The sequence below is a fragment of the Xiphophorus hellerii genome, chromosome 12 (genome assembly GCF_003331165.1).
Source record: "Xiphophorus hellerii strain 12219 chromosome 12, Xiphophorus_hellerii-4.1, whole genome shotgun sequence".
Classification (NCBI taxonomy): Eukaryota; Metazoa; Chordata; class Actinopteri; order Cyprinodontiformes; family Poeciliidae; genus Xiphophorus; species Xiphophorus hellerii.
The window spans coordinates 3,597,662-3,664,880 of NC_045683.1; the positions used below are offsets into that span (position 1 = coordinate 3,597,662).

Here is a 67,219-nt window from a genome sequence, read left to right on the forward strand (position 1 = left end):
AAACTCAGAAATTTTGAGACTAATCTGAAATTTTCTATTATAATCTTTTCAAAAGTCTGTTTGACTTTGTGACTCTGTTTGTAAAACTCAGAAATTTCTTTGGTTTTTTTTAGAAAATTTCTTACATTCTCAAAATGCTAGTCTTTTTCACAAATTTTTAACTTTTTGAGATCAAGATTCCTTGCTTTTTCTTAAAAATTTCAGGAATTTCTTATTCAAAACTTTTAGAGATAAAACTCAAAGTCTATCAAAAACTTTTTGAGTTTTTATTCTTGCCAATTTTAAACTTTTGGAGCTTAAACGTTTCCTTATTTTTTCTGATATTTATCAAAGAAATCTTTCAATTTTTTGACTTTTGGAGCTCAGAAATTTCCTTGTAATTTAAAAATTATTATTTTCCAAATTTCTGAGTTTTGCCTTGCAAATTTTCAACTTTTGGAGCTCAGATTTTTTTCTTTTTTGTTCTTGAGAATTTCTGAGTTTTTTTGGTAAAAATTTACTCCCATTTTATCTACAATTGTACTAACACGCCATATAATAGATAAATTAATATGTAAATAAATAAACAAATACATAGAGTAAAAAAAAAAACAAAAAACTGAGCTATTCCTTTAGACTTTTGAGGGAAAAATGAAAGAAAACCACGCGTCTGAGAAAAGCTTTTATTTTTGAAAGCCTTCGCCGGAAGTGGTGTCCATGATTTCTCGGACTTCGCAGCAGTAAAAAAGGCAAAGCAGGGACTGCGGTGGTAAACAAACAGGTAGAGCAGCCGTACCTCGTCCCACGGAGCTGCGCTGTCGGCACCGGTTGACTTTCAGGAAACTTGACCTTCTTCTCGGACCGTCTCTGAGGTCGAACTGGCTCTAAAAATCCCGGACTTCGGCTGTTAAAACTCCAAAGCTCGTCCCCGGTCCTCTTCCTCTCTCCCCGCCCTCCCTGCCCTCGGAGTCGGCTTATGTGACACATTAACGTCCCGGGGGCGAGACGAGCGAAACATGACGGAGCTGAGGAAGCGAGGCGCCGGCGGAGGAGACCCCGACACCGCCGAGAACATCAGCGACAAGGTAAGGCGCACCTTTCGGGCATAAGGAGACCCCGGTATCACCGTGGATCCTCGCCCTGGAAACCAGTCTGGCTGGTTGTTGCTGGACAGCGGGGTTAGCCAGGCTGGTTAGCTGGTTAATCCAGCTTCAGCCGCAGCTCGGTCACGGATACAGTTCCGATTGGGAGCAGTTCGGGTGGAGGTGATACCTTCACGTATGAGTCTTTATGAGCCGGACTCTTCAATGTCAGGCTGCTGCTGACCAATATGAAATGTGTCATCCTAAAGTTTATGTCTGGATTAAACACTAAAGGATTCAAAGCACTTCTAAACATTGACTTTGTTGTCTCTAAGTGACTTTGTAACTAATTTTAGCAGACCCTGTTAAGTATTTTATACAGAAATACAGAAAATGCCAACCAGAAATAATTATTCCACCATCATTTTGGCGCCCCTTTTAGCATGGCGCCCACATCCCTCAATATAGTACATACCCACTTTTGTCCTTAGAGTCATCATCCATTTGGAAGACCTGTTTGAGGTCACAAACACCTGTCCAATACAGAAAATGCCAACTAGAAGTAATTATTCTGGCATCATTTTGGCACCCCTTCTAGCATGGCGCCCCTATACGTCACATATATATCAGTTTTTTTCTCTCGCCACTAGCAGTGTGCTTAGGGGCATCATCCATTTGGAAGACCTGTTTGAGTTCACAAATACAGAAAATATGCTAATTAGAAATAATTATTCTGCCATCATTTTGGCTCCCCTTCTAGCATGAGACCCCTATGCTTCACATATATCCAACTTTTTCAGCAACAAGAACAGGCTATGACTCACTGTTGATTTATTTTGCCAAGTGTATTAAATGGCCACGTCTGCATTTTAGGAAAAATCCTTGGATGTTTGTTGTTCTTTTCACTATTAAAATAAACTAAATTCAAAGCAGAATCCTGGATGAATACTTTGTGTTGCACCTTACATTTCCCGTTGTAAGATGTTAAATTGTCTGTGTCTTTGTTTTTAATAAGCTGGCATCAGTGAGAATGGCATCCTAACATTGTTCTTTTAAAATGTCTTTCTGTTGTCAACTGCCTGGCAAAACAAACTGAAGCCATTCTTGAATCATTCCGAGAGCCATAAATGGCCCCCGGGCCACACTTTAGACACCCCGGGTTTATAAGAGTCATTCTCAGTAGCTGTGTAGCCATTAGAAATGTTCACAAAACTTCGTCAATATTCCGCTAATGTCAGAAGAACACAAGTTTCCATCAGACTAGCGACAAAACTTTCTATCAAAAAACTATTTTTTTTAAAGTGCCGTGTTTCCATTTAACAAATATATTTTTGATATCCCAAATTGCACAATTATTAGTGACTGAAGGTAGATGTGAACTAAAACCTTTTGCACAGCAGCAAAATCACCTGCTTTAATAATGGGCCTCTCACGATAACAAATTTTGCTGGATGATAAATTGTCCCAGAAATGATTGCAATAAACAATATGGCCATTTTGAGACAAATTTCAACTTTTATAATAATAATAATGACATATTAATGCAAATACACATTCTCAAATATAAAAAACTTTAATTTCTGAGAAAAATGATAAATCATGCAAGTGAAAATTATTTAGCCTGTTTTGGTTTGTCATGCTACTAATAATTTATTTTTTTATTGCGACTGACCTACTCAATAGGTTTTGTGACTCCTCCTCCTTTAATTACAGTAGAACTCGTATTTCAACTTCTGCAGTCAGACTGCTTCGATGTGATGCATGCAGTGGTGTCAGGACTTGCTCTGATTAGGCTTTGTGGTGCAGCTCATGGTGTTTAAGTTATTACCTTTTCTTGTGAAAGAGCTGCTGAGTAGAGGAAAGAAATGGTGCGATTGGGAGAAAATGAACACGATGGTTTTAATGTGTCTGGAGCTGTTTCTAACTGCTATGAGTCAGCTGGACTCTGCTTGTTTTTGGGGCGTTAAACGATCGCTTTGCTTTAATTCACACCCTGTAGATAAATCCCAGACAGAGCTGGAGAAACGTCTGGGACATCTGCTGCAGACTTTACATGACAGCTGACCTTGGTGGGGTTTCTGCAGACCGGCTGGTTGGTCGCGATTTTCAACATTTGTTAATATCTCTGCAGTCTTCACAAGCTCTGCTTCAGAAACCTTTGTTTTTGTTTTTTTTTTTGACTGAAGTTGGGAGTGTTTATTTTTCCAAGATGGAAATATTAGACACCAAAAACCTAAAGTGATTTGTAAAATGTTTATTTATGTGCATAAATGTACATTTCTTTTGGAAACGATGCACATGGTTCACTGACTTTCTGTAGTCATTAACGAGTTTCTGGCAGGATCAGAGCTGGATGTCTGAGTTCAAACCTTTTTTGGCTCTCAGTCAATTTGTAAGACAAAGTCATTTATAGAAGTTAAAAACAGAAAAACAGACATTTAACCACTAGAGACGCACATAATCAAGTTAATCAAATAAAGGAACTGATGAAGCAAATAATTATTAAAATGACAGAAATCAACAGAGTTTGGTAGTAACTAGTTGCATTCACTCAGTTACATTAATTTGAGTAACTTTTTTGAAAAATTTACTTTTAGTCATTCTTACAAGTAGTAAAAATACTACTTTGCACTTCTTACTTTGACTTGAGTAATTTTATTATAAAGTATTTCTGTTCTTATTTGAGTAAAATTTCTGGATTTTCTACCCACTGAATGAAAAACAAACACGTTTTAACCAAAAATTCCCCAGACACACACCTGCAGTTTCTGTTAGAGTTTCAAAAGTTTTTTATTGAAAGAAACTGATTAAAAAAATATATTTCGCTGATTTTGTTATTTTCTTTCAATATTCGTGAAAAAGTACTACTTCCACTGGCAGATTATTTCACTTATAACATGGGAAAAATGTCTTGTTATAAGTGAAATAATCTGCCAATAGAATAAGTATATTTTATAATGAATATTAAGGGATTATTGACTTAAAACAAGCTGCTATGTCCTATGCTCCTTAACTTACTCTTAAGTTAGTTTAGTCTTTTTTTAAGTGTGATAAGATATTTGCACTAGAATCTGGACAAAAATACTTGGTAATATTTTGTTTTTGCAGTGTAAGCTAGTTACACTGCAAAATATTTCAATATTTGATTACTCACAATTAATCCGATTAATCGTTTCAGGCTTAATAAAACCTTAAAATGCACTGCATCACTGTCACATGACCTGAAATAGATGGCAACAAGATGTAAATAAATATTGTCTGTATGTTTATTATTGGCTTTCTGATTCTATAAGTGTATTTATTCTAAAACGCTGTTTATTTTTGACTTGATTTACAATGTTTTCATAAATAAAATTAAGCTTGAAAGACGATCCACCCAGGCTGTTGTGATTCTGCTGAACTCGGCTTGAAGTTGAGTCTAAATCAGGCAGACGATGCACAGGGTAAAGCCGTGAATTAAAGAGACAATTGGTGCTTGAACGGCAGCCCACCGTTTCTATTGATCCATCTGTATCAATGAGCATTAAATTCCCACCTGGCTTTGTTCTGCTGCTGAAAGTTTCTTATTGCTTCAGGCTGCAGTTTGTCAGAGGGGGGGGAAAAAAAAAAGCAGCGTTGTTGAAAACGGAGATGCTTCTCTGAGGAAGTCGCACTTTCATTCAGGTGTTTGCTTGATTGTTCTTCTTCCCTCCAGGATTAGGAAACTTGTGTAGGCTGTGATTTGATCCGATTGGTCCTTTAAAATCCCAACCGTTACAGGACAAACAGCATCATGAAGACCACAGCAGACAGATCAGAGAGGAGGTTTAAAACATATTGAGGTTCTAAAATATTATTTTAAAGGGGACCTATTGCGCAAAATTGATATATTTTCCCTAATTTTTGTTCTTCCATTTGTGTTTCTACTGCTTCTAAAACAGCTCAAGTGCTTAAAACAAACAAACAAAAAAAATACAAGAAAAGCAAAACACCCGACCGGTTTTTGGCAAAAAGTAAAAAAAAAAAGTTTGGTGTCTGCAAAATGAGGAGGTTCAAAAATCTCTGGAATGTAAATCAGCAGGCACCGTGCCATTACCTAGCAAACCCAACAGAGTTCCCCCCGTTACTTAGTAACCGGAGCAGAGCTCCAGCAAGTTTGGTCAGCTGGTTTTACTGCTATACAATGCTGTACAATGACTGCTGGAAAAGACAAGTGTTTTGTTGTTGACTTACCATCCAGAAACCATTTGCCGAATTCTTGTTGGTTTTGCAGGAGGCTCCACTGCTGCTTTTCAAAGATGCACGGTTTTATCTGTTTGCAGCCATTTTCACATGCGAGTGTTAACGTTGAGTCTGTGGGTGTGGCCAACAGCAGCTTATTTGGATTTAAAATGACAAGACTCCCTAAAACTGGGGTGCCCAAAGTCAGTCCTCGAGGGCCGGCATCCTGCATGTTCTAGTTCTCTCCCTGGTGGTACCAACAACCTTTTCAGCATGTCAGTGTTCTTCCTAGACCTTCTAACAAGTCATCATTTGATCCAGGTGCGTTAAACCAGGGAGAGAACTAAAACATGCAGGATGCCGGCCCTCGAGGACCGACTTTGGGCACCCCTGCCCTAAAACATCTCATTCTGAAAGGAACAGACTAAAATCTAATTTTCTAAGAATGATTTGTACAAGAAGTGTCGGACATTTCTTGTACAACAAGACCCATAGATCTATCCTAACTTGTTTAAGGAAGCATAAACGTCGCCTCATCTCAGAGCTGGGATCAGTCCATTTCCATATAGAGTGACTCATCTTAGGCTGGTTTGAGAAACAAAAATTCATGTAATCTCTAGATATGCAAAGCTGGCAGAAACGTGGCCAGAGATAGCTAATTACAGATGCATGCCACACCTTCCAGATTTCTGTTTGTATGTAATTATAGAAACGATGCATCATTTTCCTCCCAAACTTTGTGTACAATTTCAAGTTAATGAAATGACCTGAAACCATATTTAATATTCTCACTCTTAATTAAAACAATCTCGTCTTTTTTATTTATTTTTTAAAATATCCTGAAGCGATTTGTTTCCTATTGTCAAAGCTCTAAGCGAGGTTAAAGGTCAATATATCCTCTGCTAGAACAGAGACATTTGTTCTCTTGTCCCAGAGCTGCAGGGACAAAATGACATCATTCAGTTCCTGCAGCTCTGAGAGACATGAAGAGCTGCAGAAAGACAGACGGATGAAGCCTTCCTATGAGTTCTGTCAAAATAATCAATATGCCAATAAAATCAGTACTACAAAAAAAATATTATTTAGAGACACTATGCAGTAGATTTGTTTGATTCAGCGGTTTAGAACATATGCGCATTTTTCTAGTTATTCTAGAAATTATTCTTGCCTATTATGGGATTTTAATTACTCATACCCGCTTGTTTATGTTGCAAAACATCAAAGTATTTGAAATATTTTTAAAGGTTTTATTTGCTTAGCAACTAAAATAACGTCCTCTGTTTGATTTATAATTCAGTTTTGCATGAAAACGAGTCGTTTTTGGAAATCGACCACACTCTGCACCTGTCACAATAACAAATTTTGCTGGATGATAAATTATTCCGATAAATAAGATTTTTATTTTTAAGTAATAATGGCATAATAATGCAAGAACACATCAATCATCAACTCTAATGACCATTTAACACTGGAATATGTAATAAAATTCATTATTTTGAATATTACTGAATACCATGACTGGTTCTGGTTAGACTTTGGTTCATCATTGATTGTTTTTCTAAAAACCAAAGCAATCTTTAGTGTTTCTCTGTCAAATTTAGCAAAAATATAGAGTTTTAGAGCAGAACAATCCTCAAAAGATGAAAAGATATACTTCCTATTCCTTTTATTCTGAATTTAAACCCAGTTTCACCTCATCTGTCTCTATTTTCACACCAACTAGAGTAACCCACACTGCAACCCGACTGCTTTCCCATTTTGTGAGCTAATTACGTCTGTGGACTTAAAGCTCTGTAATTTAACCTTGATGACCCCGTTTAACCACACTTGGCAGCGTTCGAGTGAAAGAGCCCATGAAAGGTAAAAACAAGGATGAGGAGGAACAGCAGAGACTCTCTAGTTAAGAAAGGAAACGCAGGAAGTGCAGCTGGTTCCTTTAGGGGGAAAATCTCCGGCCCACCTCGTTAAGATCAATTAATTGTGTTGCCTCAAGAGCACAATTAACGTTCTTAATCACACATATAAACGCAAATGTGTGTTTAATTTAATGCAAAAACATTCAAAATTCAATCAATTTTGAATGTTTTTGCAGCGTTTAATATTTTATGAGCAAAAAATGTTTTACAAAATACTAAACGTTAAAAAACATCAGTGTATAATATTCAACTCTTATTCATATTTTGCATGGTTGGACATCTTGTTTGTGATAAATATCCTTGGAGGCTCCTGTAACTTGGTGCTGCAAACTGAAACTTAAAATAAAAAAAGTATATTTTTTATTCTTTACTGGTTCAAATCTGGTAATATTTTCATAAGATCTACTTCTCAGTCAAACGCTCCTGAGAATATTTGTAAATGGGATAATAGAAGAACATTATGATGAGCTGAAGGTACAGCGTCTGTGGAAAAACTTCTTAAAGAGACAGAGGCTCAATTTCAAGGTGTCAAATTTCTAAGTCATGTGAGGTCTGAGGTTAAAGAGTCAAAAATTGGAAAGAAAAATCTCAGAAATTTTTAGATTAATCTCAGAAACTTTTTGGAAGAAACAAGAAAATTTCTGAGCCCCAAAAGTCGAACATTTTCAAGGACAAATTCAGAAGTATTGAGATTAAACTAGAAAATTTTGTTTGTTTTTTTTCTGGCAGGAAGCCGATGGCGACGACAGGCTGGGCCTGTCAGGCGACACTGAGGGAGAATGTGACGTCGACTCCAAAACGGACACTCCAGATGTTCCCACCTCCACAGCAGACACGGACAACACTCCAGAATGCCTGAACAAAGCTCTGGAGGGGCTTCCACCCAAGTACGTACTCCTCAAACGCTGATATGCATCGAGTTCTGTAACACTAAAGGTTTTCTCATATGGCTGGACTATAAATCAATAACAATGTATATTTTGATTGAAAAGAGATCAATATCAATAGATAATCAGAGGTAGAGGAAAGACTTTAACTGCTCAACCTCTCACTGTTAGGTAAGTTAGGTTGGTGGAATCAACTAACTCACCCACTTTTTGGTTACCTAGCAACAACCTGCTGGGTAACAAGCAGTTTCAAGTTCTTATTATCTACTATTTTTATCAAAATAATGATAGTAACCTAGCAACCATCTACTGCTAAGCAAGATTTTGCCTCGTATCTGATTAAAGACAATGATGTGGAGTGAAAACTGTGGATAAAACAGAAAAGGTTATGCCACCATTTTGGTAGTATTTTAGATGTCTAAAACAAAAAACAAATCAATAATTATTGACATTGACTGATATGAAACGCGAATGTTTTCAGCCATATCGTCCAGCCCTATTTTCTTGTGTTTGATACTTCCTGTTGTCACCATTCTGTGACGTCACACACAAAGATGGCTGATAATTGGCATTTTTCTTAACCAAACCTCTGCCTCCTTCAGTGCGTGTTCTTTGTCTTTCCTGGAACGTTTTCAAACTGCTGCAGTTGGTTATTTCATATGAAAAGTGGTGGCAGCATTTATCAGAGGGAACTCTGATTAACCAGGCCTGACTGCAGCTAAAGTTAAATTTGCATGTATGTGTTATCTTTAGAGACAACACCAAGTCTCACAGCAAGCAGAAAGAGATCTCAGTTTGCAAGTTGGTCAATAGTCACAGTTGTTTTTATTTTCACAAAAAAAGGTCGTTTATTGAAAAAACCCAACATATTCAGAGTAACAAGCCCAAAGTGAAAATATATAAATGTATAAATATTTTACTTTTCAGATAAAAAAAACATTCTTGTCTGTAAATGTGTTTTAGCCAACATTCAGATTTACTAAAGGAATGCTATGTTATTGCATTGTAGGCAATAAAATATATATTTTCTTAATTGAAAGAGAATTTAATTACTTGTTTACTTATCTTTTAATGTACGTCTAATATTGTATAAAAAGGCTTAAGTGGTTAAGTAAAAATTCTGTAGATTCCAGCTTCATATTTTTAAAGGCCATTTTAAAAATCCGATCAGTCGCCAAAATAACTTATTAATCAAGTACTGAGTAACTGATCAAATTATCAATCATTTAATATATATATTTAAAAATGACATCATCAGACGAACCAAAATATAAATTTAAGTGGAAATTTTGGTATTTTAAGGACAGAAATGACAATAATTCATATAGATAACAAAAAACAGAATCGGGCAAATCAGTTTCTTTCAATTAAAAACGGATGAAACTTTAACAGAAACTGCAGCTCTGTGTCTGGTGAAGGTTTGGTTAAAACATGTTTGTTTTTCATTCAGTGGGTAGAAAATCCAGAAATTTTACTCAACTTACAGTAGAAATACTTCAAAATGAAATTACTCAAGTAAAAGTAAAAAATGCAGCATGGTAAAAATACTCCTAAAAGTACATTTAATTTCACAAAAGTTACTTAAGTACATGTAATTGAGTAAATGTAACTAGTTACTGCCCAGCTCTGGTAGAATCCAACTAATCTTTTCTTCTTCTTGGTCAGTTAGAATCACCAAAATTATTGATATTTGCTAAATGGCAGAAAACTCAACCAGAACATTTTTTAGAGACTTTTTGTGGTATTTTTACATATTATACACCTTAACACCATTTGTTTGGATTATTTCATTTTATTAGATATTTATTGTTCCTAATGGCCTGACAATTATGATCATTCTTCAGGAGAAGCAGAAACGTCAGTTTGTCCCAGACAAGGAGTTTGTTTTGATTCGCTGGTGCCTGACGGAGATAAACATACGAAGAAAGATAAGAGTCTGGCAAGATAAACGCATAAGGCAGCAGAGATATCGACGCTATCGAGTGGAAAAGTCCTCGACAATGGGCTGTTTTGTTGTACAGTGAAGGAGTGAAGGGTGTGACCGCTGGATGACTAGCAGGTCACGGTGCGTAAAGGTTCACCAAGCCAAAGGGCGCCACTTCAGAGAGAGAGAGAGAAGAGCACGAAGGTGGAGTTAGATCAGATTTCAGTGATCGGGACGTCAATGGATTGACATGAAAGATGAATGACGCAGCAGAGGGATGAATGGATTTGGAGGTGAAGACTGCAGGAGAGAGAGAGTTTATGAGAATAGTGAGCACTCAGCAGTGAGAGCGTTTCTCATGATGCAGCAGTTTCTCTTCTCCATTCACCCAGCAGACGGCCGCCTCAGTTTGGCTCCTGTGAGGTCACTTCCTGTGTTTTGATTTGCAGTGAAAGGTGTCGCCTCAGAGCTACAAACATGGCACAGTGTAGTGGAAATATGAAGCTTTTCCCCAGCAAGCACACATTGGAAATGCATTACATTACACAGGGATGTGGAAAAGACAGTTATATATATTATATAACGGTTGGTTTTAACGTCTTATATTTCTTTATCTCGGATGACATTAGTATTTTCTCCACTTCTATTCAAATATTCTTCTAATCGCGATTCTCTGTTGAAATGAGAATTTGATGGTTCTTCTGTTGATCATTGATTTATAACCTTGTGATAAATCTGATATAATTGCCATGAATTTTCTCTAAAGGCTTTTAATTCTTCACAGATGGAGGAACTACTGGATACGAGGACTTCTGTCCATTTGCATGATTTCGGGGTTTTTCCTTATGATCTATATGGGACCCATCATGCTTATCTTTGTGGTAAGTTGCAGTGAAACACACAGGAGGCATAAAACTTTAATTTAAAAAACCCTCTTGCGGTTGCTGTGTGTATAAGTTGAAAGTTTGGAGTTTGAAGTTAGTAAAAGCTGTTGGAAGAATTTAACATAAACTTTGCCTCTTGAAAAAATAAGAGTTTCAACTTCAATAAACTTTAATTTTCTGTTTTTCGACTCTCCTTTGTGCTTGTTCTCCAGGTCATGAGTGTGCAAATCAAGTGTTTCCAGGAAATAATCACCATCGGCTACAGAGTTTATCATTCCTATGAGCTGCCTTGGTTCAGGACTCTGAGTTGGTGAGGAAAATCAATTAATACGCTAAACAGCAGCTACATCTTATGAACACAAAGTTATGCTGCAGTTTTTCAGTGAGTCTCATGAAATTTCACTTTGTTCTAAATTATTCTTAGACTAATATTCTCTTAAAAAGGACAAGTTTTCTGCAGTTTATTTTTATATTTGACCAAGGTAGTCAACATATTGTTTTTGTCAGTTTCAGTTTCTTTATTATTTATTTTACATTGGCTGTTCTACACCTAATTGCACTGACTGAACAAATTAAAGCTGTTTTTATACGTTTGACCAGGCTGGTGAAGCTATTGGTGTATTTAAGTGTGCTGTACTGGTGCATAGTTATCAAAATAATTGTAATTCTGTACATTTATGTTTGTCTTTTTTAAAAAAATCAACACTTTAAGTCAATTCAGCACTGTTTCAGCTGATACTAAACCTCAGGTATTGGTATTGGAAGTGGAAAAAGTGGAACAGTGAATCCCTAGCAACTTTATTCTTGTAATTAAACAAAAACTCTCATAGTCTGTCCCTAATATTTTGTCATACAACTCACAGAAGGAAGGATTTAAATAAAAGCCACTTTTTACACTGCAAAAATAGAAAATCTTACCGAAGTATTTTCAGTCTAGTTTGCAGTGTACATATCCTAGTACATTTAAAATAAGACAAAACTAACTTATAAGTAATGTTTTAGCAAGATAGAGGAGATTATTTTAATTAAATAAGTCTTAAAATACAATTTCAAGAATTAGAAATAATTCTTAAATTATTTTAAGAATTAAACACTGCAAAAACACTAAATCCTACCAAGTACTTTTGTATACATATACTTGAAATGAAACATAACTTACAAGTAACTTCAGGAAGATAAAGGAGCTTTAGAGTCAATATTTCCTTAATATTGATAAATATTTCACTTATAACGAAACTTTTTCTGAAATAATCTGATTAAATAATCTTAATTAATTCTTAAGATTAATTGAGTAATCGGATAAAAAAAAAAATATTGGTAAATCTGGCATATCACCTGTGTTACTATCGGATATCAATATCAGTCCAATTTTTCATTTTTGAGCATCTCTAACAGTCACTTTTCTGTAGTTTAGAAAACTAACCTGTAACAATAATAACAGCTCACTTTCTAAGTTAACCTGAAGAAAAGTTATTAAAAGATCTGAAATTATATTCAATTTAATAATAAAGAGGCAGGCTCACAAATACACATAAAAAATGTCTATGCTCCAGCTTTTAGTTTATGTATTCATCTTCAATCAGTTTATTAGATGAACTCTGACCTCGACGAACAAACCCAAAGGGAGCCAGGGGGAGATACGACCGGTAGACCAGGGGACGAACTAAGAATGGGGGGGAGCAGTACGGGATATTTACGGCTTCGTCCGTCACACTCAGAAACTCATCTACCAGCCATGTACCGCCATGATGATTTCCGCCACCAGTTTGTTGAGACCGGGATGATATAAAAAGTATTGTGCGGTTCGTCCGTAAAGCTACACTTACACTGTAACCTTCAACTACTCAGCCGCCCGCCGGGTTCAGTCTATCCGCTCACCTGTATAAATACTCCTGCAGCCTCATCCCTCCGTTTACTCTGAACCAGCAGCTCCGAGGAGAAAGGCTGCCGTTCTCCAGGAATTGCGCCAGTCATTTAAGGATGTCTATTGGTCCCCCAAAAACGATGAAAACCCGGCCGTTATCATCAATCAATAAAATCCCCACGGGCCGAACTTGAAAATTGGACGTTATGCTGCTAACGCTTAGCTTTCGTCAACAACTCAGAGGCGGAAGTCAGAGCTCCGCGCAACGCAAATAATGTTCCGGTGCGCTAAATAATAAAACATAAATTAACGAAGCTTCGACGCAGGTAAATTTTTCTCGAGGAATTTTAATAATCGAGGTACTTGAATCATTCCAGGAATCGTTTCAGCCCTAAACAGAAGTGAGAAAAATCGGATCTGGTATGAAGAAAAAAATATTTTGAAGCCACATCATTAAAAATACTCTTAAAATCTCAAATTTGATGTGGGATTAATGCGTTTAACCTTTTCCTGGAGCTGTAATAGTGGAAAATAATTTTCAACTAAAATCTTTCCCCAGTCAGAAATAACTTCAACTACGAGATAAAAATCTCCAACGCAAACATGCTCTAAATTTGACTCTTCTGTCAAATTTAGAGCATGAAATTTTGTTTCCTTTTATAAATCACACAGACGTACTAAACAGGAAATAAATAATGATTCCCAGTCTATTGTTTACTATGTAAACTAATACAGTATCAATTACAGTTTGTGAGATTTGCATATTTTAGTGTGTGTGTGCAGCATCCCCACCCTGCTGCTGCTGTTGACACTTTGCATACACACCCACACAATGCAAAGATCACTGCCATGCTGGAAGTAAATGAACACTTTTTTTTTTACCAAGGCCCCTGGCCACCACACACACACGCACACACACCCACACACCCCTACACGCACACACACACACACACACACGCCCACACACACCCCCACACACACACACCCACACACACAGACTCTCTGTAGGTCAACGTGCAGCAGGTCAAGACAGAAACCCAGTGACCCAAACAATAGCTTAGCGCCAGAACTGTGCTTTCTGCCTCAGGTACTTCCTGATTTGTGTCAACTACTTCTTCTATGGTGAAACGCTCGCGGATTACTTTGGGGCTTTGGTGCGGAGGGAGGAGCCTCTGCAGTTCCTGGCTCGCTATCACCGCTTCATTTCTTTCACTTTGTACCTTGCAGGTGAGTCGCCTTCAGTATCTTGGAATAACAACACATGACTTTGACCCCTTAGAATCAGATTCCACCCTCAAACAGCGTTGGTTTTGTGAATAAAAAAAAAAAAAAAATCCCTTTGGGTAACTTGGAGCATAAACTCTGATTTACAATCATGTGAGCTCATTCATATCCTCCTTCTACTTTTTTTGTTTGGGACTGATTGACCTTTGACCTTTCATCAATATCTTGAAAGCAAAAGCAGCACAAATGAAAATTTTTGCTGCACAAATGTAGCAGAGTTTGACACCAATTTTGTCTGATTTGAAGGACACTTGTTTCAGTTGATAGTGGGTGCGCTGCAGGTTTAAATGAGGCATTGTGTAGTTATTGTATCTTTTATTACGTCAGTGAACATATGAAGTTGTTTAATCAAATGCATGGTTCACACTGCTCCCTACAGCACAGAGCAGACTATTGTTTAATCTACTGTACACTGCTGAGTAAAACTGACAGCATGTTGTTTACTCTTTCACAGGTTTCTGCATGTTTGTGCTGAGTTTAGTGAAGAAACATTACCGCCTGCAGTTTTACATGGTGTGTATCAACAAAGTAACCATCTCCTCTGCTTCACTGCGTTGAACCTGATGTCCATCCTCTTTGTTTGTTCTTCGCTTTTCATGACATCAAATTGAGAAGACTTTAATTTGGACTGATTTTACTTATGCACTAGTGAAGTTATTTTGGCCTGTAAGGCATTTAAAGCAGAATACACTACAACAATAATGCAACCTAAACACTGAATTTCTGCAATTAACAGTGGACTGGCATAAAACTAGCTGGATACTTGGCTCTTCTAATGCTATTCTTGGCAGAATTGGTCTTCATTTAATTGGTTTTCTGGCACCACCCGGCTTTTAAACAAAGTCTGCTAATTTTCCGCAGGGTTTAGGTCGGGGTTTTGAAAAGACCTTTCCTGAAGCTTAATTTTATGAGGAAATATTTATGTTGCAACTTGCAGGATCCTGCTTGCTGACGATGACTACCATTAGCTTTAGCTGTCAAGTTGTCAACATAACGCACTAAATCTTAAATTTACACTTCATACATAGAAGAAAAAGGGATGCAGTTGTCAACAATTAATTGTCAACATAACTAATTAGATGACAAAATTCCAGAGTATCACATTTCACAGGTCAAGAAAAAGTTTTAATTAAAAACAAAAGTTAGCGAGAGAGAATGAATTAGGTCATTTATGCTAGCTTGACTATGACGACCTTAACAAATAGACATGCTGTAGAATTTGGTGTGTTTCAGTTCAGCTAAAATAAAAATAATAATGATAAAAAGGCAACCCACACACAACTCCCTGACAGATTAACAGTGGAGCAGGTGGTTAAATTAGCTTATCAACCACCGTGTTATTGTCTGAACGCAATGTGCATTCAGACAATCACTGCACAAGGTCATAAAATAACAATATAAATGGTACTAAATGCCAAACCTCTGCTTTGTAATCACTAATGCCAAGATTAGTTGTTTTTCAATGCGAACACTGCTGGTTCTGACGTTAGAAAAGTCCTTCAGATCAGTGGAAAGTTTAAGACTATCTGGGAGTTTGACTGTGCATTGAAACCAGCTAATGAACTGTATCAATTCTGCCAAAAAACAGGGATCTAAAATCCAGAATTATGCTATACACTGCAAAAACACAATCTTAAATTATAGCATACACTGCAAAAACACAAAATATTAACAAGTATTTTTGGTCTAGTTTCTAGTGCAAATAAATATACTCGAAATAAGACAAAGCTGACTTATAACTATTGTCTCAGCAAGATATAGGACCTTGTTTTGAGTCAATAATTCCTTCATATCGGTGAAAAAGTTCTAGTTCTATTGGCAAATTATTTCACTTATAACATGGGAAAATGTCTTGTTAGTAAAATAATCTGCCTATACAACTGGTAGTTTTTCATCAATATTAAAGAATTATTAACTTTAAACAAGCTGAAAAGTTGCTTGTAATTTAGTTTGATCTTATCTCAAGTGTACAAGACCAAAAATACTTGGTAAGATTGTGTGTTTTTGCAGTGCATGTTTTAAGTAAATTCAAGCTTGTGTGCTCAGTTTCTCTTTTTTTTCTGAATGTTGCATAATCGTCCCATTCCGAAAATAGAGGGGCTGACATCACTCATTTAAAAACCCCAAATTAAGAACTCCTTCATGCTGATCATGTGCCTGGAGTCGATTATTTTCAAAATATGACTAATTCTTGCTCCTGTGTTGTACTGCGTTCATCATGCTGCGGTATTACAGTTTGATTTTGTTCTTTTTCGCATGCATCCTCCTAAATTTCCAGTGTGAACTCTGTTGTCCATCTGTTGCCTGCGTGTCTCGCTTCATTTTGATGTTCCTGATCGTCTCCCTCCGTCTGCGTCATTCACCTGTGTGGACTCCATTTATTTCCGACACGAGTTCACTTCTGAACGGGCACAACAACATTCCAGTGCAGTGAAACTGTGGTGTTTGTGTTTTGTGTTTGCCATTCCAGTTTGCTTGGACCCATGTGACCCTGTTGATTGTGGTAACTCAGTCCCACCTTGTCATTCAGAACCTGTTTGAAGGAATGATCTGGTAAGCAGGACACAGACAGTCATGATGTGCCTTCACTAGTGTTGTGGTGCTGTTTTTTGTGTGTCCTGTGGCAGCAATAACCAAATAGAAACTGATTTTAATTGATCAAATAATTTAAATAAAATAAATGTTAACTCATTATGATTCAGAACTGTCTTGTTTTTGGTTGTTGTGACTTCAACTACCGCTCACCATAGCTGAAATTCCTGCTTTCTAGGTACATTGTTCCTATTTCCATTGTGATCTGCAACGACATCATGGCGTATCTGTTTGGATTCTTCTTTGGGAGAACTCCTCTTATCAAGGTAAAGGAAGCTTTTTTTCTTTTAAATGCAAGTTGTAGCTGATTTCTGCGTGAAATCTCTTTTATACTCAATACAAAGTCTTATTGATTTTTGGCTAAATATCTTAGTACACTTGAAATAAGACAAAAGTAAGTTTTCAGCAAGAAATATGAGCTTGTCTTATGTCAACAATTCCATGAATTTTTCAGTCTTGTTTTAGATCTTCTGCTGTGTGTGAAATCTCTGTCCTGTTATTGACCTCGTTTGGGCCCAGTTGCCAACAGGTGGCCTCGTATTTCACTAATTTAGCGCGAGCCACAACAACATGACTTTTGTCTGTAGATTCGCCATGAAACCAGCGTAAGACTTCAGTAGGCTTACTAAGCTCGGCTTGTGACTGGCAGCTGCTGGTGGTAAATGGTTGGTTTTAACGTCTGACTCGTCAAAGCAAGTGGTGCTTAAGTCTAAGCTCAAGACTTTTTATTTCAGGCAGAGGTTTATCACCATGTAGCATAGTGGCATTTTTCTTATTTCTTTGTTTCTTGTTGGATTCAGTTGGTCTATTTTTCTTGTGATGTGACTTTTACTGTAAAGTGCTTTGGTCACCTTCGTTGATTGGTATTAAGACTTTAAGGTTAGGGTGTCTGAAGACTAAAAACCGATTACCTTCAGTTCTTGACTGATCATGAATCTAAGCTGCTTATCTTGTACTTCCTTAAACTTGGTGTTAATGGAAGTTCATGGCGATCAAAGACTTCAAGGTTTTCAAATCCTGTGTCAAATTATTATGGCTTCCATTTGATATATGTTTATGTTGATATGCTGCGTTTGGTGTCCTCCAGCTGGGCATCATGACCAAATGTCTACACTCTGGTTTTATCTGCCCAAAGAGCATTTTTCCTTAAGTTTTATGATTCACTCAGGGTGAATTCAGTTAGTATGCTTTAATCAAACTCTAGATCGTTTACCTGGAAAGATACAAAAAAATCCTGCAAGGGCTAAAATCTGACGCCACACCATTTTGTTCACATTTTTTTCATTTTAAGAAGGAAATTGTGTCTTCTTCAGAGGTTTTTAAATGCAGAAGCAACAATAAACATCAAGACAGCAACGGTAATGTTAGTAATATTAATAATAAGATAGTATTCAGTGCAAAGTAGCCTACATCTTCTTTGATGGTGGCAGTAAGGGACCTGGATTATGGATCAGGTGGCGCTGGCCCGAAAGGGTTAATCAAACCAAGTCTGCCGGACTATCAAGTGTGCAACTTTGAAAAACTAAGTCATGCTACTGTATTTTTTTTTTTTTTTAGAGAAAAGACACTCTCTGAAAAGGCAAGCTCTGCTTTTAGGTTAGGTTAGATCCTGTCTCCCCTTTAAATTTCTTTCAAACCAAATCTGGTTTCAGTGAAGACATGCTAGAAAGTCTTCATGAAAATCTTGGTTTTTTGTCCTCAACTTCTTTAAAGAGATTTTAAAAAGTTAAAGTGAAACAGAAGTCAGTTTTTGTGCGTTGGTGGGATTTTATCTGCTTGTTGACACTGAGTCAGATCAAAGTACCATGTGAAAAAACGATTGCTCTCGAATCACAAGCAGTTTATTAATGGTGGCACCGAGTGGATAAAAACGTTGTCAACTTTGTTGATCCTGGAAACAACTTTTTACTTCCTCTTCTCTCTTCGTTCCCCCTGCAGCTCTCGCCGAAGAAGACGTGGGAGGGCTTCATTGGGGGATTCTTCTCCACTGTGGTTTTTGGCTTCATTGTGAGTAATTAAGTTTTCACAGCTTCATCACACGCTCAGCATTTCCCCTAAATGGTTTCCAAGAACCCATAGAAGGGTGAAGAAGACCCGGGTTTTACAGAAAGCAAATAAATGCTACATCGCTACTTCTGGAAGACATTAAATCAGCGATTGGCTTTGGAATCTAGAAGCAACCCATGATGCTCGTAACACAGTTTGAGAACCACGGGAATACAAAATAAAGTGATCTGTCCATTGCTTCTACCATGCAGCATCGCACTTAAATCAAATTAAGACTTAAATATGTAAAAAAGAACCAAAGTGTTCTGTTTTTATCTCTGCTGACTGCGTAGATAAAAATCATCTTTATTGTTGTATCTATTGACAGATTCATATTCTTGTGGCAACTATTGAAGGGTTTTTCACACAGAGGATGTCCACACATCCTTAAAAAGTCTTAAATTAGTGTATCTAAAAGAATCAAGGCCTTAAATTGTCTTAAAGTCTTTTGAAAAAGGTAAGATGGCCTTAAATAAGTTCGTCACAAGTCTTAAAATTGTCAAATTGTAGATAAAGTGCAAATTTATTGCCAGTTAGCTAGACGAGGTTCATTTTTGCAACCCTAAAAATCCCCTATATGTAGTGTTTTTATCCCTGAATTTCATTCAAGGTGGGTTTAAAAGGTCTTATAAATTCTTAAATTTGACTTGTTTATATCTGCAGATAACCTGCATACATTAATATTTGGTTTAGGACTGAGATTAAACCTCAGAAAAGCAACTTTTCCAAAAGTTATTAGTGCAACATCTCTCTGTTTCCTCATATCACTGACTAGGCCTGCCCCAATAAGCAATAAATCAATTAATTGCATGATAAATTATTACTATTTTTTTTCCCATTTTTTTCTCCGAAGAGTTTTTTTGCGGCGCTGGTGGCTCATATTTTTTGTGACGGTAGGCAGACAGGACGGAGGGTGAGGAGAGGGGGGAAGTCATGCGGCAAAGGTCGCGACGTCCGCGTCGAGGACTAAGGCCTACATGGGGCGTGCTAACCCCCTGCGCCGCCACAGCACGCCCCATGATAAATTAAAACAAACTCAGTGATTTGAATTTGGATGATTTATTGTTTCTCTCTTTTCTGCCTACCAAAAACTGGATGATAAAAGTCTTCAGTCTGGTGCTTTGGGCTCTACTAGTCTTTTTTTGAAGGACAATTTTGTTTGTATTACCTGAAAATATGATAATTTATTGCTATAAATTCAATCTGGAGAGACTCAGACGGAGATGAGAAGACAATTAGAAGAGTTTATTGACAAACAGAATTTAAAGTCTTTGGCGCTCGGGCCCCGGCTGGGGATAACGGTTATCGCAGCGTTAGCGATAGGCTTCAGATGAGCATCCCCGATGCTGTTAGGAACGTCATCCCCCGGGGCCCGGCACTGGTGGTGGAGGTTGAAGAAGGGTGCGGGCCTCAGGACCGGGCGAATGGAGGAGAAGGGGTGGTGGTGGGTTGAGCTCGGCTGGAGAGCGAAGGACACCATGGATGAAGGTCCTTATCAGCTGGGACTTGGTCGGTGATTGGACGTGACGTGGCTTGGTCCGGTGTTGATAGGTCGACGATTGTGGGCAGGTCGCTTCAATTAACGGGTCCCGGTGGGGATAAAAGAGTCTTCCAGTTTGAATTTGCGCCTAGGCTTCATTTCTGGGACAATTTATCAGCAGCAAACTTTATCATGACAGGCCTATCACTCACGTGTTTCTTTCTCCCCCCTCAGCTGGCCTACCTCCTGTCGCAGTTCCAGTACTTTGTGTGTCCGGTGGAGTTCAACAGTGAGACCAACAGGTTCACGGTGGAATGTGAACCCCCTGATCTGTTTGTCATGCAGGAGTACACACTCCCTGCGGCGCTGCAGAACACACTCAGTTGGGTGAGACTCGCTCTTAATCCACGATATTATTCAAGAATATCCTGAATGAAATCATAAAACCATGTTTTTTTTTGTTTCCATTCCAGAAAACAGTGAACCTTTACCCCTTCCAGATCCACAGCATCTTCCTGTCGTCCTTCGCCTCCCTCATCGGGCCGTTCGGCGGCTTCTTTGCCAGCGGCTTCAAGCGAGCATTCAAAATCAAAGTAAGGAGCATGTCATTTCATGAAGCTTTATTTGGTTTCCCTGGTTCTTCTGAGAATCCGTCTTTGAGATTTACTATCAATGTGTAGACAGACTAATCAAGTTTATTTGTGTAGCATATTTCAGCTTTACATCATGAAAACACAAAATTACAAAGTTATGAAGAAAACACCTCACAGTCAACAATTTAACAAGCATTACATTTGAGGAGTGAAAACGGTTTCATTTATTATGTTTCAAAATCAACTCTAAACAGGAGGGTTTTTAATCTGGATTTAAAGGAACTCAGGATTTCGGCTGTTTTGCAGTTTTCTGGACGCTTATTCTGGATTTGTGGTGCATAGAAGCTGAATGCTGCTTCTCCATGTTTGGGTCTGGTTCTGGGGATGCAGAGCAGAACCAGAACTGAGAGGTCTGGAGGGTTGAAACAACAACAGCAGATCTTTAAGCCGCTCAGTTAACAGCAGCATTTTAACATCTATTCTCTGAGCTACAGGAAGAACTGCAGGAATGTTCTATGTCTGGTCTGGATCAGCTGCAGCTGGAGGATTTTTTTTTTAAGGCAGACCTGATTTTACTGACTGATTCTTATATTTACATGTTGAATGTCGTTGTTAAACTTTCTGGTGTCTTTTTGTGAATCCTTCCTGACTTGAGGTGAGCTGTTGCAGGAATCGGTTGGGCTGCTTCAGCTGAGGTTTTATTTAAAGACTCTGTTTGCTCAGCAGAGTTTTTCAGGGATCACTCAAACAGCAGCAAAGATTCTCTATGTTTTGTCGAGATAAAACTGCGCCACCTGCTGTCAGGCCTGGGTCATCGCCTCGTCTAATTATACAGGAAAAAGCTCTCAGGGTTTGATTAATCACTCAAATTGCTGTCGGTCTTTGCAGAACATCTCCATCTTTGGTAAATGAGGCAATAAAACATGATAATTTTCCTAAATTACTATTTATAGTCTTGTGTAAAAAGTATTTTCCCCTCATAGATTGTTTTACCTAGATGAAGACGGTTGAAAGATCTCAATAACAAGGCTCATATGGGTGCTTGAAATCCTTGAAAAAGCTTAAATTTTAATCAGATGTTTGCAAAGTGCTTGATATTCAAACTGCAGAGTTTTTTGTTTTTTTTAATTAAGTACAATATAACGTTTGATTAATTGGCTAGATTTGGAAAGTGTTATTTACAATTGAAACCAGATATTTTTATACACCTAATTTTTTCTCTCATTGTCTGAAGTTAAATAAAACAAAACTTTTCTTGTTTTAGATAAGTTAGAATTACCAAAATTATTTTGTTTTGTTTGTCCTGCTGTAGAATGACATCATAGAATAGTGAACCACACTTGGTCACACTCGGCCATTATCCATTAAAAATTCTCCCTGTTGCTGCCAGAAGTGAAAAAAAAAATATATTTTATAGACCACCAAAATAGAAAACAGTTGACCCAATAAGTTAAATTACTGTAAACATTAAGTCAAAAGTCTGTTTATATTGAAATATTGTTTAATTTATTATTGTTGTGCAGGAAAATGATAAAGAATTCACAATAATATTATTTTTGTGTTTTTAATTGGGGAGAAGAGACAAATTTTGGCCCCTGAAGACTTTCAGCTCAGGGTTTTGGTCCTCAGTGCAAAAGGTTCGGACACCACTGGGACTTCAGTGAACCGTAGTGAGAATCTAGTTAAAATCTAACGTAGACCTTGATTTCCAGAGTGCCTGAATTAAAACAGTTCTCCAAAGAAGAGTATTTCCTTCCTCTCCACCTGAAGTATAGGAAACTTTTAAAACTTTGTGGATTTAGTCTTTCAGTCATACACTTTTCTTTCTGAACCTGTTGTACGAGGGTCATGGAAAATTATATTGAAGGTCATGGAGAAGCATGGAAAAGTCATGGAATGTTCTGTTCTCTCAGGATTTTGCCAACACCATTCCGGGCCACGGCGGCATCATGGACCGCTTCGACTGTCAGTACCTGATGGCAACTTTCACTCACGTCTACATTGCCAGCTTCGTCAGGTAGGCAACAAGGAAGCACTCAGCACACTCTGATCGCTGATCAGTTGGATTTAAATGTCTTTAAGTAGGATATAAATATGAATGAGTAAATAAAATGTGCCTCTACTTGCTGAGTGACGGATTGAAATGGACGGGTTGCTGCTGGGTTTCTTTACTTCCTCCCTTGAATCCTTTGTTCTTTCTTCTTTTGTGGTTTCCTTCTTCCTTTCTTTGTGTCCTGATTTGTTCTTTCCTACCTGTTTCCTTCCTTCGTTTAATCCTTTCTTCTTCCTTATTTTCCTCCTCACTTGTCTGTCATGCTTCCTTTCTTCCTCTCTCCTTTCCTTCCTTTTCTTCTTTCCTCCCTTTAATTTTTGTCTGTTGTAACCGAGTATCCTACTTTCATTCCCTCCTTGTTATTTTTTCCTTCCTTCCTCTTTCCTTCTCTTTCCTCTCTTCCTTTCGTTGAGTGTTTTCTTCCTTCCTTCCTCCCTCATCTTCACACCTATATCATTCCCTGGTTTTTCTTCTTTTTCTTTCTTGTGACGTTTATGTATATTATATTTTAATTTTATTTTTGAATTTGAGTTTTCCATTGAGTTTCTACATCTGCAGTAGAAGACACACTTATTTGAAGGCTTTTTGCCCGTCTTTACCAGCGTTATCGCTACGTTTGCTGCGCTCTCTCTACACTGTGTTACTTTGACTGGGCCGTTTGTGTTGCAGAGGTCCGAACCCCAGTAAAGTGCTGCAGCAGCTGCTGATGCTGCAGCCAGAGCAGCAGCTCAGCATCTTTCACATCCTGCGCTCCCAAATGAAGGAGAGGGGCCTGCTGCCGCCGCCGGCCGTCCGGGCCGAGTGAAACCCGCTCAGGAAGTGTGTGAGGCGGTTCCCATAGCTAGTACGAGCACACACACAGACACATGCCGACACACCCCCACGCGCGCACACACACACACACACACACACCCCCACGCATGTGCACCTTTCGACTGTACTGTGTGTTACTCCCAGACCCATCATCAGCCTTCTAGATTTGAGGCGACTCTGGAGGGGGAAGAAAAGAAAATTTGCCAAACCAAACCCGGAAGTCGCCGCCGCCGGTTTGCTTTTGACCGCCTTCTCTCGCTTTTCCAGCGTCGGTGAAGGAGGACGAGGAAGAGTTTGGATTGTTTGAGAACGGCAAACTTTGCACTGACTTTTCTGATGTGAACTGTTAAGAGAAGCTTCCACCAGCAGAACGAACTGGTTCAGACTCCGCTCTGCACATCCACACATGTAGCATGCATGCAGCAGCAGCGGCGCATGCAGCAGCAGCGGCGCATGCAGCAGCAGCGGCGCATGCAGCAGCAGCGGCGCTGCCTCCATCTCCTTCCACTGGTAGCTTTTAGGTTTCTGACCAAACGTTGGTGGAAACGGATCGACTGCAGGCATGCATCGTAGATCATCATCTGCACAATTGACACTTGAAGAAATATATTGTACAGAAATATACGTAAATATTTAGCTGAACAAATACCTAATATATATATTTACTTAGAGATTTGCTGTGGGACAAGAAAAAAAACCATTTTAAGCTGTGAGAAATGATATGCAACTAAAGAGATCATTTCCTTTAGCATGAACAAAGTTGATCTTTAACAGGCAGCCATGTAGATTTCAGCCGAGGTTATTTAGAGACGGTGATGTTTGTAAAGCTTTACTTCAAGAAAAGGATTGAAAAGATTAGGAGTTGCAGTGGGATTAGGAGATCAACGCTGCAAGCTTTAATCTAAACCTGAGTAGCTTATCTGAAGAGAAATAAACACAAAATAGATTAACTGTTTTAAAATAAAGTTTTAAAAGCTTCCTAGCAACACCTGTAAAGCTCACACATTGATAAAGTTTACATTTTCTCCCAAATTCACTGATAAATCACTTTTTATTTTATGGTAAAATATTGTTTTAAGCATTAAAACTGTAATACTGCATTATAAAACTGTTAATGAACAATTAAGGAGGCTGAACTGATGCTGTAATTACACTATTAGTGTGACTTTTGTAGACTGAACTCTTTATTTACAAACCACCGTTACATACAGATGAAAAAAACAGGATAAAAAGTTAAGTATTTCTAAATCAAACTAGTAATTTGAATAATTGCCATTAAAAAAAAAAAAATTATTATTCCGTTTCTGCTGGGCATTTAAATTTATTTACTAGTTGTATTAAAAATGTATAGTAGAGCAAATATGTGAAAGGTTTACTTGGTTAAAATAAATAATATTTGTATATATTTAAAAATGAAACGGGTACTTGAAATGATTTGATGTAAAATTTAGTCATTATATGTTAAATTCATATAAAATTATTTATTCTATTGTTTAATGATTCCTGTGCAACATGAAATATTTGTGGCTCATCAGGTAAAAAAAAATTAAAAAGGAGTATTATGGGGAAAAAAATTAAAGTAAACCCATACATGTATGAACTGTTACTTGATACTGAGAACATTTTATCTTATGCTAGTAAAAATGCAGTGGAACAATTCCTTTTTAAAAAAAATAATTTTTTTATATAAATATTTTATTTAACAAATTGAAATAATTAGATTTGATTAAATTATCTGTTTTCTCAGTTTAACAAATTGATTTTAAGGAAACGTGTTGAATGAGAAATATGTGCAGTTTAAATCCTCGCCAGCAGGTGGCAGCACTCGGCTCAGTTCTCAGAAATTCGCCGTTTCCCCCCCCCCAGCTTATTTGGAAACTGGAAGCTGACAGCGGTTGTCCCTGCTCTAATCATTTATCTCAAATATAAAATTTTAGCCTTTTATTCTGCCGTTGGCACATTTTTAATGGGAAGTAAAGACATTTCTCCCTCTTGGATTAAAACGTTTATAGAGAGTTCAGCATGTGTTGTCGTTTCTGAGCGGTACTTCCGTCTGTTGCCACTGAATGATATGTAGAAGGTTTAATAAATCTGAAACATTTCAACCCTGAAGAAAAAGACAAAAGTAACAGATTTCTCAACTAAATAATTAGCTAATAGACAAGCTAAAATTACTTTATTTCCCCCCATATTAGAAGAAAATCACAGGATAGCTTTTATTTCCACTTGATCTCTTACTGAAAAATGTAGTCACGTTCAGATTTCTAAAGTTTAGGAATTTCAAATTCAGAGATTTTAAGCTTTAGTTTCACTCTAAAATCTAAATTAAGCAAAAATATCTCTTAGAACGGAAACGTATTTTATGGTTTTACAGTTTACTTTTTTTCACCAAAACATGCTTTTGTGTGAGCTATACAGGAATTTATCTTCTGATCCATCTTTAAACATGAAATGTTCCTTTAATGAAAGCTTAGCGCCTCCTTTGTCTGTGGTTGAACTGTAAGGTGGAGGCGGGTTGCGCTGCGGGACGGTTAAATCAAATTGATTTGAGAAGGGAGGGTTACATCAAGTCAATGTTTATAACAGTAAATTATGAATGTAAGATGGTGTGAAGCATCGGTACGGTTTGTTTTCTCTGTACAGTAAACGCATCAACATTAATCTGTAAACACTAGAAGGTTTTATTAGAATTGCTGTTTCCATGTCTACCATTCGGATCGAGTCAAACGATGCGTTACAGAGCACGTTACCACGCTCCCGCATCCAAACCAGAGAAATGTTTACCAAAGGTTGATCAACGCTCACTTCCTTCCGGGGACCTCCGGGGGGCGCCAGTGAGTCGGATCCCCCTCTAAAACAACAACCCAAAGCAGAGAGCTAATTCACATGTCAGTTTTTGTTCTTGAAGGTTCTAATTTATTAGTTTAAGCGGTTCTGAGTGTTTTCCTCTGAGATTATCGGGACCAGGTGTTAATGTTCTGTAACTGCTGCTGTTTCCAGACACTGAAGCGAAATCTGCAACACTATTATTTACATTTTTACACATTTTAAAGCTCATTTTTACAGAATCTGCAGAGAGCCTCTGGGATACGTAAAGGGATAGGTCAGGATTTTATTTTTATTTTATTGCAGAAGTTTGGTAAGAATGTCTAAAAATATATATTTTCTTTCTTGTTAGTAAAAATGTGATTCTGAATGTAACAGTGGTTTTCCTTTTTATTTGGCAAAATACAAAATATTCCTATTTTGCAGGTGGAAACATACAGAAAACATTACAGTCCTTCACTTTAAGCAGCTTAACATTTTTAAGTAACTTTTTAGCAAGATATAAGAGCTTGTTTTCAGTCAATAATTCCTTATATTGATGAAGTAGTTAAATTTGCAGAATATTTCACTTATAAAAATAATTTTTTTCCCATGTTATAAGTAAAATAATTTGCAGGTGGAACTAGAACTTTTTCATCAATATTAAGGAATTATTGACTCAAAACAAGCTCTTATCTTATTAAAAAGTTGCTTACAAGTTGGTTTTGTCTCATTCCAAGTGTAATGAGATATTTGCACTAGAAACTAGACCAAAATTACTTGCCAAGATTTTGAGTTTTTGCAGTGTATGTGAAAATTCAGAGGCCAAATTGTCAAAAAAAAAACTAAATTGACAGTAACCGATTCTAACAGCCACAAGACAAAATCAAGTTAAAAAAATTATTTAATTCCAGCGGCTCTCTCAAGGTTTCATTTTATTTTTTTTTTAACCTAATTTATGGATCTAACTGTCATGCAGACATAAATGCAAAGACCAGAAAGCACAAACCTGTTGCGACCCAAACGTTTAGGTTCTGAACTTTATGCTGCCGGTTTAATTTGTGTGTTTTGGTCGGTCGGTTGCAGAAATGACAGCATTTAGCCTTTCGGATCAAATCTTTATCTTCTACTGAAGGAACCGAGCAATACAAACGTGTAACGCGAACACTGATGTTTTAGAGGACATGAAGCAGTTTACTGTAACAAAATGAATAAATGTGTTTCTTTAAAGCAAATGTCTATTTTATTGTGACCTTAAAGATGACAAATCACAAAAATAAAGCTTGACAGTTCATTTTTTATTGATCTGCATGATGTGCCACAAACATTCATATTCACGAAGTTGACGTTTTGCAACCAAACATTTAATGGCTTTTCAGTCCTTCACTGAAATAAAGAAAAGGTCCGTTCTCAACATGATCTGGATCTGAATGGAAAACAGTGCAGGTTGCAAACAAAGAAATACAAAATAAAGTCAAAATACAAAGAAAAAAAACATGAACATGATTTTACAGGTTTTAATTAAAGTGCACATTGGTTTTAAATCCACTTTGAGTCTAAAACGTTTTTTATGACTATCAGTATAAGCATTATTTATTTAAAATAACAGTGACCCCTGCTGGACAAATGTACAGGATCCCTCGTTAAGTTGTTTTGATGTCAAATCCACAACCATCATTGATTTGAAAAATAAACAAAAAAAATAAAAAAAACACAAAGTGAACTAGAGGAAAAAGGAGGGAACCGTTTCCAGTTCCAGTGTTGATGCAACACAGTAAAAACTCTCCGTATATTTCACGGTTTTTGTCTCTGAAACATTTGATGTTTAGTTTTTGATTAAATGTTAATTTGAAGTGATTTATAAGTTGTTGAATTTGTATGAAATCAATATAAAACAGTGCAGTGATGCGTTTTATGGCTCTACTTTCTCAGTACGAGTTTTAAAGTGCGTCAAGCTTCCAGTTTGGTTCTGTGGAGAGTTTATGAGAAGTTAGTACCTTCCTTAAATCTTGACATCTTCATTTAAACCAAAATAATAGATTTGCCCTAGAGGTGTCCAAGGTGTGGCGCGGGGGGCTTTTGCGGCCTCTGAAGGATTTTGTGCAGCCCCTGACTTCATTGCAACCATAGGAGATTAATGGAGATGGAGACTTTTTCCATCTTGTAGAGAAACATGTTTTACAGGTAACTAAAATCTAATTAAAGAAAAAAAGGTACAAAAACAAATAGTCCATTTATAATGACGTTTCTGCAAACGGAAAAAAAGAAAATAATCAACTGTGTGCCTGTCTTATAATGTAATTGTGCAAAACTGCTTTTATGTTTCTACAATGATTTAAATTTAAATTATCTGGATAAACTTTTAAAAAAGTCACAAAACGTACATTTTGTGGCCCAAAAGTCCTTCCAACTTAATGATTTTGGCCCTCAGAAGCTAATAGCTCCCAACAATGGGGGCAAAAATATGAAAACCAAACGTCTCATGACTCTAAATGAGGGTCAGAACATTTATGAGCCAGACATTTCCAAAGTTTCTTTTTGGTTCATCCTCTTTCGCCACTACAGACTCCGACGCCTCCGTTGCTGTTGACGTAACCAAGATTGACCTTCCAACTTCCTGGTCAAAGTGCCACTAATTTCCTAAGGACTTTCCTCCATTTGCTTCAGGCCTTGAAAAAATCTCCAATCTGAAAAATGTCAGAGTTCTGTAGCCGCAATGACCAAATTCAGTGTGTTACTCTGGAGCAGAGCAAAGAAAAAAACATTAACCAGAAAAGGTAACCAGCTTCACTGAGCCTACACAAAAACCAAATGGATCAGTAAGGAAACAGAGTCTGTGCTATGCAAAATAATAATCATAACTAAAGGCCGTCAAAACTTCAGATCCTGGTTGAGATGAAACACAAAAATATAAACATGCTGAGAGAATCCTATTTGGATGCCTGGATGGTTATACAAAACTAAAACCAGAGATGGGTAGTAACTGGTTACATTTACCCGGCTACATTTACTTGAGTACTTTTACTATGCTGTACTTTTTACCGTTATTTGAGTAATTTCTTGGACGGCTATTTTTTACTTTTACTTCAGTAAAAATATGTTACAGTAGTGCTACTCTTAGTTGAGTACAATTTTTGGGTACACTTCCCACCTCTGGTTAAAACGGCCGCTAATCACACAGGTGGAAACTGAAAAGAAAAATGTATAAATGAATGACCCTTGGCTAACTGCAATAGTGCCGTTTCTATCAGTTCCTTTACATCTAGGATCCAGATTTCGCCTTCAGCATTTAATCCCATCTGTGCTCCAGATATGAACAAACAACTAATAGAAAAGGAGGACGGTTCTGTCCACTTTGTTCTGGATATAAACCCACCAGGGGTTTCTTTCAGTGGCCAAACCTTTTAGCAGCAATACTCCACAGACCCACTCGGGAAACTTCTAGGTAACTACAGCATTAAACGGCACTCGCGTTTCGTCCGTTTCATCGTCCACAACGGTCGTCAGATCGGACCGGTTGGGACAGAAAATGAAGCGAAGCAGCGCCAACCCCATGCGCACCAAGAGCCTCAGCACAAGAAAGGCTAAAGGCACCGTGATCTCCATCAGGTGGAAGATGGAGGTGCTGAATTTACTCAAGATGCAGGACAGGAAAAACGTCCCCAAAGCGACACAGGGATACAGAGCTAGCTTAGCTAGCATGAACACGTGCTCCCGTCCGCCGTACCAGACGTAAGGGTGCAAGGTTTCCTGTTCGTTGTAGAGCGCCACCACCCAGATGGAGAGCTGGAATATCCCGGCGAAGAAAATGATCACACAGCTGATCTGAATGGCTTCGAGCTCGTTCTGGGAGTTGCGTGGAAACTCGTGCGTTAGCTGGTAGGCTAATGGCAAACCGCCGACAAACGCCAGAGAGAAGGTGTTCAGCAGGCCCATGAAGCGCGTCGTCTTGGTGACGTGGAGGAAGAGGGAATGGTGGACGAACCAGAGGAGGCCGACGGTGGCGAAGGAGCCGAAGTAGGCGAGGTACTCCGGGCCGTAGGACTGCAGGGCGGCAACCAGGCTGCCGCCAAACTGCCTCTGAACCACCGCCGGGTCCGGAACGTTGTCCTCACTGAAACCATGGAGCCCAATACACGTTACTTTGTTTTACTACTAAACAGAACACCATTAAAGTCACAAATTCCTTAGTAAAGATGAAGTACGTGACTGTTTTATTTTATTTTATCTTTTACATATTTGTTAAAAGTGTCACAGATAATCTGAATTTTTTTTTTTAAATCGATCTCCTCCACTGTCTTAAGAAATTAACAAAAACCAACCAATCAGAGCAAGGAGGTGGGTCTTAGTGCTGTCAATCAACCTCATGAACACACATTAGCACGTTGCTAAATGTGCTAATGGCGGAGAAACAACTTACAATTACAGAAAAACTGCTTATCTTTTACAGATTATTTGTCTCATACATTTGACAAAATAGTTACCATTTCAACAAATATGTAAAACATGCTGTTTATCTTCAGAGCATACCATATGTCTAGGATGAGAAGCGTTGCTACGATGGCGTAAACGCCGTCGCTGAAAGCCTCGACTCGCTCCTTGCTGAGCGGCTCGTTGGGAAGGTATGTGTAAAACAACATGGAGTCCGGCGTTTCCTCCACCTGACCTGAAGCAGAAGAGACTCATAAGGGGGAGGAAGGAAGCGCCATCAGAGCGCCGGTGGGTCTGCGTTCCTACCGATTGCTTTGCTGCGGCACCACTTCAGGCTCTGGGAGATGTAAGGCAGGAAGATGATGATGGCTAGGAGAACGTAAGACTGGAAGACATCAGGACAGAGTTATTAAACGCAGCATAAATTATAACAACCTCAACAACTTATTGAAAGGTGGTGGAACATTGGAGGCTACGGAAACCCATTCCTGCCATGAATAAAGAAAATAAAAGCCACACAGGAATAATTACGAGTTTAAAAGTCAGAATTTTGAGAAACAAACCATAACTTTAACTTTCAAAGTCATAATTGTGAAATTAAAAGTCAGGATTATCAGGTAGAAAGTTCTAATTTTGGCTTTCAGAGTCATTTTGAGAATGAAGCAAACTTCCTTAGAGTTGTTATTTTGTATTTCATAATTATGACCTTGAAAGGCAATACTCTAACTTTAAAACTCAAAATTATAACTTTCACTCTCAAAATTATTTGTTTTATTGTCATAATTATGACTAGAACTCATAATCATGACTTTATTCTTCAAATTGACTTTAAAACTTTCATTTATGACTTTAAGGTCAAAATTGAGTTTTATCTGTAATAATGACTTTTATTGTCAAAATTATTTTTAACCTTAAAATTATGACTTCTTCTCAAAATTGACTTTAAAACTCATTATTATTCTTGATATTATGACTACAGAACTCAAAATAGAGACTTTAAAAGTCAAACTTATGACTTTAACTCTAAAATTATAATTTTAAATCTTAAAACTGACTCATTCTTCAAATTGTGATTTTAAAACTTGAGATTATGACTTTTATTCTTTACATTATGACTAAAACGAAATAAAAACTTTAAAATCCAAAATTATGACCTATTCTCAAAGTTGACTTTTATTCTCGTAACTAAAACTCGTAATTGTGACATTTATTCTTGATATTATGACAAAGACTTGAAATCATTACTGTAATTCCTGAAAGTATGACGATAAAACTGAAAATTCTGAATTTTATTCTTTTAAATGTGGAAGCTGCTGTCTGTAACTTTGTTAGAAAGGCTAAAGAAAACCGCCGGTCGGATCCAGTCAAGAATGTTTTAAAATATTTTTTTCTACCAGATTTCATGGGAATCAGATTAAGAACCTTCAGATGAGACGAACGTCTGATTATTTATGATCAGGAGAAACACAGCGGCGTTTTACACCTACGCTTATCCAGGGCAAGTTGGCAAATGTGTTTAAAAACAGCAAAACCTATTAACTAACCACCATCTTTGTTTATGTGCATGTGAAAACTAAACAGTTTAAGTGGGACAGATTTGATGCTGACCAGCTGGAAGAAGATGAAGGAGAAGATGCTGGCGAAGAAGCACATGATGGGAACCCTCATGATGACCTTGAGGATGTGATGTTTGTAGTAGGTCAGGTTCTCTGAGATCTGGATCTGTTCGTTCAGCAGGAAGGGCCGACTGAAGGCGTACAGCACAATCACCGACTGGAAAACGCAGAAACGTGGTAAGAGTTATTAAACACACGCTGGAGATATTTGGGTGTTTAAATGTGTTGAAAACGGAACAAAATTTATCATATCCACACATGTCCAGTAGAATGAAACCAAAACTATTTCAATACTTCACATTTGAAAACTGATTTTTTTTTTGTGAACATTGCCATATATACAAGATTAGGATTATGAGAATTGGGACCGGGCCGATATCTGACGTAAAGGACGAGGAAACGCTTCAGCTTCCTCACCTGAATCACCCCGATCACCATCACACAACCACAGAAGAGTAAAATCCCGAGGACGTTCTCAGGGAAGGTCGCCATTAAGGAAAACTGCAAAGCAGAAGGAAAATTAATCTGTTTATTCAAATGTAAACGCATTCAGAACCAGTCTGGTACTCACAGTGTACGGCAGGAAGGTTATCAGCATCATGCAGGCCTGAATTAGAACAGAAAGCAGAACAAAACTTAGAGAAAGTGTTTTAGAAAAACAAAAAATAAAGACATCAACAAACCTGTGGCTGTACTCACAAGGTTAAGCAGAGCGAGGCAATCGTCAATGTGAACAATGACCTGGAATAACCTGCGAAAATTAAAGACCGAATAAGGAAAAAAAATCAAAGTGATGAAAAGTAGCCTAATCTGAACAGAGAAAGTAAGTACCTGATATGAGCGGCCCAGGCAACCGTCACGATCAGGAAGGTCATCAGGTAAACGGCGATCTTCGTCGTTAGCAGCAGCTGAACGCTCTCCCTCAACTCCTGCACAAACCAATCAATCAATATTATTTATGGAGAACTTTTCAGACAGAAACGTGTAACAAACATGACTTAAATGTATAATAAAGATCAATCAAGATAATAACAAAGTTTACCTCGTTATCTTCCACTTTGGTGTGGGCAACCGGCAATATCTGTAAATAAGAGTCAGGATTAGAAGATATATCCTTCAGATTTAATATGTAATAACAATTAAACTAACTAAAATAATTGGTAACAGTTTTTGCCAAGAGGACAATGCTTCAGTTACCAATAACATTTTCACAAAACAAACAACCTTTTTGCCTAATTTGCCTATTTTAGGGGAACCAACTCCAGTCCTGGAGGGAATTTTCTTTTTTAAAATGACAAAAATAAAGTCACAATATTACCAGAATAAATATTAAGGCAATAAAGTAGCAATTTTATGAGAAAGCAGTCTTCTTATCGTGCTAAAATGAGGAATATTTATCAGCTGGTGAAGTTATATTTTGGTGTCAGTTTTACAAATAAGTAAATATTTAATCATTGAACACATCAGCATCAAATTATTATCTGCAGCAGAACTGAAACAATTGTTCAAACTCTTTCTGTTTGTAACAAAGAACCACAGTGACTTTCCCAGCTGGTCACAATCAAATCAAATCAAATTACAATCAAAGCTTAGAGCAACTTTTTCTGGTAATATTAGCAAATTATTTTATAATATGCTGAACTATAAAAAAAATAAAATGAACATTATTTTCTGTCATTGCTGAATTAAATACTGACTGAATAAATGGTTTCTGACCGTTTCTCTTTCCTGTTATGGTATGGTCCCGCCATCTTTGTTTCTGTATCAACAGCTCAATTCAGCGCCCTCTGCTGGCTGGAGGTCAAACTACAACACTAAAAAACCTATGCTGGTCTTTTTGGTTTTTGAAGAGTCCCTCGGAGAGATTGGGCATCTGTGTCGCACATATTTACACCAAAATGTAGATTGTTGATTATCAGTTAAAAGAAAGTTTGATTATTTTAAAATATACCAAAAATTACTTCTTTTTTTAAATTAACAATCAATAAATGGGGCTTAATTAAGTTTAGTTAATCCAAATAATTCAAACTTTTTGCCATGACTGTTAAACCGTTAAGTTGGATGCACTTTCGGGACATAAAAAGTATTTTAAAACAAATGTTTTATGACTTTAAAAAAATGTTTATCTGCATAACAATAATAATCTAAATTTACATTTAATCATTGTAGACAGAAACGTAAAACGGTTTTGCACAGTTACGTTATCATAAGACAGGCACAAAGTTTCAAACTTTTTGGGGGTTGATTATTTTTCTTTTATTGTGTTTGAGTAAAAGTAGGTCGATGCTTGTGGTTCCAGTTACTCCAAAGCCAAGATAACTGCAAAAACGTCGTTAAGAAACGGGAATCTGATTTTTTTGTACCTCTTCTTTTTCTAAGAATATGTTATCTGTAATAAATGTTGCTCGACAGAATGAAAAAGTGTCCATCTGCATCAACCACCTAATGCTTGCATTGAGGTCAGGGGCCGCACACCATCCTTCAGAGGGTCGCAAATAGCCCTCGGGCCGCACTCTTGGACACTGTGAATTAAGGTGAATCTGTTGCGGGATTTCTCACCATGACTGTGGCAATGATGGAGATGAGGGCATCGCTGTAGGCCAGCAGTCTGTGGGAGGACTGGGTGCTGCTGTGGCCCTCTCTCTCGGACGGACTGAGTCTGTCCAGCAGCGGGGAGGACAGGCCGCGGACCCCGGCTTTCTTCTCCATCTCTTCCTCGACGTGGTGCTCGATAATGTCGCTGTCGTCGTTCTCCCCCATCCTGGACGGAGCTGCGGGACCACGGAGGACGGGCAGCTGTTTGCAAACACCCGAAGAACAGCTGACTGTGGGCGGACCGGGGAAGCAGGAAGTAGAGGAGCGGATGTTTCCGGTTCCCTTCGGAGATCGTTCATTCAACAAGAGGAGTCACTCTGCTGGGGAAATTGTTAATTTTGCTGTTTCAGTTCTCCCGTGTTTTTAAATTTTATATATATATATATATATATATATTTATATATATATATATATATATATATATATATATATATATATATATATATATATATATATATATATATATATATATATATATATATATATATGGGTTTCTCTGGTTGATTCAAATTGAATTAAATGGTACATTTTAATCAGATTTTTCAATTAAGTGACCATAAAAGTGAAACTTCTTAAAGAGGATGTAACACTTTACAAATATTTGTTATTCTATTAGAAAAATATTTTTATTATTATTTATTTATTTGTTTACTTATTTTTATAGAACGATTGGACATGAAACTATTTCGCCTGAAGGGGGCGACATCATACCATTGTGTCACCATTTTGGTGTATATGCGCACAAGACTCAGTTATTCATAAAAAAAACCCCAATAATAATAGAAATACATCATTATTACTACTACCACCATCACCACCACCGCTTCTTACAGCACAGGTGTCAAACTCACGGCCCGCACAGCAAAAACACTAAATCAAAAATTTTTTTTGTCTAATTTCTTGTGCAAATAACTAACTTACAAGTAACTTTTGAGCAAGCTATAGTAATTTCTTTTTAGTCAATAATTCTTGTCCCAATGGTAGATTATTTCACTTAGAACCAGACATCTTTTCCATGTTGTGCATACATTTTATTTATATCTGTCAAATCAAATCAGTTGTCATTTGAATAGAACCAAATTACATCAATTTGATGGCTAAATGTTACTTAATTTTAAGCCATACCCATCTAATCCAGATGAAACTACGATATTTTCATAGTTTAGGGTAATTTTATTAATTCATTCTGCCTCAGCCGGTCCTGTGAGGACATTCATTATCTTCATGTGGCCTGAAATGAAAATGAGTTCGACAGCCCAACCTTACAGGAATAGCAGTTCATAAAAATCAGATATTATGATAAACTGTAACAGAAAGTGTTTATTGCTAAATCTATTATGTTTCTTGTGATTGTTGTTAAAGGTTGTTCTTGTGGATGTGCTTTCCCAACACATTCTGTTTTAGTAAACTTATACTCACAGAAACAGAGCTGAAGCCTCTAGGCACATGCCTAATAAACTAATAAAAATAATAAAATTGCTATTATTTTTTATTAAATTTCTCTCAAACTAGGTTTGGCTCTTTTGCCGTCAGATCCTAAAGCAATGCCTTGGGCTGCCAGTCTTCCTCCCTGAAGCTTGATCAAGCAAATTTGTGCCAGTTTTTCATGCTAATATAACACAATTCGTTCATCCATCAATGCAAAAATGCAACCTTTTTTTAATTAATATTTTTTATCAAGTTTTCTCATCACAAGCAGTATGAAGATATAAAACTGGGTTCACTGAACTGTGAGTTGTCAGATGGAACTGGTGTTATCCTAAAAAACATCTAGACTCCCAAACAAGAAAAGAAAAATAATTCTGCTCAGCATGAAACACAACTTACTAATTAAAAACTGCTTCATAGCAAATCCTTGTCTTACATTTTTCTCAGAGGAGTTGTTTTTAACCAGCTACAATGAAATAAGAAGCAAGAAGAAACGTGTCAACAATGGTTTTTCCGTTTGACTGAGCAGCACAGCAGCCAGTGGGAGTGGGACGTGTCACAGCAAAGACCCCTGGGTAATAAGGTTTGAACGTTTTGGCTCATTAATTTCTATACTTCCTTTTGAATGTCTGGAAAAACAAAACTGTGGATCTTCTGGTTAATTTCCAAGATCTGATGGGCTAGAAAAACTGCAGCTTCACTTGTAAAGCCTGATTTTAACATCCTGGTCATTCAAATCACTACTGAGGTCAAAGATCTGCGTCTCAAAAATGTATGTGTCACGATTTGCGGGTGTTGAGGTGGTGGTGAGGCAGACGCTGTAGACCCAGGTAAGATGAATAGTGATTTTAATAGTGCAACACACAGTGCAAGCAACGGGCAGCACGGCCGAGCGGAAGCCAGGGCTCGACGCCGGTAGCAACCGTTAAAAAGACTGGAACACGAAAGACTGAGTGCACGTTAGACAAGGACCCGACCAAGACGCAGACACACAGGTGGCATTAAATACACAGAGGGTAATCACAGAACGAGACACACCTGGGAACAATCAAGGGGGAGATAGGACAACACGGAGACTCAAAGACACAGAAAACTCTAAATAAACACAGAAAAACACAGATCCTGACAGTATAATAATGTTAAAATGTAAAGATTTTGGTGCTGCAGGTAAGAAAAATAAAAATGTAATGTCTGATTAATCTAATTAACTAAAATAAATCAAAGGTTTCCTCCTGATCCTCCACTCTGGCTCTTCAGCAAACATGTAACTGAGCAACGTTTAAAAATTAAAAGGTAATTTTTTTATGCTAGCTTTAGCACTTTTTTAATACTATTTTTTGCAACATATGCAGAAAAATTTCCACAAAGAATAAAACAATTAGTGTAAAAAATATACTTTTGAAAAATGAAATCAACATGCTGCTCAGTCCCTACTTTTTGATGTCATTTCCCATAAAAATCAAATGAAAATGTATTGAATTTAAAAGAAAGAAATAAGTTGAGGTCAATTTTGTTTCATAGAGACATGTTGATACTTTACCCTTTAAACAAATTTTGTCAAATTTTGTTTTTTCTAGAAAAATTCTGAGATTGATCTAAAAATTTCAGATTTTTTTCTAGGTAATTTTTGATTTTTGAAACTGAGAAATTTCAACAATATTTCTAGAAAATGTCAGAAAATAATCTTGAAAATTACAAGTTTTTGCAAAATTTTGAAACTCATACATTTTAAAGAAAGAAATCTTGGAAATTTCTGAATTTCCTCATGCAAATTTTTAATTTCTGAAACTCAGAAATATTATTGTTTTTTCTACAAACTTTCTGAGATTAAACTCAAACTTTCTGACTTTTTTTCTCACAAACTTTCAACTTTTGGAGCTCAGAAATTTCCTGGATTATCTAGAAATCTTCTGAGATTAATCTGAGTGTTTGGTGTAAATTTACTCTTTTTTCTATATGCAATGTCCCTGAAACACTGTCATATTTTCATCAATATTATGGGATTAGTATATTCCTTTATTTAACCAGGTAAACCTCGTTGAGATCTAGATCTCATTTTCAAGAGGGACCTGGGCAAAAAAATTTGCAATACATAGCAACCTGGTTACAAGATAAAAACAATTAATACATATGCACAAGTATGAAACAATAAAAACAATTTAAAAACAATGATACTGTTTCATAGAATCTTGTTGCCTATCTTTAAGAACTGCTCGAAATAAGTCCAGTGAAATCATTTCCGACATCTTAAGTTCAGACTGCAACTGATTCCACGCTGTGGGGGCAAAACACTGAATGCCTGCTTCCCTTTTTCAGTTCGAAAGCGTTTCAGTTCTAGTTACTAGAAACAAGCTCCTATACCTTGCGGAAAACTCACTTGTAAGGTAGTTCTGTATTATTTCAAGTGTACTAAGATGTTTGCACTGAAACTAGACCAAAATTACTGGTAAGACTTTATGTTTTTGCAGTGCAGCTGGAAAGACGATTGTGGTGGAAATGGTGAATGTAGCGGGCTGATGTTCCTCTGGACACCGGTCAAAGTGATGAACTCGGAGCGAGTCTGATCAAAGGAGAGCAAGGCCTTTTCATCTCAGCTCAGCGCAATCATGCTTGTCCTTTTCCTCCGCCCCTCCTCATCCTCCTCCACCCTCAGCTCAGACTGAGACATGTTGACACAGAACACACCGGGTGTAATGGGATTGACCTCCGTCGCCTGCGCTGCCAGATTGCAGACAGACGCATCAATAACATCTGGGCTGCTGTAGCGCAAACTGTAAACTCAGCCGACTGAAAATGAAGGTGGGCGGAGCCTCATCTGGCGCCACCATGTCTTTTTCTCAGTTAGGTGGAAAAACTGTAAATCAGTGGTGTCCATGTTTTTTATACTGGCAGGTCACAAAATTCATTAATAAGACAAAACTAACTTTCAAGTGACTTCTCAACAAGATATAGAAGCTGGTTTTAAATAAGTAATTCATTAATACTGATGAAAAAAGTGATATTTCCACTAGCAGATTATGTCACTTTTAACATGGGAAAAAATGCCTTATTATAAATTAAATAATCTACTAGTGAAATTGGTAGTTTATTATCAATTTTAAGGGATTATTGATCAGCCCCTGTATCATACTAAACAGTTCTCAGTTAGTTTTGTTTTATTCCAAGTGTAGTAGGATATTTGCTTTAGAAACTAGATAAAAATAGTACATGGTAAGATATTGTGTTTTTGCAGTGTAGGGACCACGAATGGCCCCCGGGCCACACTTTGGACACCCCGTGCTGCAGATAGGGGTGGACTCATTTAAGGATTTCAAGATTGGACTTCCTGCACATGCTGCACCCAGATGGATTTATTGATGGTATATCAATTTTCTGAACTCCTGTCTGAACTGTTCTTAAGCGAGTCAGTGAAGCCTTCTTCAGGTAAATGAAGTGAGGGGCTTCAGTGGCGTCTGACAGGAGTTGTTACCCCGCGGTGATGAGTTGCAAATCCAGACAGGAAGGCTGTGAAGGCCGACTCTTCTGCTGTCACGTCTGATTAAGGCAGCAGCTCTCATGTCTGCAGGACAGAGATAGGTTGTCTGAGGACAACAATATCACAGGATCAGGAGTGACACCGTTATGGGGTGAAGAGCAATCTCTGAGGGGGTCAGAGGTCAGGAGGATGCAGACATGCAACCGCAGCGAGTGATGAGATGATTCTGGGGTTCGCCAACAGATTGATCCCCAAGAGAAACAGTTTTACAGGGGACTCAAAGAGTTTCTGCATTTAAAGTGACATAAATGAAAATAGATTAACAAAAAAACCCAAACTAAATTCATGGTATTTTTATAATCAGATCTACAATAATGTATTAAGATGTTAAAATGGTCTGTTGTGTTTACAAGACTATCAACGAGATGCAAATGGTGAAACAGCTAAATGAAATGCAGAGGGATTTCTCACAGTTCTGATGTGTGGCAGCAGGACGATGTTGCTAAAATAAACCTGATTTAATCTGCTATCTGCAGTTCAGATTTAAACCGTCAAATCTACAATCTACTGCATCAGCGTTACGCAACGGCCTGCCCACTAATGCAGCTTCGTTCTGGCTCCTGAGCTGAAGAGAAATATTTCGTTTAAAGGAAAAAAAAAATTACAAATAGGAAGCTTTTGGACACCATGCTTCAGTTTATGTTTATGTTGTGTAGAATCAACCAATGTGTTTAATTTAACAAACTATTTTGTGCTTTATTTAATTCTACAAAATAGGATAAAGGAATGTTTGTTTGATGTAAACATGAAAATCTGAAATATGTCCTTTAGTTTTACAAAAATATTTATGTTCACTTAAGCTATTTTCACACATAAAGACCATAAATAATTATGGGGACGATGGATTTTTATCTAAATAACTGATGTTAAAACAGATACTTCACAGCAGCAACTATTCAGTAGAAAAATCCAAAGAAATCTGCTACCGTCTGATTACTGAGAAACGCTGAAAAAGTGATGTTATCCAAAGATAATTCTGTATTTTTATCAGAAAAATGGGTGAAAATTAAAGGAGGAACTTTGGAGAAAGAATTACTATCAGGGGCGTGCAGTGGTAGCGCAGGGGGTTAGCACGCCCCACGTTTGGAGGCCTTAGTCCTCAACGCGGACGTCGCGGGTTCGACTCCCGGTCCCGACGACCTTTGCCGCATGTCTTCCCCCCTCTCCTTCCCTGTTTCCTGTCTGCCTACTGTAGAAAAAATACGAGCCACTAGTGCCGTAAAAACTCTTCGGAGAAAAAAATGGGAAAAAAAAAAGAATTACTATCAAATTTGAAGAAGGGTTGATCCTGATGAATGAAAAATTCAAGATTGGGATTTACCTGCAGAAACATAATATTTTCCCTCCAAGTTTTGGTCATTTTTGCTTTCTGTAAATGTTTACTAACCATTTTATACAGAACTGATAAGATAAAAGATAACATTTCCTCTCTTTCTACATCATTTTCCAAACAGTAATCATTAAAGCTGCAGTATGTAACTTTTAGAAAAAATATGTTTTTTAAAATATTTGTTGAAACTATCACTTTGTCGTGACAGTATAATATGAGACAATGTGTGGAAAAAACTGATGTCTTCTGCCTTCTTCCAGCGCTAACTAGAAACAACCAATCAGAGCCAGGAGGCAGGTTTCACCGCTGTCAATCACTCTTTCTCGCTGCTAAGCTGCAGCTCACCATTCATGAGCCTGTCATGAATGCTAAGGCTAGTTAGCATATGACGGCGGATAAACAGTTTTCCTGTAACGTTAAGTTGTTTCTCCGCCACTAGCACATTTATCAGCGAGTACCTGAGATTGATTGACAGCGCTAAGACCCGCCTCCTGAATCTGATTTGTTGTTTTTGGTCAAGAGAGTTGCATTTCTTCAGTTGGCAGTAGTAGCTCAGAGAGGAGGAAGAGGAGGTTGATCTTTTCATAGATTATCTATCTCATAACAAACTATCACAACACAGTTTTAATAAAATTTTATTCAGTTTGTTGACATAGCAACACCATTTCACTGCAAATGGAATTGCAAAAAATACTTTTAAACACTAAAAACATAGTTTTAGTCATATTTTGCACACAAAAAAAATCCAGTTTGTGTGTTGAATAAGACAGGCATCAAGCAGAAGGTTGAAAACAGTGACTCATGACTCTGCTCTTTAAGGAGACAACATGACCCAATTTTTAACCCTCCCCGCCCCTCAAGATACCAGTTTTAAAGGTCTTGAGGATTTTCTTCCTGAATATCCCCATGACTGTGTCTTAACCCAGATATCCAGGTTTCTCGCTCCTAGATTTTGCATTTTACACTGTCTGACAGGAAAATCCTTCCTAATACCCTCTGATGATAACATCCTGAGTGCTTATCGTTGTCCTTTCTGTGGCCCGTTCACCAGATGGCCCTTGCCATCCAGCTGATCACATCTTATCTATCCCGGATACTGGAGGGGTGCAGCTTACCTTCAGTTAATGAGGCCTGCAGCTCAGACCCATCATACTGAACCGGCCAGTCCAGTTAAGATTACAGATTACATGCTTCTCCACAGGTTATAGACTGGAATGGGAGGCGACGTCAACTTGACCTACTTTATTCAGTTAGAGGTGCTCTGGATCAAAAGGTGAGTTAATTGAAGCTAAAAAGCATGGCTTTAATTGTGTATGTATGTATATATATAAATGTTCTACATATTTGTTAATTAAGCAATAAATACATTCCTATTGATCCAAGATTGTCATGAAGTGCGGGTGTTGAGGTGGTGAGGCAGATGCAGCGGACCCAGGTATGATGGAAATGATGATTTAATGGTGAATAAGTCCAGCAACAAGCAGCAGGCACAAGGAAACACTGAGTACGACTAGACTGAACAACGACAACTAGACTCGACATTGACGTAACATTGACGAGGACCCGACGAGGAACAAGGAACACAGGTGGAGTTAAATACACGGGAGGGTAATCACAGAACGAGACACACCTGGGAACAATCAAGGGGAGGACAGGACAACGAAGAGACTCAAGGACACAAAACACTCTAAATGAACACAGAAAACACAGATCCTGACAAAGATATGAAGCAGTGCTTTAAGATAAGTTCATTATTAAAATTAGATTAATTTGACTTGCAGCATTCACTCCTCCTCGATGAGAACGTAGCAGAAAAACTCCAAGAACTACAAAAACAAACATTTTTTACACATATTTTATTTTGTTTCCAGTGCAAATATCTTATCACACTTGAAATGAGGCAAAACTAACTTACAAGTAACTTTTAAGATATAAGAGCTTGTTTTAAGTGAATAATTGCTTAAAATAAAAAAAAATAAATTCAAGTTTCACTGGCTGATAATTTAATTTATAACAGGACATTTTTTCCATGCGATAAGTGAAATAATCTGACAGTGGAAATGGTACTTTTCCATCAATATTAAGGAATTATTTACAAAAATAAGCTCCTATATCTTTCTGGAAAGTTACTCCTTTGTTAGTTTTGTCTTATTTCAATTGAAGTGAGATATTCGCACTAGGACCTAGACAAAAAAAAATCTTGTTAAAGATTTTGTGTTTTTGCAGTGTAATCTCACATCTGTGAACCAAATCCTTCCAGAATCCACGAGCAAAGCTGCCATGTGATTTATTATCAACAGGACTGCAGTGATAGCAGTGAAAATGACCTGAATCCTTTATGTGCTGCTCCAGAGTTAATTGGCTGGATGCGGAGTCGACAGAATGGACCTCAGAGAGATAAAAGTGATGAAAGACTGAGCCGACTGCAGAGCATCAATTTGAAACATAACAGTTATGATCACATTCTTACATGAGCAAATGTGAGACGTGGTGTTTGCTGAAAATTCTCGCAAGGAAGCATTTCCCCCAAATATCTTTCATTTATTTACAGATTTCAGAGTGTGTAGGTGTTATTGGTTGTAAGTGAGAAGGAAATATTTCCATAAGTGAAAGAATAAAAAAACAGGAAGGAAGACTTGTTATTTTCTAGGAGAATAATATGATTCTTCTTTTGAAGTTAGTGTTTTTAATTTAATTTATGAGGGTAGGGCACAATAATCAACATTAATTATCAACATAACTAACAGATAAAAATTGAATAAAAGTTATTTTCTCTTCTAGGTTGCAAGCAAAACTAAAGAGTCTCCCAGTCCAGGACTAACACAAGTCTTTGGAGTTAAATGACCTGCCAGTGTAGCAAGTACTTTTAAAAATCAATATTAAGAAATGATTGACTTAAAATAAGTTCCTGTATCTTTCTGAAAAGTCACTCATTTCAAGGGTGTTAAGATATTTGCACTAGAAACTAGACAAAAAATAAATATCATTAAAGCAGGAGTATTACATGTTTTCCAGGCACATAGTGCCATTTTATAGCACAATCAACTACCTGTGTTAACTTCAGTTATAAGAATGTAATATATATATATATATATATCTATATATACAAATATGGCCTAAAATAAATTTGACTTCATAATTTAACATCTTTAAATTGGGCCTCTGTCTCTTTAAGAAGCTCCTGCTCTTTCTGAAACTCCACCTTCAGAAAGTCATTACAACATGGCTCCTCTATTAACCCTTTAACAACATTTTTACCAGTGTTTCAATGAGAAGTAGCTCCTACAATGAGATCAGCTGATCAGTTGTTTGCTAATTGCTGCTGGCTAGTCTGTAGGAGCTGAGCGGGGGAGTCATGGTGGAGGCAGAAACTCAGAAATTTGAACGCTGCAGCTCTGAGGAGGAGCTGCTTCTCGAAGCTAAATCCACCCACGTGTTTTGCACAGCTGAATGGTTGCCATGGAGATTAAAGGCTTTCTCAAACATTTATTAAAGAATCAAAGCAACGCTCCAGGTTTGTTTATGATGAGGAAATAACATCATAACAAGATGTAAAGCTCAAAAAAGTCGATTTTACATAATAATGCACCTTTAAATATTATTAAAAAAAACAATTTTTGGGAAGATTCAAGAATGAACCTGACTGTAGGATGATAATTCTGGGTTTGACATTTCTTCTTTGATACGGTCCGACTGTGAGGAGAGGCCACAGGAGGGTCTGCCTTTCAAATGGAAATCCTGCGCTGATGCATTCGCAGCACAAAGGAGTCTGTTTCTTATCTCTGGAGGAAAGTGGGATCTTCTCTGTGAAGCCAGCTTCAGAGAGACAGAGACGGAGCAGCTGACACTTGGCTTCAGCTCCACACGGCTGCAGGAAATATGTTTTCTGCTGTCTGGGTGAGTTAGGACTCATTTACTAATGGTGAGACTCAGCTTTCCCCTGAGCCAACTGACGGATAAATCACCCACAGTGCCTTGCTGCAGTGCAGAGAGAGCGCAGCCGCTATCTCCTTCTTTATTTCATCTCCTTTATTCCCCCCCCCCCCCCCCCCCTCTCTGTCTTGCTGTCTGTGTCTCCAGCTCTGCGGAGTCGTGAAGCCGTTTATGGGACGGATGATGGAGTGGAGGCTCGGCTCGTGGTGAAGTTCCATCAGAGCAGCGGAGTATAATAAAGAGGAAAAACACTCTCCATCAGAGACAGGGCTTTGATGCAACATTAGGCAGCTGCTGCAGCGAACACAGGGAGCTTTATGTAGGAATGTGTGTGTGTGTGTGTGTGTGTGCGTGTGGGTGTGTGTGGGTGTGTGTGTGTTGACCTAAATTACCTCCTATTATCAGATCTGCAGCTTCAACTTTTTGTTTTATCATCACATTTTCTTTCTCATTAAAGACCAGTTTTAATTCAGTCTTTTCAAAAATCTGAACACACTGTGAACTCAAATGTAGCTTCTACATTTAATGGTGGAAAATGTTTGATAACAAATCAAATATAGAATTGTTTGTTTTTATTTTTATGAGTTGTTACACTGAAAAAACACAAAATCTTACCAAGTATTTCTGGTCTAGCTTCTAGAGCAAATTTCTTAGCACACTTGAAATAAGACAAAACTAATTTACAAGCAACTTCTGAGAAAGATGTATGAGCTCGTTTTAAGTACATAATTCCTTAATATTGATTTAAAAGTACTAGTTCTATTTTTCCCTTACATAAAACATCTTGTTTTAAGTGAAATAATTTGCCGATTAAACTAACACTTTTTCAATAATATTAAGAAATTACTGACTTAAAACAAACTATTAGAAGCAATAGAAAAAAATAACATCCAAAACCTTTAAATGAGATGCAGATAAGTAGTAAATTTAATGCAAAGGAAACAAAGTGATCATACATAGATGGACAATAATCTCAAATGCTCAGAAATAGGAAACAATCGTTGAAAAACATCAAATTTTGACACTAAACACAAACCAACAAACATATGACGCAAAATCACAAAATTGTAATGCACATTGCATCGATTTTAACCTCAGACTTCTTTTTTCTTTTAACAAAGCCCAAAACAAGCATCAGCGTCCATTTTTCCAGAGGAAGTAAGAGACAGAAATGTAACAATGCTGAGGGATTGAGGAGGAAAACTGAAACATGCTGACAGAATAAGGACACAGCTGAAGAGCATTTGCATATTAAGAACAGAGTCCTCTTGCTTCTGCAGCTTGAAACTCTGCAGTTTTGCAGCCCTTGCAATAGTTTTGTTTGGAGTTCAGAAACCTGGCCCTCCACCACAGGGACCTGCTGGAAACGTTGTCATTTTTAGGACAAAACTTTCTCAGGTTTTCACTGAGAAAGATTTGTTTTCTTAAATGTTAGAACAGAAACTAAATCTTATTTCTGTTATTTTACTGTCTTTTTAAATTTCACAGTAAGTAAGGCACAAACATCCATTGACTTTTTACTCAAAAACAGCGTTGGGCACGCCATTTCATTAAACTTGGCTAAATAGCAAAAGGTATTTGGAGAGATTTCTCATTGCTGTTGCTGGGAAAACTGGTAGAAATAAAAAACATTCATCCCCAAAAGTTAGAAATCTGCACGACTGATACCAATAAATGTCAGGAAAAATAACGTTTTTGACTAAACAAAATGAATTTGTATAAATTTTGACAAACACATCTATGATATTGGTAAAATAAAGCCCTGTTACACTAGTAGTAAAAACTTTTTATCAAAAAACGGGTTATGGAAATTGTTGCGTTTGAAAACTGTTTCTCTTAAGCATATTTCTTTTTGTAATCTGTTCGTGCAATTTCCTGGTTATTGGAAATGCAGCTGCTGCCTAAAGTCTCATTCATCAATCACTCAATAGCAACATCCATTGTTTATTTCTCTTTAGGATCAATAAAGTATTTTTTAATTTGATGACGTGATTCTTGGTGAATATGGGTTGGTATTTGTTATTGTTGTGTTAGATAGTTAAGGTGTTTTAAAATCTTGTTCAGAGTGCCCATTTTTTATTTGAGCACCGGCCCCTCCAAACGTCTCTGGCCGGCCCTGTCCGTCATCACATCTGCTCAAACACCTGTCGCTGAAAACCACCTGCAGCTCGTTGTCCCGCCCACATCTCCCTCTGTCGCCGCCTTCTGACTCATTTTCGACACTAAACCTCAGATTATTTTGGCGGTGGGAGTAAAGATTGTAAACCTCCACAGCCAGCGGGGGTTCTGCCGATGTTTAAGCCGGAATTTCGCTCCTATTATCGGGCGAAACTTCCCCGTTTCGCTCGGGAAGCCGGTGACGAAGACAGAAAGGTGATGCCTTTAGGAAAATAGGAGCTTTTAATTTGATAAAGCTTCACTACTTCAGGGAAATTTCACTTCTCACCGCTATATGGCGAAGTTTCTGGCTGAATTACTGGGATGTACACTTCCCAACAAGGGGACTCCTCCTCTGTTTGAGGTAAGGATGCACCAGGTTTGTTTTTTAAAATCCCGCAGCCTTCATGCATTATTAATCCGGTGCTGTCAGATGTGAGCTGAACAGATTGTCCCTCCATAATAATAATAATAATAATAATTTAAGTCACTGTTGGTTATTTCTGGGAATCAGCAGAGGGTTTAGGGTTTGTTCATATGTTGTGTTGCGTGTCAACTTCATGCTACTTGCAGGTGGATTAAACGCGTAATTAGCTGAGCTCAGAAGTTCTTCCTTTTATTGCACAATGTTTGAGTGTCACAGCTTAAACATGGTGACTGTGATGTTGCGTTGCCAGAAAGTGGCATCAAGTAAGAAACGGCCAAGAGTCAAACTCTTCTTCTGTATTTGGGTCAGTGTGCCACAGACATGCTGCTGCTATTGAAGAAGCTAGTCCAGATTAATCTGCACTGGTTGCAGAATATTGAAAAACAAGTTTGTGATTTGTGAAAGCCATGCAACAGCTCGATGAGTCGATTATTTAAAAATAATGGTCAAGCAATTTTGTAATCGAATAATCATTAACTCGAGTATACAGACTGATCAAATTAAATTTACTGAAAGTGCAACTCACTAAAAGCACTAATTAACACAAAACTGAAAAATGGGTTTATAATTATTTTATTTATGATGAGAAAAACCCTTTGACATTTTTATTTACCTAAAACTCCTCAAGCGGCCTATTTTAACTTCACCCAGTTAAAATAATCACCTTTAGCTATCTAACTACTAAGTTGGTTAATAAAAAAATATTGGCAGATTAGCTTTACACTGTATTGATGTCAAAAGAAAGAAAGCTGGACTTTTAGAAGTATTTTTTTTTTTTAGCTACAAATGTCTTTGCTGCAAAGGTACACAAAAGGAATGCTGTTATTGCATTTTAGGCATTAAAATATTTTCTTATTTCAAAAAATAAACTGAATTATTTAATTTCCATCCTTTTATGCATTTCTAATATTGCATGAGATGTGCTTAAGCAGTTCAATGAGAAATCTACAGAATGTGCCAAATAGGTATTTCCGATTAATCGATAGAATAATCGATAACTAAAATAATAATTAGTTGCAGTCATATGTAAAATGTTAATCTGGTTTGTTCCATATTAGTTCTTTTATTTTTGCCAAAAGGCGGCAGTGTTATTAAATTTTTGTTTTTGTGAAGGATTACAGATTAATTTTTATTTCACTTTACTGCTGCCTCAACAGATCCAAAGAGAAGCCGCCATCTTGGTTGACAAGTTGGGGACAGGCTGTAAAATCTCTTGGATGTTGGTGTCAGAGTGATGCAGAGATTGATGCCTGCTGGCGTTTAAATTGTCAGAAGGCATCAGATCATACCTGACTTTGTATTAGTGAGAGGACTTTCGCTTTATTACCAGTCTTGCTGCCGTCAGCTTTTTATGCCTTTTTCACGCCAGTAGCAATGCTGGATGGATTTCTAGGACATAACTTTTACAGGAATGTTTTCAATGTGAACTGTTTATCAAAAACAAAAGTTTTGTGTACATTTTAACTCTGAAAACAAAGGTAATCACACAGCTTGAGAATGATTTCGTTATATAAATGTGTTTTCTAATTCCACTATGTAGTGGTGATTGTTTGTCAAACCAAAAATTATATTAAAAGTTTAATGAATGAGCCACTTCTGCACTGTGGTGATGTTTCAAATGCAGGTGAAAGGAGTCCAGTGTCCAAAAAAACCTCAAGGTTGCTTTTCACGGTTTATTTTTCCAGTTTGGCAAGCAAATGACAAAAATCTAACTTTCCATTATTTCCAACTCTTGTTTAAAAAAAAAAGTTCTTACTGTCTAACCTTGAAAAGTAAATAACAAAAACAAAGAAACAAAAAATAAACCCTAACCTAACCCTACAAATAAACTTTGTAAATAATCCAAAGTAAGAATTTTTTTTAAGCAAAATTCAGATATAAAAATAAAGAATAGATACTACCAACTTCCTCTGTACATTGAGTCCATTTCAAAAGTATTCATACTCACTCAGGTTTTATTTTACAACACAAATAGTTTGTAATTGTGAAAACTGATATAATAAAAATCTATGTTTTGCATCTGTCTCCACCACCCTCCACTGAATTTGTCGATTTGTTTATTTTGGATATTTACAGTGTTTTCCAGTAATCAGACTGAATAGATTTGCTCTAATGGATCAGGTATTGTCACCGATACCAATCTAGATTTTTATTCAATATCTGATTTCTAGATATATTGAGGCATAAAGACTTATGAAAAACCCTGTAAGCCTTTAAGCAGTTGTGTTGTCTGGAAAACTGGGGTTGATTGTGTAACTCCAGATGACGGACACATTCAGATTTATTCTTATGGGTTATAATCCTCAGATGGCGAGTGACTGCCAATCCATCAGGCTTCATCCCAATCTGCTCTTCACGCATTGCATAAACCCAAGATATTAAAACCTTCGCATGTGTCCAAGAATATCGGCACTGGCAGTTCTTTGAAAAGGCAGCACTAACTTCTGGGATATTAAAAGACAACCTGCACTAGATTAGATGCACAGACAGTTATATAAGGTGGTATTTTTCTAATTCCACCTTAAACTATGAACTTATGTAAGATCAGGCATCTGAAGATTTTGATTTCAGACATAATGATTTTGTTTAAATGATTTAAGTAAAACAAACTACTCTATAGTAAAATTTTTGTCTTAAGTAATTCAGAAATTAACAAAATAAAATTCATTTTATGCTATTTATGATCTTTTCAGTTATAGATGGAGATTAATTAGGCTCTCATTAGTCGTGCTGTTTGGGAAAACGGCCAGGCGGACGGTCCCTCTGCTGTCAGTCAAACCTGAAAGCTAATCCAGAAGGTATTTTTCTCATTGCAGAAGGTTGATCACATTCAATAAAGATGATTACGAGAACCCTCATTCCCCTCATGATCGGCAGCTGTGTCTCATCCAAACATGCCAAACCCCGCAGTGACCAGCTTTCACGTCTTTCCCAGCTATTTGTGACGTTCAGTGATACTGAAGCCCATCTGGGCAGCTAATGGCTGCCGGTTACCAGATCATAGAAGCTCTGGAGGAAAGTTTCAATGAGTTTCGTTGGATTTTACTGAAAATTTGCAACATCGTTGCTTCATTAAATTTCTTTTAAATTCTTCATTAATACTTCATAGATGTGTTTATTTTTTCAATATGATTGTATTCCTAAATATATGATCAACTGATGAAGGATTGTTTTCTTGGATTATATATATATTTTTTCTATACTATTTTGGTAGGGCTCCCCAATCAATCAATAATAACATAGAGATAGACATGTGATCAATATCACGTCTATCTCTCAAGGTCCAACTTTTTCAAGATACACCTGACAGAATATTCAATATTTATTGAACTCCAAGGTTCTAAGTAAGAAATATTGGTGGAATTAACTAACTCACTTGCTCTTTTGTTACCTAGCAACTCACGCACAGTTTGGTTACCTAGCAACAACTTGTTGAGTAACAGTTTCAGGTTTTGCCTCATCACTGCTTAAAAATAAAAAAAACAATGGCTTGGAGAGAAAACTGTGGATAAAAGGAAAAGTCACACCACCAGTTTGGCAGTATTTCAGACATTTAAAGCAAAATCTAATCAATAATAATTATTGATATTGACTGATATGAAACGTTTACAGTATAGTGTAATAAGATTTTCAGCCTTTGTGTCCAGCCCTACTATTTGGGCTTTTTCCTCTTCCTGCACTGTTATTATTGTCTTTTAATATGTTTGATCTGTATTTTAATTGTGCAAACGTAACTAATTATTGTACTGTGGAAGATCATCTTCCTCTGTAAAATTGGGACTTTAAAAGACCAGAAGTTTCAACAGAAAACATGTTGTGTTTTTATTTCCAGGGTAAAATAGAAATTATCTGGTATTTATTTGGTTGTAACATTATTTAACAATCTATTTGTATATTAAAAACAAACCATGATCCAACAACATGTGGAACCAGCAGCAACACCTTGTTATTTTCTCCAAGTCTCTCACTGTTTTTACACGCTTTCTTTCCAACGTAATTGCAGCTCGTTGAGATGTTTCTTCACAGCCTTTTAAAAGTCCAATCCGGTTGAGCGCTGGGCTTTGACTAGGCCATCCCAACACTTTTTTCTTTCATTCTGTAGTAGATTTGCTGCTGTGTTGTAGGATGTTGGAGCAGCTCTGTTACGTCCTGGTTTGTTTTTATAGACTTTGGTCTAATTATTTTGGTTACAGGATTGGCTGTTTGGTTTTGGTTGCCGGGCAGAGATTTATGATGCATATCTGAGGCAACAGGGCTTTATTTTTTACAATGGGATTGATTAATTATAATTAGATGATATGGCCACTAGGAGGTGGTGTTGAACATAAAACAAAGTGAACGACAGGAGAAAGTGGAGATCTGGGATTTCACAAACAGCAAAACAATTAGTTTTTTGGAATAAAGAGTAAAACAGCAGATCTTAGTATGAATTATTTCAAACAGTTTCTAGTAGATTTGGGTGAAAAGTGCCGGATCAGCAGCTTTCACAATATCAATGCTCTTTTTTAAGCTGGTGATTTCCAATTAATGTATTTTTATTTTTTTTGCATTTAAGGAGATTTATCATACTTTAAAGAATTAGATTCAGTTATTTATTAACTTGAAGAAGAAAATTAATTCAGATTCAAATGGTTATTGATCAAATGAACGTATGCTGGGTAGCAACACGGAGTATTGTCTCAAAAAAAAAATCCTGTTGTAGGAATGAATCATGCGCAGGTTTTCTCCCATTTGCATTCTTTGCTTTGCTGAAAGAAAACTGAAAAATAACATGGATTGTTTGGATTACAGTCACCTCAAATTCTGCCCAACAGACAATCTTGATGACTTAATTTAAAATCATCCAAAGATGTTTCTTCACAAATGAGGTTCGGCAGCTAAACTTTAAAAGACAAAAGTAAAGTTTAAGCAATTATAGCATTTCAAGCTAAAATTGTGATTCAATGATGGCAGAGGAGCTGCCTCCATTTTCTAATAAATGCACTGGAAACATTAAGCATCATGATGGTGTGAGTCGCATTTCATTTTGAACTCTAGTAGATTTTGTAGGTTGCATTTTAACTCTGCGTTAACATGCTTTCGGCTGCTGTTTGATTCCAGGAGGTTAATTTGCATGTAAATCATATTCTGGCTGCACCTGGTATGCAGTAGAAGTGCCTCCTACGCCCCCTACTGTTCACATGCAGCCAGCGCTGTTTCCTTCATAGTGATTCTCCGCGAGGCTGAAGCTTCGAACCTGCAGCTTCCCAGAGGAGCTTCGTCCTTGTAGGCGGGGCTTGGTACATTCAGGCGTTTTGCACAGCTGTATGGTTGCCATGGAGATTAAAGGATTTATCAAACATGCGTGACAGAACCAATTTAACATTCCAGGTATGTTTTTGACGAGGGAACAATATTATATTTTACTTTACTTTCCTTCTGAAAAGATATCAATGCTTTAAATTATAATGTTGGAGTTGTAGGGAGTGACTTATGGAAAACTGTCCACTTTATTGACCACTGGGTGTGAAAATAAAAATACATTATTATTTAGAATGGAATCTGTTTAGCTATTAACTTATCAGCTGATAGTTGTTTAGTTATTATGGGTCTCACATGTTCTCAGCTGTTTTGCAGTTTATCTTGAATTCACACGTTTCGAAGCATCAGATGATGAAGCTGGTTAAACATAAACCAGGTTCATCCTGGAGGTTTTCTGCCTGTTCTGGATGAAATCGTAACTCTAGGCGTAGAGGTTTGTTGCAGGTCACAGCCGACAGTAAATTTCACCTTGTAAATCATCTTTGTCGCTCTGTAAGTCGTGTGTGTGTGTGTGTGTGTTGTTGGTGTTTAGATTGAGGGTGTTCATGTCTGTGTGTTTTCTGCAGCTCATTAGCTGACTGATGTGGTTTTTCTTGGTAAAATACTCCTTTGGGAGCTTCTTGTTCTGCCTTTTAAGCACTCATTAGGATTCGTTGCTCCGACATTACTTCTAATAAAATGTCTAACACGTTTAAATGTCTGTTTATTTGTAATTTGCATTTGCTGCATGTAGCTCTTAGCCAGCAGGGAATCCAACAGCTTATACAGTTGTTTAAACGGAAAGTCTCTTTCTTCATCATGTTTGGGAATTTTTCTTGTCATTGTTCAAGTTTGTGAGTGTCGGCTTTCAGTCAAACTGCAGATTTAAAAAATGACAGCTGCTTGAGAAAACACCAGTTTTTGGTCTCGTACAGTAAGAATACAGAAATTGACCAAGTTTTTGTTTGCAAAAGTTTTAACTTTAAATACTGTTTTCATTTTGCGAAAGAATAAACGGTTGTATTCATTAAATTAGACTGTGTTCTGATGCAGCTCAGAAGTTTAACTACAAACAAGAAATGTGACGTTAGTTCGCTTTACTCTCACTGAAGACATTTTAAATGGAAATGTATAAAAAAAATTGTTGGGAAATAATTTTTTTTGTAGTTTAGTGAGACAGCCAGGAGGAAGAAAGTGTCTCTGCAGTGTTTACCGTCCTGTAGGTAAAAGTCTGCACAGTTTGTGTCCAGGATGTGCGGAGATGTTAGCTGTGCTTTTCCTAACCATAGACCTGCAATCAGTCCTGTTGATTCTCTCTGCAGACTTAACTGTTTTCAGTCACTTTTAATATTTCTAATATAAAGTTATGCAGAATTAGAGCTAGATCTCATGGATTTAATAAGAAATATTTATTTCAGTCACAAGAGACTTGGTCAAGTTTATTTTTATGGCACATTTCAACAATGAGGCAGTTCAAAGTGCTTTACATCTCAAAAACAAAAATAAAAAAATACCATACAGTCAAAAATTGAAAAACAATCATTACGTTTTGATGAGTGTCATCATCAAAATCATCAATACACCGAATATGTTGGTCAGTTTTCCAGTTATTATGGTTCAAAAACAACTCTGAACAGGCGGGATTTTAATCTAGATTAAAACTAGTCTTGGATTGTTCCTTGTAAACTTAAGACTTGCAAAAAATTACTTGTGGTATTATTTTTTTTTATATTGGACCCACTTTAAGTGTTGTTGCTGTACTTTAGTGTCAACTGAACAAAAATGGCATTTTCAGTTTTAACTCACTTCCAATGTTTTTTGTGATGGTCGGGCAGTTACCATGGCAATGGAGACCTAGTGACTCAGAGATGCCACTTTTGGCTGCAGTTGCCTCACTGTGTGGTTTGAAGAGGCTTTTCTTGTAGATGTTTCCTGACTTATGAAAACTAACACCCATTTACTATACTTGAATTGCATGTTTTTTAGTCTTTCCCATGTTGAGGAATGTCTGCAGCCTGAAGTGACCCAAATCTAATTTATTTTTTTTGTGTGAAATCGGATTTTTTTTTTTTTTTTTTGACCTGGTAATTCACACTTCCAAACATGAGACTTGTATATTTGCAAACACAGGACTTGTTTGCAGTCCTGTGTGAACTATAACCAACCTCAAAATGTCCCGCATGTACAGTAGAGGGCGCAATAACGAAAGAGATAGAGAGCGTGCTCAGTGTTTTGCCAAACGCCATGAAGAAGAAGAAGTGCTCGGTGTTTGCGGAAGTAAACGTTGATGCTAATGGTGGAGCTTATTTTACGATTATGAAGTTATCCAAGTACAGCCGGCACACTAACAACTTAAGCCTCGTTATGGCCCGCCATTATTGCCCGCCATTTTTCTTCCTGTTTGCTCGTGTCAGGACGCAGAGTAGTGACGTTTGTCGAGTATCGATGACGTTCAGGTCAGATGAAAGCAACCCAACCGTACAGACTAACGTCATGTTTGAAACGATCAGATGCGTATCAGACATCCAAGCGGCCTGGGTCGCTTTTGAAAATAAAATAAAAATCTGAATTGTGTCACTTCAGGCTGCAGTGTGAACGTAGCCTAAATTCAACAGTATAAATTCAAAATGCTTCTCTTCTGTTGTAGAAATGTAATGACTAGTTTAGTTTTTAGTTTAAAAGGATTCAGTTTCCTCCGATATTTCAACCTTATGTATAAAGACTGCATTTTAACTTTCATCTCTCTCCTCCATGCAGTGTCGCAGTCCGCCGCATCTTGGACTCGGTCTTTCCTCCAGACAGCGGGTCAGTAAACACTTGAATGTTTCATGTTTGTGTTAACTTGTGTTCTTCACGCTTTAAAGAACAACACGTTCACACACGGCCGCCTGCACCAATCACAGCACAGAACGGCTTATAACGACTGAAAACATCACATGGTCTCCATCATTTCACAGTTTCTGGCTGCAACATCAGAGGGGAGTTTATCTGCAGATAATCTTACGTTTCGACATGTGAAATGTTTTAAAATTTTCTGGCTTCTCTTGAGTTTACGGTCGGCTGCTGCTGTTGGTCATATGAAACCACTGAGCTGGACCGAAATACTGCAGAAAAAACAAGTGTTGACTCAAACTCGCCCGTTTAGATCAGTCACAAGACAGGAAAAGTCAACCTGGGTGATTCTGATTATAGTTTACACTAATCTTATACAGACTTGAGTAAACAAACAAGTTCACAGTCCAGCAGAGATAATTGTTTTCTTACAGAACATTTTACAGATGAACTGCAAAAACACAAAATCTTACCAAGTGTTTTTGCCTAGATTATAGTGCAAATATCTTAGTATACTTGAAATAACACAAAGCTAAATTACAAGAAACTTTTCAGCAGATATAGGAGCTTGTTTTAAAAAGTACTGGTTCCACTAGCAGATTATTTTTCACTTTTCATCAATATTAAGGGATCATTGATATTTCACTGATTTAGTTGCTCCACTGGGGGGGGGGACTTTACCCTGTGACTTTTTTGCCACACCTTTTGTAGCTTTCTGCCTCACAAATTTTGAAAAGCCCACTGAGCTGAAGACCTTTACCACAATCTGTTCTTTCTTTTCAATTAGTCTCTGCTCCAGCTCATAAATGATTCATAGATCTCAGCCTGAGCCCGCTTTAATAACTAATACGGATGAACAATTTCAGGAAACAATTAGCTCACTGGCACGGCTCAGGGTGAAGTGAAATGTGATTTTTACTGGTCACACGGAGACAAAATGGCAGATTTAAAAATATATCGGTAAATATTTACCTTGTGATTTTAGAGATCATTTGTATCAGAAGGGTTTGTTGCAATGAAAGGTGAAGCACTGTAAATACGAGTTTCTCTCTCGACCCTTTGACCTCATGATGCAAACCGGTCCCAGCTTCCAGGATTTAATCCGTTTTCTCACTAATATACTCCAAGAGGATTTCCTCTGTACATTTTAATGCTTGTGGACAATTCATTTTCCCGAGAGGAGGGCTCGACTCGTCCAAGTTCGTCCTGCAGAAATTCATAAAAAACCCAGCAGATTTATGCACAATGAAACACAGATAATTAATGCTGTATCTTGTGCATCAAAATGGCCTTTTCCCATTGATTTCCTGTTTCTGTGTGGGTAATAGGCTCTTGTTATGCAGCAGCATGTAACTGCAGAGTTGCGCTCATAAATCCCCAGCAGGGCTCAATTTGTGGTGATTAAAGTAGAGTGAATGCCCACCCAGACAGTGTCACGTGGGACATAGGAATAAAAAAAAGATTCTGATTTAGTTAAATCTGAATCTGTCATTCTAAGTGGTATAAATGTATAATTAATGTCTTCATCTCTAGCAGCAGTTTGTTTCCTTGGATTGTATGTGAAACTCAACAGTTTGCATCTAAACCCGACAGGTTTGTGTTGTCTCTCCTTTGCAAACAGAAATAAAAATGTTTGCTTTGTTTTAAAGCGATCTGTCTGCTTCTGGTCTGACTCGGCCTCGATTAGCCTGAACGCTCACATCCAGGTCTGCATTAGACACCTGGCCTGGTTTAATATATTTAGATTTTTATTAGCGTCATTCCTCTGTAGGTGTGCAGCAGCTCCTCACAGCTCAGCAGGTTGCTGCACAGCTGCTGCGTCGCTCCAGGCATTTATTTGTTTTACCTCGCATTCTGCTTGTGCCTGTCAAACATGGCTGGAGCTGCTGGAAATGCTTGTTCAGGGGCTACAATGTTTGCTAGAATTTTTGTAATTTATTCTCATTATGAGCTGAGCTAGTAAAACAGTCCACCACGGGTGTCCAACGTGCGGCCCGGGGGCCATTTGTGGCCCTTGAACTGATTTTGTGCGGCCCCCAAATGCAGTACAAAAATGACACAAATTTGGCCTTCAGATGCAGATGAGTTTTAATTTGTAATCAGAGTAAAAATTGTTGCCAACGACTTCCTGTGTAGTTTCCTACACAGAAAAATGTAAAGTACAGCACAAAGTATTCGTCTTTTTATAACCAAGTTTTAACAAAAGGTGAAACCAAATTTATTCAGACTTTTACTTAATTTTTACTCTTTTTTTTAAAAACTTGGCTAAATAGAGCAAGACTTTTGAAGCAACGGGACCTAAATCTTGTTCCCATTATTAAATTAATTTATTTAATTTATTATTGAATCATTTTATTCAATCGTGCTCAAAAGAAACCAAAAACCAGACGTCTTTCTTTTAACACAAACAAAAAAGTAATACATTTCTCCCAAAATTCTTTGAGGAATCTCATGATTTTCAAGAAAAAACAATTTTTTTAGAAATCAGAAATTTTCTACAAAATTTACAGTGTAATATATTTTTTTTACATTTAAAAAAAAAAAAGAGTTTTTTATATAATAGTTTTAGGTGAAAATGTACACCTTTTTTCTATCTACAATGGCCCCAACACTTGAAAATCTCTTTCAAGTTCTGGATCTACAATAAATATCAGCGATTTTATTTGCTGCAGGGGTTTTTTTGGTCCGCGATTTCTTTTGAGTCTGCAAAAGTGAGTCTGGACATCCCTGTAGTGATCCAAGCTTCGCACATCTCATCTGAAAATGGAAAGAAACCTTTTCTACATATAATGTTACTTTCATTACACTAAAAAAAAAAACCAAAAAAGGATGTGATTGGGGGAAAAAAAATCAAAGATGCAGTAAATTGGAAAAATTTTCTGATTCATTTTCAGGATTCAGTCTTCTTGACTTCTCACCTGTCATCAGTTCTGTTGAATCCAATCTTAACTAAAGTTCAACTGTCCTAGTCAGATTTTCCAGATTTTCCCAGAACTGCATTTTGTGTCTAAAACCAAAGTTTGCAGAGATGTTAGAAAACGAACTTTCCAAATATACGTTTACACAGCAGGCAAATGCGACTCGTATCCAACTTTTTCATGGCGGCCCAGTTCTGATTATTTATTTATTTTTCAACAAAAAAAAAAAATCAAGTTTCTACCACTTCTATATGCAGACCTAAATCTGGTGGTGGTTGATGGGTAATGAAGGATAATTCTGGAAGAAAACCTGTTAAAGGTTGGGGTCAAAGTTCACCTTCCAGCAGGACCCTGACCAGAGCTACATTTACATGATTTAGATGTTAGAATTAAATGTCCAGAATGTAACTTTTATAAAAAAAAAAATTTACTAACACATTTGTGTAAACTGTCACTATGTCATGAGTGTGACAGAAAATCTGTGGAAAAAAAAAATCAAGCTCCCCTGTCTTCTCCCAGTGCTAACTAAAAACAACCAATCAGATCCAGGAGGTGGGTCTTAGCGTTGTCAATCAGTACAGTGTGGTGCTGCTCATCCTCCCTCCCCCGAGCCGACTTGTTCTATACTACACTAAGCTGAATGCTAGAGATAGTTAGCATGGTTTTCTGTAAGAGTAAGTTGTTTCTCTGCCATTAGCACATTTAGCAGCATTAATTGACAGCGCTAAGACCCGCCTCCTGGCTCTGATTGGTTGTTTGCAATAATCACTCGGGTTGCAGGTGGAAGAAATTGATCTTTTCTCAGTTTATCTTTCTCATCTTAAACTGTCACTACATGGTGACAGTTTTAACGAATATTTCACAAAACATATTTTTATAAAAGATGCATTTTGCAGCTTTAATGCATAGAATTTAGTTTCTAATGACCTCAGATCTGGGTTGTTTTTGTGCTTCAGGATGATAAATTCGCTTCATGCAGTGACATTTCCTCTTCCTTCCTGCAGCCAACCTTTCATTGTTCGCTGACTGATGAGAGGCTTCTGCTCGACAGCAGATTGGTAAGTCCTCTCAATATGGAGCTTTTTTTTATTGCTTTCGGGACCAGATGATTGCACCTTAAATTGGCTGAGCATTTAACTCTCGAACATGATGATGGTTTTAATTAAAAAGCTTCAAAATTAACAAGCAAAATCAGCAGAAGCAGACATCAGGGTCGAATTGAAAGTTTGTAACTGATTTGCTGTGTATTGTTTAGATTCTTTTGAACTAATAAAACAGTTCAGATTAACTCTCAAGCAGCAGATGGCATAAAAATCTTCTCTTTTTGTTGATGATGCCATGTTTTCTACTGAATTCAAACCCTTCTTTGATCACTCTGTTGTTGTGTAATGCAAATGGTAACACTCCACGGAAAGCCAATTAAGCACCAACAAAGGGCATTACGTTCCTGCTTGGTCTTTGCATGGCTTAATCTAGTAAAAGAAGAGAGTGGCGACTCTATGCCAGCTGGCACATGACTTTGTTAATTACTTAGAACAGCAGCACAAACAGATTTATGGGTTTGTCAATTTCCAATTTATCAGAAACGAATGAAAGCATCCTTTTATGGTCCGTCTCTAAGACCCCCCCTGTGACCACCAACCGGGATCCTCCTGCTTTGCTTTTTGCAGAGCTGTAAGCATCAGATGGCAGCAGGTGCATGGGCGGTGCGGTATGGATCCGCAGGTACATTACCGCAGAGCCTCATCATGAAAAGCTTAGACTTTCTAAGAACAACAAGCCAAACCTGATCTGAAGCCAGAGGGGATTATAGCGGTCTGCTGCTGTTTGCTTTCATGCAACGTCGAGGCTATTCCAAGTTTTACTATTCTTTACTGATAGTTTCTGTGAATAAAATGTCATAAAACATTTTAAGCAAAGGACAAAATTACTGAATGAGTCAGAAACATCCAGTCAGAACTAATATTCTTCATCCGAGCCGAATGTGGTATTCTGAAATACCTCTGGGTCGATTAACCCTGCTGGTATACAATCACATTTATACAATCACATTCAACTTTATTTCTCTGTAGTTACATTTTTATATCAATTAAATTTAATAAATAGTCCTAAATATACTCAATTTACATATAATTTCAACATAGTTTAGTTCAATATAATTTGTACATGTGGTTCTATTCACCATTTGGGCCAGCTCACTCTTCAAAATACAACAAATTAGAAGCAGTTTTCAAACTTTAACAACAATTTCCAGGTTTTTGTCAGTTATTTGACCACAATCATTGCAATAAATGAGAACTTATGATATCGAGAGGTAATCAAAAAATATGCAGCTCTTCCACAAAGCAAGACATTTTTACACCCCAGACAAGCAGCCCAAACGGAGAGCAATGAATCATAGATTCATGCTTTTACTTCCAAATTGACTTTTATTTGCATTTCCTTAATTTGAGGTTCCAGTGTTTTTTTAAAAATATATTTTTATTGTGTTTTTTATTACTTCGATTACTCAGCACTGTTGCATGTGTTTGAGAGTGAACAACCCATCTTGATAGACTTTTTGAGATCAGTAACTTAAATTTTTTACATATTTGTCATCAAAAATTCATTCAAATGATTATGAGAGGCAGGGAAAATCTCCCTGAAAAAACACAATCTTACTAATTATTTTTGGTCTAGTTTCTCATGCAAATATCTCAGTGCACTTGAAATACGACAGAACTAACTTACAAGCATCTTTTCAGCAAGATATAGGAGCTTTTATAAGCCAATAATGATGAAAAAGTATTTGTTCTATTTCTCTTACAACATGGAAAAATGTCTTGTTGTAGGTGAGATCATCTTTTTTTTCTGAATTAATGATTAATGTGATGTTCTGCATTTATTCTCTTGCACTGCTGTCACACTTGAGGTCTGTGGACTAAATCATTTGAGAATTACCGCATTAAAAGTTAAGGACGTTGCTTGTATTTCTTTCTCTTCGTCTCAGATCATCACCTCTGTATTTTTCACTTTTTATTTTGCTACACTTAGCTTCTCTCCCCCTCCTCGACTTAAGCCTCCTGCAGATTGCATGTTGACCTCCCTGGAAGGCCCAGGTGGAACGGTGCCTGAGGATTATGCAAACATTATGCATGCCAAACAACAGCACTCTCAGTGGGACGCTGAGCCAGAAAAGGTTACCTCTATGATATCAGCGCAGGCAGCTTAATTCTCACACATGCAGCAGCTTTGGGGGATTAATCTAATAAGAAAGCAGGAATTGTTCCCAAATCCTAATTGATTTTATTTTTACCTCATTTCGTTCAACGCTGTAGCAAGTAAATCTGACACGCAACGTTTCCTCTAATCATGAAACCGTAACAAATACCTCTATTCTTTATTGAAAATAAAGTTTTAAAACATTTGAATTTCTGCTAATTTGTCAGGATTTCCTCAGATGTTTCTTCTGCGTTCAGGTTCAAGACGCATTCACACAATTAAAACTGCGTTATGGAGCCTACTACTATTAAGTCTTCCCATTACGTTGATGACTGCAGTCAATTTGCCACAGTCGGATGCTAACCGTGACGTTTTTTGATTTTAATTAATGAAAGCTCAATTGATGAATAAAATTAAGCTAAATGGCTTATTATGAATCGCATGTCTTTAGCTGTTTGGAGGCTTTTGTTTCCAAAGACAACCAGATCAGGAAGCAAAGTGGTTTTTATGGTGACGATTAGGTTTTGGGGGAGATTTTAGATGTTTTCAGTATCTTCTGTCACATGTTAAATTATTTTGAAGGTTTGTGGACTGAGAGCGGCTCCCACTAAGTCCAGTAAACACTGTTAGGTTACATTGACTCTTTAAATTGTTCTTGTTGACATACTGTATATAGTGAGCAAATTACACAATGCTAAAGCTAAATGTGTTTTAAAATCCTTTTTTTCCGTTTTATTGTTGACCAAGAGGTGGTCTCATCAACTCATATGTTTGAACAGATGGAAACCTCCAAATGTTGGCAAAATATGTAGAATAATCAGGAAATGCTGTTTGCAGCATGTTTTTATGATTAAATCTAGGCCGTGAGCTGGCAGGAAGTGTGTATGAAAATGTTTGACACACAGAGTTTAATCAAATTAAACTTGTAATCCTTTTATAACTCAGATGTGGAGGGAAAGGCAGATTATTTCCCTGCTTCTACAGTACCAGGAACACTGACCTTTTTCCGAACGGATGGTCCCAGAGAGAATTAAACTCCTGACCTCGCATGTGTCAGCGTTGGGGCTCCATGTGGCACTTAAGTGCCCTCCCATGAATTAATAATATTAATGGCAGATGTTCGTAAAGCTGGGGTCATCTGGGAGTTACAGCATGTTGGTGACAGTATGGAATTGCATCCATTTAATCTCTCTTGGTTGTAGATCCGTTGCAAGCTATTGTTTACATCCGGTGATTTTGCGCATGCACACAACTCTGGAGGGCGATTCTTTTCTTTGTCATCCATAGCCGCGCTGCTGCCGTAGAACAATTCCTTTAACTAAATGAAACCTGGAGATGTAGGTTTTATTAATATACACAGCAAAGAGAAAAATAACTCAGAAAAAAACGTTGAGAAACTGAAAACCCATTTTTTTCTTGCTTTCTGTCAGCTATACTATGACAACAGACTTGTTGCCATAGCAACTGACAACAACGCCTCTATGTTTCAGGAGTCAACACCAAAAAACACAAACATTTCCCACACAAATAACCGTACGTTCAGACCATTACAGTTTTATGTTTTTAGGCTTCATGTTTATTTTGCGATTATTAACTGATCGCCGTGGTAGATTAGCTACAGCTGCTATTAGCTAATTGAACACAGCGGTAGTTGATTAGCTAATTTAAACTGCTGCTCTACTGATCTATCAGTTGGTGTATGTTGCCATTTTTTTGTTACTGAACCAAAACACACAGAATTGCACAGCAAATTCACATGCTAAGGTTGTAAAAGTCAAGCTAGCATAACTGACCTGCATCTTCTCCCTCACTATTTTTTTCTTTTTAAACATTGTCCTGACCTTGTTATCTAGTTGTGGTAGCATTGACAATTAGTAGTAAAGCACTTTGTCCCTTTCTCTTCTATATATCATCCGTACGTTTAAGGTGCAGATGATATGATATGTTGACAACTTGACAGCTCAAAACAATGGTAGTCATTGCCGGTGAGCATCTTTTTGCCCTGCAGCAGGGAGCTGCGGGACAGGATTTTGTGTGTGTGATGTCACGCGACGTGTCTATAGATCTCATCACCTTAAACAGAAATGGTATTAAAACAAATGACCAGGATTGCACCCTGAGCGACCCACTTCCAATCTGTTCCATTTCCGTATGTGGTTCTAATTCGGGTAGATACTTGAATTACCTACTTTAAAGCGTCTGCAGTCTGAATGGTCATTCATATTTTATTCAGCTTTTGTGTCATTGATGTGAGACATTTGTCATAATTCTGCACCAGAAAAAGCTAGATGAAGAAATGTGGACATATATAATGGCTGAAAATTATGATTTTTAAATTTTAAAAGAAGCCTGTCACTGAAGCACATCACATCCCGATTCCACCATTCTTGGCTTTGACTTTACATCCAAACAGATCTCTCTACAAATGCTCCACAAAACGCCGCTGCTGTTAGCTTCCTTCATGTTCTTATGATCTTGTGACGACACTGTTGACTGTCATTGCTGACACTGAAGTCTGATTGTAGTCATATTTGATTAGTAAAGATTTCAGATTTCAACAAAAAATTTGAATTGAGCATCAAGACCTGTAGTGTGAATGTAGCCTAATGGATCATGTTAAACACACACACACCTTATGTTATGTAACCTTGTCAAAGCAGAGGTGGGGTCTACTCTCACGGACCTCTTCAGGGATAAACACGGAGCTGCTGGGATGAATTTAGCTGTCTGGCTCAGGGTGGGAATGCCTTTGGATGTGTTTGTTTTGCACACTTGGCTACATGGAAGCACGTCTCAATGCTGTCTGGTCTTGTGATTATTAGTCACGGCCTGGACATTGGCCTCAAGCCCAGCTTGTACTCATTTCTCTGAGCGTGTGTGTGTTTATGTTCCTGCTGTGTTCACTTAATACCTGGTTTTCAATGGCACACTGTATAATCCTTGGCATGTCCACGCTTTTAACTGAGGGAAGGAAGTGTCTGACCTACATTTTATACTCAAAATGTTTCCTCCGTGATTGAAGGTCTGACTGCTCAAATGCCAAAGGATAAAATCCTGGATCACATTGGTTATCTAGGCCACACAAAATTAATTCAAGAAATGGAAAGGCAAACCTGGATTGGAAAAAAATTTACATAGATTTATTGTTTGGCTGGCCAAATGTCTTTCCCTGATTTCTTTAAAAGTTTTCTTCCAGGTAGCCGGGTTTTGTTTGATTAAAAAAAAAAAAAAACTTATTAAGGGAACTCTGTTCTTCACTTCTCGTAGTAGAGAAGTGCTCGTTGCTAGGTAACGGGCTAGGCTTTGCTGGGGTTGCTAGGTAACGGGCAGTGCCTGCTGATTTGTGACGTTGCAATCCGAAGGGTTTTGAATCTGCTCATTTTCTGTATTACAAATAACTTGAACTTATTGCTAAAGATCGGCTGGTGGGTGTTCACTGAAAAAGCACAAAAGCTTGCCAAGTATTTTTGTCTAGTTTCTAGTGTAAACATCTTAGCACACTTGAAATAAGACAAAAGTAACCTACAAGTGTCTTTTCTGCAAGACATAGGAGCTTTTCTAAGTCAATAATTCCTTAATATGGATGGAAAAAGTACTAGTGCCAGTGGAAGATTATTTCACTTACATCAGGGGAAGAAGGTCTTGTTATAAGTGAAATAATCTGTCAATGGAATTAGTACTTTTTAATAATAAGGAATTATTTACTTAAATCAAGCTCCTATATTTTGCTGAAAGTTGCTTGTTTTTTTTGTCTTCAAATATACTAAAATATTTGCACTAGAAACTAAAGAAAATAATTGGTAAGATTTAGTTTTTTTTATAGTGTTTTTAGAAGCAGGGGAGACCCAAATAGAAGTACAACAATACTGGGTATGTTGCATTATTAAACCAACTCAGTAAAGCAGGGTACTTGGATTGTTGGAAATTGCTTGAATTTGGAGAAAGCCCAGTGATATCACTTAAGGGTTCCTGCGTCTTATTCAATTGCATACAAGAAAATTTTCTCCAGTAATCCTCCTGGTTTTAAAAAATTCAAGATAAGATTATTTACTTATATCTTTGCACTTATTTTATTAAAAACAAATTTCATTAATTAGAATAAGAGAAAAAATGTTTGACTTGTTCCTCAAATTTGGGTAGAATCTAGTAAAAACTGACCCTGATTTTGCCTTGAAGAAGTCATAATAGCTCAGTTATGTTTTCTAAATGAATCGGTGTTGCGAGGAAAATAAACGCCATATGTGCCAAACAAGATCAAGCTTGACCAATAGCTCGTCATCCACCCCTCATTCTCTGAGTCCAGTAATCCAAGAGGAAATAAAATAGGCTTAGTGACTTTCCGGTCTGTCAGGGGAGGGAACGCGGCACTGCAGTGAAGTTTAAGCTGATTAACCCCAATAAGGAGGGTTATCATATGAAAGCTTGACTTTAAGTGGCCATGTGGGTTGGATATATGAGTAATAACGAATGCAATGAGTCAATCAGGAAACATTAGTGCAAAATCCATAAACCTAGGTAGTCTAAAACTCTAACATGTATTTTCTGGAAACATCTGACAGGATCTTAAAACATTCATATGTATTATGTGCTTTCTGCCATGTTTTAATCACTCTTCAATAAAATATAGTTTAAAGTTTTCAGGTTGAACTTTTGCGATCTCAAAGCGGCTTAAAACGGGTCCAGCCAAATCTTTTCTGACCATGTTGAGAAATTCTGTTGCTTCAGCATTTCAACCCTCAGATCCGCTTTGTGTCATTACTACTCAAATGTCAAAGCAATGATCAAATGTTACATTTTAGATCATGCTACATCAAGCTAGTGCTCCATCTGCAGTGATGAAGATTTAGTTATCTTAGGATGCTGAGTTGTGGGAGCCGCTTCATACGACATGATGAACCTGCTCATCATATCTAAGGAAGACATGATGAGCAGGTAACTTCCCTTTTTCTGATATGCATTTCTAAATATCTATTCTATCTTTGTGTGAGTTTATTTGCTGTTATTGCCTGTGTTATTGCTGCTGTTGCACAAAAATTTCCCCATTATAAAAGGACATTTCCATACTAAACACTGCAAAAACACAAAATCTTACAGTAATTTTTGTCTAATTTATAGTGCAAATATATCTGTACAC

General features: G+C 37.3%; 2 protein-coding genes across 4 annotated transcripts; one reads left to right on the forward strand and one right to left on the reverse strand.

The window, feature by feature from the left end:
• Positions 1 to 698: 698 nt before the first annotated feature.
• Positions 699 to 25,261, forward strand: cds1 (CDP-diacylglycerol synthase (phosphatidate cytidylyltransferase) 1). 3 transcript variants are annotated; one of them, XM_032578083.1, is made up of 14 exons: positions 699 to 1,064; positions 7,907 to 8,064; positions 10,773 to 10,869; positions 11,085 to 11,182; positions 13,824 to 13,963; positions 14,475 to 14,533; positions 16,491 to 16,573; positions 16,791 to 16,878; positions 18,551 to 18,619; positions 20,373 to 20,525; positions 20,612 to 20,731; positions 22,645 to 22,748; positions 23,454 to 23,628; positions 23,742 to 25,261. In XM_032578083.1, the coding sequence occupies exons 1-13, from the start codon at positions 996 to 998 to the stop codon at positions 23,587 to 23,589; spliced, it is 1,374 nt and encodes a 457-aa protein (XP_032433974.1). In that variant the 5' UTR covers positions 699 to 995; the 3' UTR covers positions 23,590 to 23,628; positions 23,742 to 25,261. The 3 variants fall into 3 exon arrangements, with proteins under 3 accessions (XP_032433974.1, XP_032433975.1, XP_032433973.1); XM_032578084.1 differs by having other exon boundaries at positions 23,865 to 25,261; XM_032578082.1 differs by having other exon boundaries at positions 23,454 to 25,261.
• Positions 25,262 to 27,679: 2,418 nt separating this feature from the next.
• tmem175 (transmembrane protein 175) lies at positions 27,680 to 35,314 on the reverse strand. The gene is made up of 10 exons (XM_032578081.1): positions 35,009 to 35,314; positions 33,492 to 33,530; positions 33,281 to 33,378; positions 33,149 to 33,200; positions 33,021 to 33,056; positions 32,867 to 32,950; positions 32,442 to 32,606; positions 31,140 to 31,218; positions 30,933 to 31,068; positions 27,680 to 30,516 (listed from the first exon to the last, which is right to left on the reverse strand). The coding sequence occupies exons 1-10, from the start codon at positions 35,207 to 35,209 to the stop codon at positions 29,844 to 29,846; spliced, it is 1,563 nt and encodes a 520-aa protein (XP_032433972.1). The 5' UTR covers positions 35,210 to 35,314; the 3' UTR covers positions 27,680 to 29,843.
• Positions 35,315 to 67,219: the final 31,905 nt, after the last annotated feature.

Excerpts from the sequence above, each read along its gene's own strand:
- cds1 (XM_032578082.1), top strand. The coding sequence starts at position 996 with ATGACGGAGCTGAGGAAGCGAGGCGCCGGCGGAGGAGACCCCGACACC. Across the intron at positions 1,065-7,906 it reads CCGAGAACATCAGCGACAAG|GAAGCCGATGGCGACGACAG; the intron begins GTAAGGCGCACC and ends TTTTTCTGGCAG. Across the intron at positions 16,879-18,550 it reads GGAGAACTCCTCTTATCAAG|CTCTCGCCGAAGAAGACGTG; the intron begins GTAAAGGAAGCT and ends TTCCCCCTGCAG.
- tmem175 (XM_032578081.1), bottom strand. The coding sequence starts at position 35,209 with ATGGGGGAGAACGACGACAGCGACATTATCGAGCACCACGTCGAGGAA. Across the intron at positions 33,201-33,280 it reads GCCTGGGCCGCTCATATCAG|GTTATTCCAGGTCATTGTTC; the intron begins GTACTTACTTTC and ends TAATTTTCGCAG. Across the intron at positions 31,219-32,441 it reads CCTTCATCTTCTTCCAGCTG|TCTTACGTTCTCCTAGCCAT; the intron begins GTCAGCATCAAA and ends GATGTCTTCCAG.